Below are 62,697 nucleotides of genomic sequence, written 5' to 3'. Positions count from 1 at the left end.
CCTGCTAGCATGGTTGCAGACCTTTGTTAGGTATTTATCTATTTATAAACATGTCTTAGGTTTGCTTCCTGGGCATCTTCAAGTCTGTACATGTCAGAATTCAAATTATTACAGTCTTCAGTCACAGGATTTCTTGTCTGTCCCTTCTAAACATGATGCCTGGAATAGTTTAGCTGGTCTCATTAAATACATTCAAAGAAAGTTCTGGCTGTAGGTGTTTTAACTAGTGGATGTTACAGGAACCCTGCCTTGTATTGCACTGTTACTTATTTTATAGATGAGTGGTTAAAATGTCTGTTTGTAACTGTAATGCTGCTGTTTCTTACTTAAAAAGGGATTTTTAATCTCAGTGAGTTTATTTCCTGGTTAAATAAAAAAAAATAATTGAAAATTAAAAATAAAAAGTTTTATTTGGGATCAGTTTGAAAAAACTTTTAGTCTGTGTCGATGAAATGACAAATTAAATGCAAAGTATTTGGGATGTGGAAAAACACACATGGCTTCAGAATAACTGCACGTTCAATCCACTTTTCATCTTTGCCAAACAAACAGCAAACGTTTGATCATCGATGCTTCACTTTGCTGCGAAACTGAAACAATTAGAAAAGTAAAAGATTAAAAGGCTGTAACTCTGAAGCCATCTGCTTCGTATCACTGAACCTGTAGTTGGCACCACACTTTAAGGTTTTTATTTCAAACAAACATAAAAGTATTTCCAACAGACGTCACAGATCACACGTTTGAAGGAGCCATTGTGGCTAAAGTTAGCAGCTGACTGTCCCTGAAGTATACGCTGAAAGTCAAAACGCTCCTCCACGGTGAAACGCTGCTTTTACAATGTCAGAGGAAGAAGGTCAGTCCCCTGAGAAACTCAAGTTCATGGTGTCCAGCAGGTCTCTGATGATACTAGTTCCTGTCCCATTTAGCTTTTTCTAAAGCCTTCGTGAAATGTCATGTCAGCATATCAACACACTTTCCTCTCCTTTCCTCACCGTAAGACTTTACTGGTACATTTTTATAATCGCTGTCTCCTTCTGTATTTCTGTTTTGCTTCAATCCAGGCAAATCACAATGTGTAGCTTGTACCACAGGCCTCTGCAACAATGAGCTACCTACTAATGATATAATCTGCTGAGTACAATAGAGTCTGGTCATGTTGCTGGGGATTAAAGAGGCTGCACAGTTGTGGATATGTATCTGTACCACATTATTATTCCTGTCCCAGAATCAGTGTGAAATCCAACACAAGGTCACTGTGGAGGCTGTGTCCCAGGCCAGTGGTGAGCAGGATTATTCCCTGGCATCTATCAGCGACTATAAGCTTTAATTAATCTCGACAAGTCGCCGCTTGTACATCTACCTTGGCCTTTGAGGAGTGAGCAGCTAAAAAAAGAGAAACTGCTGTAGGGGAATTAAGAGGGCTCAGCAGGTTAAACGAAAGGCAGGTCAACCTCAGCAGCCAAAGAGTTCAACTGTGAGAATCGAATAAAAGGCAGAGAAAACATTGAAATTCTCCCAGAGCCCTTCCCTGAAATAGATTATATGCCAGTCTGGATCCCAGTGATGGATAAAAACTCCCCAGTATAACCCATTATAGGTATATAAGAGACCAAAGCAGCTAATGTCAGCGTGAACCAGCGAACCAGTCATCTTACCTTTAAAGGTAAAAGTTAGAATCAGGATTTTCTGCTCTAGAGGACGTTGAAGTCAGAAAGGTTCAACCTTGTTAAAATATTGTACAATACGTGCGTAGATTTAGTAACAGAGACAAAAGCACCCCGGCTACTGAGCCTCAGTGGAAAGTGCACTCATCAGATCAAGACTAATCTAACTTGACGCACTGACCAGACCTGAGCTCGGCTAATGACTCACGCTGAATATAAAAGTTGGAGCTGAAATTGAGACCGGGTGTGTTGTGTTTGGAGAACGGCCCGATCAGACTCTGCCTTCCTCACCTTTCCCCCTCCCACCTCGGCCCTACGCCGACAGGGGTCAGCCAGGAAGGAGATTACAGGATGTTTGAGATCTCACCCCGGAGACGCAGATAGAGTGAGAGGACACTCAGCACGATGACGAGCCTGTGACACTGAGTCTGAGCGTTGCAAAAGAAACTGGTGTTTTCTTGGTTAGGAAATGTGAAGTGACTGCATGAGCTAAAAAGAGGAAAATGAATATGTTGGCCTTATATAGAGCATTAAGACAGACGCACTGCTAAAGAGGGTTATGGTTGGTGCTGTGTTGCCTCATTAGCTCTAAAGGGTGAGGTCATGGGAACAGCCTGTCTCACTTCCTGTTGGAGGTGATTCAGATGAGGGCTGCTGCTGCTTCTACACAACCCTGACACACGACGCCTTTCTATACCAACACGTACAGTAAATAATACACACGGGGCACACATACATATTCACTCGCACTTCAGTAATTAGCCCAGAGCCGCCCTCCCTTCCCCACAGGCCTGGAGGCAGGATACTGAATATTTAATATCCTCTTGAAGTGCAAGCTCTCCTGTCCTGGAAAAGGTGTGTGAGGGGGTGTGTGTGAGCGGGTGCTCACTGGGCCATGACGGACTGTAGAGAAGCAGCCTAGTTTTCACGCTGCTTACACCACACAATCTTACTTCTGCTGTTAGGAGAGTTTCTGTGAGCACATGGCAGGAGCTACTTCAGAGAGGGCGTCCCATCAGGATCCCTGGTGTGGAGCCGGGCTGTGCTCGTCTCCCGGGACGGAAAACTGTGCATTTCATGACTTTTGGCAACCCTCTAACCCTGACCCTTCTTATTTAGGCGTCTTTATTTAAAAAAAGACAAAGTGCAAAGCAAAGTGTCCGTGTTCAGTTTGTAAATTTCTCTCCATTTTGTTGTTTTTGAATGAGAAGAGGTAAAACAGAGAGGACAGTCAGTGCAAAGTGAAGAGAGTCTGGTTTCGACTGTAGACCTATAAGGAATGAAGGAAAAGAAAAATACGAGACATTTGAGTCGGAGAACAAATGGCATGATGTACAAAGTAGAACTGTGTCTGCCAGAAGAACAAGGTTCCTCCCTTCCCTCGTTCCTTGTGAAATGCTGATGCACTTCTGGTCCGTCCTCATCGTAACCGGATTTGCCCTTTTCACCACATGAGCTGAATCAATGGAGGGATTATGTCACACATGACTCACTCACTTTATTTTCTGTGGGCATGTTGAGTGCAAGATGCCATCTCTAATCCTCTTATTGTACTACTTCTTCTGTGATTTTCCAATAAATGTTTTCTGGCCCTGTGCCCAACAGCTGACAGGCCTCCTGCAGAGCCTGTTGTGGTTCTGCTGCAGTTTCCTCTGTGGGATATGAGGTTTTTTATTATTAGAGGCCTCAGTAAAAAGGTGCATGGAATTATATTGTCAGTAAACGAAGGAGAATTGTTGTGGAGAACCGGTTTGTCACCTTTTACAGGTGTAAACACTTCCTTCTAAGGTTTAATTACATAAACTAATTACAATTAAAGCAGCCAGGCTTCCCCCATTTGTTCTCCTCTAAGTATTTTAAAGATCGCTACAGGGTAAGGCTGGTAGCATTTTATAGTTTTGCTACCGAGACCAAACTGACTGTAGGTTCGGTAATTTCCTAAAACAACTGGACACAGAAGAGTCTTGCTAGCAGGATCAATTCATTAATGGTTTTAGTCTTCTTATGAGCTTTGGCCAGACCAGTTAAAATCAGCCTATGCAGCACAGTACATCCACTCGTTCAGCAGTGGGCTGTTCCAGCTCGTCAGAATTTAAAATAACACACTGTGGTTTTGAAAGTTTGCCTTGTTCAGTAATGATTAATGGCTATTAACTAATATTTGATTCATAAAACAGGCGGCAGTAACAGTTATAACCTGTCAGACCTTTAGAGAGGGAGCAGACACACATCAGCTCCTGTAGAGACTGATGGTCTTTATGCAGTTTGTAGTTTCACCTCAATAAATAAACAAATGGAAAAGTTATTTTGCAATGGCAAAATGTATTTTTACTTTTGCTATAAATAAACTGTCTATTATTTAGTGTTTTTAATGCACAGATGTTATGAAGTAATAAAAAAGCAGGAATACGAACAGTAATAATTAAAGTAGCAACAAGGAGCTTCTGGGCGCTACCAGAAGGACACCTGTTTTAAATGATTTTCCAGCAACCAGGAGTCTTAATTATTAAATAGTCTGTATTGCAATGTGGTTGAAAATCAATACACAGGTTCTAATTATATAAGTGTCCCCAGACTAACTTTCCCATCTGTTTCTGAATCACATGTGCAAAGGCATCTCCCACACTAACAAGACCTCCTGTGTCCCACACAGATGTGCCTTTCTCCTCATTCGCCTCATTTCACCTTGCCCAGAAACCGTTCCTGTTCCACCTTTAGGCCTCTAGCAGGGAGGCCGTGCTGCGCGCTGGGGAGGAGACAGGGAGATGGATTATTGAGCTTGTGGCTACAGGACGTGTCCTTTCAGGGTGAAGTGTCAAGGTGGTGCTAAAACGACAGACACAGAGCATGAAGTGTGTGAGCACCAACGTGTAGTGTGTGTGTTTTGTGTGATAACATAATCGTGTACATGTTGGCGTGTGCAGCTTCTGACTACACACAGCCCTATCACTGGAGGCCAGGGGCTACTGCAGACCAGGTGCTCCAGACCATGTTTTTAGTCCAGAACAAAGTTGAGATGAGGAGAAAAGGAACATAGGAGACACTGTGAAAAATGATGGTGACAGAGTGAGGAAGTGAGAGGAGACATTGCTCTGCTGTGACAAACCATTACTGCCCCTGATCTATGAAACATCTGGAACACCTGTGTCACCTGTGTACACTGAAAACACATAGTCCAAGATAAGAATATCACAAAGAAAACTGCAACATGTTAGAACATCTGAGAGTGGATCATGTGCGTTATGATGTATTGCTGCAGATACTGCCCTCCCCCTGACTGAGTGATTTTATAAGGAATATAAATCAGCTCAAGCATGAAATGAAAGACCGATAAAAGATTATTAAGTGATAAAATACCAGACAGGAGCTGCTCTGCTGGCAGTGCAAAGGAGGCTTACAGATCCATATCACCTTCATGATACAAGATTATTGATTTCAAACTATAAATTGTTCCTCGATCCCCAGAAATCCCCCTGCTTCCTGTTGTTACCTTTGCTTCAAGTGTTTGTATCTATAATACTGATCTTAGATTCTTTCTGCAGAGGAAATACAACTCGCAGTAAATATATATATACATCTAATACTGTGAAATGAGTAGAATAGGTGAGTGTATTTTCCATTGACTAAAATTATTCATATTTATTTAAAAAATACTTTCACATTTATTTTCTTTATGCATAAGAACCACAGTGGGGTCAATATGTAATGTATACTGAGTGGCATATAGGACAATTGGGTAAAATGGGAAATTGGGACATGAACCTTTAAAATATGATTAATTATATAAGGTATAGAAGTAAGCAGAAAGTATTTCCTTTAGTTTGAACATAAGGATCATAAAACCTGAATGTGAAAACCACAAAAGGCTTTTCTTTATTTTTTAGTAGCTATGATGATTTGATTGTGTCTTTCAGTTCATTCGAAGTGAGCGTTAGTTTTGTTTCACATGAGCTGAAATCAGTTGAACTTTTACTGAACTACGTGCCGTCTCCATCTGCTCTTCCTCGCCTGCTGTTCGAACCCTCAGTAGGTCTGCAGGGCCGAGGTCTACAAACCCAATAAGCATCGGATATCTGTGATCCTGAGACGTACGGTTCTCGGATACACTGGGTGTTTTTGTGTGGGCCTGAGCAGCATCACGTCGTCAATACTCACGCCTTACAGTGCAATCACATCCCCACTCAATGAAGACACATCGCGCCCAGCTGACAATGACAAGGACTCAAAATCTTTTGTTCTCTCTACTTGTTGTTTTTTGCAGACTGGAGCTCCAGCTGTCTCTTGTTGCTATGGTCTCTGCTCACTCTAAAACTGGCAGCAACGTTGGCAGGCGAGTGAAAAACACAGCAGAATATATGATGCAGAATCACTGCCAGCTCAGAGAAAACACACAGGAAACATTTGGCAGCTTGGTTGTTTCTTTTTCATCTTTTATCATGGGTGTGCTGGTGAGTTCAACACACAAGGGGAGACCAGGAAATGCCACAGAGCCACCAGTGTTTGGTGGTGCAATAAATCTATCAATCAATCAATCAATCACATCACATCAGGTTGAACTTGATTAAAGGATGTAATCTTTACCAGAAGCCTCCACATGATTTAATGCAGATTATGACACAAACAGAAAACACTGGAACTCAGAAAAGTCACTCTCAGTGAAAACTTTGTACATTAGACTGATGAAGAGGATGTTATGCTCTTTACTCCCAAAGCTTTATCGCACGGTTTCATCTCAGACCTGAAGTCTGACATGAGCCCACGAGCCGATCAGAACCGGTGTCTGCTGAGAGGCTAATTAACGCTCACTAATTTTCCTGTCTCCGGTGACCCCCCCACCCTGTGACGCAACAGCCCTGTTCGGTGTTTACCACAAAGATCAGCAGTCGCTGGGCTTCTGTGACATGATTGGGTGTCAGCACTGAGCAAAGAGAGTTTCCTGGGCTGCTCACAGCAAACACCACCTGAAACAGGAGAGGCCTGGTCCCTGCCTGTAATCCTCTATGGTCCCATATCAGGTCTACACTACAGTTTCAGAGCTGGACATACGATGACATTCAACACAGACAGATCTGATGGTTTCATGTAATCAGATTAAAAGATATCCACTTTCTCGTCAACAGTTAGATGAAAAGATCAATATCACTGACCACATGACATTAAATATGAGACTACGGTCTGGAGGCTGTAGGTATTTTAGATTACACAGCTAAGGGTCAGAATAAAAATGGACTGTGATCTCAAACAAAAGGAGGGACCTCATATGCACATTTTCAATTTGCACATAAAATATTGACATTTAATTTGCAAAAAAACAACAATTTCTTTGCAGATTTAACAAAGGAGGCAGAATATTTTAATTAGTGAGCTTTATAGGTGACAGGGGATATGGATGCTAACTCTTTAACTTGTGTGTCTCTGGTTTTCATGCTGAGCTAACAGGCTTCTTTCATATTACTGCACAGACCTAAGCCCGGTATCAGTCATCTCTGTGGGGACATGTCAAACTACATCTTTAACACTATGGTTAATAATATAATTGGCCGTTTAATCAACTGTCATTAAGAGTTGAAGTCCCATCCCCTGATGGAGGTTGTGCAGCAGCAGATATTTCTTCAGTTCCCTCTCACAGCAGAGATGCTGCAGTCTGTCACATCGCACCTCGCTGTATGTACCTGTGAAACTGCTAATGCATTAAAACTAAAATTATCTGGTCCCAGTGAGCCAGGCCCCCAGCGCAGTGCAGCCATGACAACAAATTCACCGGGTGGCAGTTATAGAAAATGCTGCAGCTCTAGACGCCTGGCAGTCTGTTTTCATTCTGCACACTTTTCTTTTCCCTCACTGTGACTTCACATCTCTCCTAGTGCATCTGTCTCTCACATCCTGTCTGAGCATGAAGACATGTCTGTTTATGAGGTGGGTGATTAGTAAATGCTTGGTTGTTACACCTGATGGACCGTGCAGCTGAGCTCCATTACGCACCATCAGCTTCATATAAAATAGTCTCTGAGAGAACAGACAGAAAAGGCCCAGTGTGATGTCGAAGCCATTTCCCTTAGATCATTAAGCAACAAGCTGAATATATCTAAAATATCCAAACACACAGTGTAACAGGATGTCAGCATCCACCTCCAGATACTTCCAGGTTTGGTTGGTTTCTTTGTAAACTCAAAAAAACCCCAAAGTGGCATCACTACTGCATGTTGACATGTACTGGAGCTACCACACACGACAGATTCTATACTGCACCGATGGCGTAACGTGAAGTGTAACATAAAACCACCTACTTTTCATTCTGTTGAAATGAAACACCCACCACGTTTCTGCCTAAATGATTCAGTAAGAGTGGAGGGACGGACCGGCCATCAAAGACCCCAGCTGTGTCTGTGTGTGTGTGTGTGTGTGTGTGTGTGTGTGTGTGTGTGTGTGTGTGTGTGTGTGTGTGTGTGTGTGTGTGAGCCCATAGGGTATGTCTCCTACATCGGTTTCAAGTCACTAATGTTTCCTGCTCACATCTCGTCTGTGGGAATATGCAGCACTCAGTGACACATGCTCATCCTCAGATAATGCAGAAAGAGACCGAAAGTTAAAAAGGTTTAAAGTGTATCGTGAGTAATGTGACCTATTTTCCTTAACAACTCAATGAAATGACAAAAGAGGTTGTGTAATAATCTCCAACCACAGAAACTGAGTAAAAAAGGGTTTCTGTCCTCTACCGAGGATGACCAGGAGACAGGGGAGAACCAGCGACTGTGACATTTCCAACAGGAAGAGAGTTTATAGGGATCTAACCTTTAAAAGATGAACATTCATTCTGAGCTCAGAGGCCTGAGATATAAAATAAAACACTCATTACAGCTGTCTCTGTGAAGGCAGGCTAAAACGAACAAGAGGGCAGAATATGAGTCTGTTAGATACAGTAAATCACATTTCAGTGTAGGTCAGGGCCCCGGGGCCCTTCAGTCATACTGTAACAAGAGTAGACAGAGATTGTAATGAGACAGAAAAGCGGAATCGTGTGTCAAAGCATATTGCAAATGCAAAGAATGGCAGGCGGCCGCAAGCGACCGGTGTGACAGACTGAACGGCACGCTGATAATAAGAAATAGCCCATCAGCGTCCTGATGTAACAGCAGCAGAGAGAAGACCACAGACGCCTATTGTGTCTTTTTACCTCTCGGCTCGTTCTCACACTCACACAATGCACAGATACTGTACAGCCACAGTTACACGGGACACACATGGACCGGCAGACAGCGGCACGTAGTCTGTGCAGATCTCCTTAGGGGGCACTGCAGTACAGCTCAGCTGATAGTTTCCATGGTGACATGAGGCTTTCTAAGCGTTTGCATAACGGATGCAGCGAGGCGTTCACAAAAACAGATACCGGGGGATACGTGATCGTCCTGAACCATACACTGGAAAAATACACTCCAAGTCATTGTCAGTGCCGATTCCTGATTAACACTCAGCATTTCTGGTTACACTGAAAGGAGAATTCAGTAAATTCAGGCTTCAGGGACTAGTATAGACATGTATCTAATATAAACCTTCATCAGTCAGCTCTAAACACTGACATGCTGCGTATGGATCTCCCTCTTTAGTCTCTGCTTAAAAAACACACAGATGAAATGTATTTTGATTTGACTTATGACAATTTAATGCATCATTAAAGAAAACTAAGAAAACTAATCACAGCTTTGTCGCTTTATTTAATCATCAATGTACAGGAATATTATGCAGAACTAATCATCCACGTCAGTATTTTTTAAGTGAAAATGATAAACTGTTTATGTTCCAGCCTCTTAATTTCTTTCTTCTGTTTAGTTTTGAATTAAATGACATGTCACACCAAACAAGACATCAGAAGGCGTCGCCTCGGTCAGGTGGTAATTCAGTTCTTCAGCGTATAGCACAACTACCACTATAGCTACTAAAAATGTATTTTTACAGGCCTGGATAATAATTATCTTCACTGTGAATGAAGCACAATAAATTCTAAAAGTGACAATAGATAATAACGATCTAGTCTTTGTTTTAGGGAGATGATTGGCTGCAAAATCAGATCTTTTCAGTCCACGTACAGGTCTCAACCATGGGTTATGCATCATATGTGGATTATTGGCTGTAATTGTGTAATAACTCGTTGCCTGTGCTGAATCTGAATCTCGCCATCACAGTAGTGGAGGAATGACAAATTACTGCAGAGTATTAGCAGCTGGCACAGAATTGACTGTAGCTGATTCCCAGTCTGGAAGGACTGAGGTTTTCGTTGTATAATGTGGGAGTGACAGCGACAATGATTTGCAAGTGGAACAAATCTCTAAATAATAAAAGGATGTGTTTACTGTAATGCTGCTGCCAGCCTCGAGACCCTGGAGCGGAGCCACCGGGCACAGGGAGAAACACCAGTCTTTAGGCAGATTTGAGGAGGCGCCAGACAAAAGCATGATTAAAAAACAGCACTTTAGTTGCATAATTCTGTGCTGTTAATTCAGATCTTCCAGCATGACGCCCAAGTGGAGAGTTACACTGAAAGAGGAGAAGCTAAACACTTGTCAGATTGGTGGTTGATGCTCCACATGCTCCTTATATCCATCTCTCCTGTTGTAAACTGGCCGACAGTCAAGAATGCTGGCCCAGCCAATTACTGCCATACATGGAGATCCTGACCCCAGACAAAAACACACATAAGCAGCCTCCTTTAACTTCTCCTGACCCTTACTGTATTCTCCTCAAGCCAACGTTCTGTTCGTCACACAAACAGTCCTGTTACCGATCAAACCTTCCTTTGGTTTGAGTAAACAGCACTTTACTGCCTACCCAGTGGGCAGTCGCAGCGCTCCCCTTTATGAAAGGAATCAGTCAGGAAGTCATTTTAATTTGCAGCTGTTATCCTTCCCACTACTAATCTGCCTCCTCTGCTGCTAGTGCAGCTGGTGCCCTGCCCACCAATGACTGTATTTGTTGATCTATTAAAGGAAAGCTGCGGGCTGTCCGGGTGCTTACAGAGACCGTCTTTCCCTCCTGTTATTGTTCTAGGCACTTCTGTTGCTGTGACCCTGCACCCTGCTATTACTGGAGGGTGCAAGCAAAAAGACAATTCTGCAGGGATAAATAAAGTGACAGTAAGACCTACCATGACCCCATGTCTGTACACTACAGTTGTTCTCTATGGCCATTTAAGTAGCCAGAGACCAACTCTGTACCTTTCATTCCTCTGTTTCCACACTAACTCCAAAACCATTTCAGTGCAATTATTTCTCATTGGTTATTAAATCTTCTTCTTCTCCTCTGGGCTGCTCCCTTCAGGGGTCGCCACAGCCAATCATCTGCCTCCATTTAACCCTATCCTCTGTATCCTCCTCACCCACACCAACTATCCTCATGTGCTCCTTCACTACATCCAAGAACCTCCTCTTTGGTCTTCCTCTAGGCCTCCTTCCTGGCAGCTCTAACCTCAGCATCCTTTTACCAATGTATTCACTGTCCCTCCTCTGAACATGTCCAAACCATCTCAATCTGGCTTCCCTGGCTTTTTCTCCAAACCATCTAACATGAGCTGTCCCTCTGATGTCCTCATTCCTGATCCTATCCATCCTCATCACTCCCAGAGAGAACCTCAACATCTTCAGCTCTGCTACCTCCAGCTCTGCCTCCTGTCTTTGTCTCAGTGCCACTGTCTCTAAACCAGACAACATGGCTGGTCTCACCACTGTCTCATTGGTTATTAAATCATTCAGTGTAATTGTTATTTTCATTTCACCCCAAGGTCAATCCCCAAACTATCATCATATATATATAATATATGCAGGAGCTGCTCGTCCTTCCTCTTTCAGAGCTTGTTCTCCTCATTTATCATCTGCACGTCTCTTGTTTCTTTAGTATTTGAGCTTGCAAATCAAATTGTACAAGAAACCTAATTACAGTAATTCACCTTGGCTGAACTACACATTTGTGGGTATTTAACTAGTGGATTTTCATGACTTTTTCACATAATGTATTATTATTATTATTATGCTCATTTCTATTTGTTATATATAAACATAAAAAATCTTTTAGTTGTGCAAAATAAGTTTAACAAATCTCTTTGGTCCTTTGTTCAAAGTTAATGTGCTTTGCAGCAAGAACTGCAATCATTTCTGTAATTAAGAGCGTTTTTCTCCACTTCTGTAATCACTTTTAAGCATTAGTCCCTGAGAGTGTGAGATCACACTAAGATTAGAAAGGAAATCCTTAGAGATTTGTCAACACTGTTGCTGGCATTACCCACAGAGCCAAGGTTTCCATGGGATAGCCCCTGGGATTTCCATGTAATACTGATTTTGATCTGGGCAGAGTGTTGATGAAGAGGCAGCCTCCTCGTCTCATCTTCTCAAAGCTGTCCCGGTACGAACCCACGGTGCTGACCGACCGTCTTACATAAAGGCAAAATGAGATTAGCAATGACTCGGACATGTTGTCTCATCACCACTTTGTGATGGAAAAGACTCAGGATGAAATCTGTTCAACACATGTCGGATTCTATTATATCTGCTTAGAGAAAACTGAATTAGTTTGATTATATTTATAGTTTTATTTCCTGATTCTTTAAAGATGCAGTCTACTGTTCTTAAACCATGACATCTCATAGTATCAATAAATCAGTGAGCCTGGGCTGACTAGTGATGCGTTTGCATATATTGGCCTGTTCAGTCAAATGTACAAAACCTCAGTATTCAACTTAATTTGAATATGACAAAGGAAACGCAGCAAATCATCAGATTTCAGAAGCTGCACCAGAGAGTTTTTGCTTTTTTGCCTGAAAAATGACAGAAACAATGAGTCACTTATCAAAACAGTTGCCAGTTATTTTTCTGTCTACAGCGGATTCATTCATCCAACATCCAACAAACGTACCAGGCTCTTTTCTTTACAGTTCGACTGTTTCTGGCCTCAAGAGAGCTGCATCTGGGACCACAGACGTGTTAATGAAATGACAGGGGAGTCCGGTTTCCCACAGATCACTAACCCTTTCAATTTACATCACGCTGCTCAGTTTACCCAGGACTTGTTGACTCTCAGCTTCTGCTCCTCTGGGAGATGGAGCTGCCCAAGGTGCTTTGGGACTGACGTGACGCTCAGAAGAGCTTCAGATGCATCTCATGTGCCCGACTCGTACGAGTATCGATCATTATCATGTGAACTAACTCAAAGTGGACAGGAGAGATATCTGTAGTTTTGTAACCTTCAACCCGTGGCCTATATTTCCTTCTCTTCTCTCTTGGCCCCTCGTGCTTGTCCCACTTAAGACCAGCATGCATATACATTCCAGTGGCCTATATATCAGATAAAGCTAAGGTGGCTGGTGTCTGGTAGGCGGAGGAAGGAGTGAGAGAAATGAGATCAGCGAGTAGGCTGAGGCTCTGGCAATAGATTGGGGAGAACAGAGACTCCTGGGACTGCTGCCTGGAGATTAGTGGGATAGTGATTGAAACTCACACAGTCCACCCACTCTGCACTGCCAGCCTACCAGCTACACTGGTTCTTGGTAACACAGTATGGTACGCGAAGGACAGATTTAAATTCCCATTAACACCCAAGTCATTCAATATGCTGAGGTGCACTGCCTCCAGCTGCACCCAAGGGACTTCATTTACCAATGAGGTGACCTCTTGAGTCTCATATGGATCATCTACAGTACTCTGGTACCCAAAGCACTCCTCCTAAATGGAACTGCAACACATAAACATTAGTTCCTGTTCTGAGTCAGCACACCATAGGGTCTCACATAATTACCATCAATATTAGCATCCAAATACCACAAGGATGTGACCTTTAACTCTCTATCACTTCACCATATGCTGTTCACTTTGGATTCTACATAAGACCTTTGAACACTACATGGTTGGCTGACACAGCCCGGTCTGTTTTCCCACGAGCCTCCCTGGATGACGACATATTTTTTCTAACCTGAAGGAAGAAATGCAGAGCTCAGACACTCGACGACAGAAACACGTCAAAACAACAAGGAAAGCATGTCCTTACATTCAGCTTTAAATCAAATCTGCAATTATTTGCTGTGTTGAGCCTGAAGAGTCGCCCCCCTCTCTCTCACTCAGAGAAGCACAATAAATACATGCACCCACATACTGTACGTGCTGCACATGCAGTAACACATGAAGCAGACAGGCCCAGTGGTCTGTCTGATTTTACTGTAAATAAGGGATTTAAGCCACATGGAGAATTTATGATTTTTAAAAATATTATTATATTATTAATTCTGTTCTGTCTGGAAACATTCAGTGTCAACAACACTCTACCTCAGTTGGACTTGGTCCTCATCCTTTTCTTTGGTACTTGAGCAGCTTCTAAAGTTCTTCAGAGAGCTGGTTGCTCTGTGCCATCAGGTGCAAATGAAGCCTGCAGCAGGTACCAATCACAGCAGCCGTTAGGTAACAAGCCCTTGTACCGTAGTGCACAAAGGAGGGCACAGTGTAATTCTTATTTAAAGTAGTCCTGCCTTTTAGGAAAATAATGCTTATCTGCAGTCTTGCCAAGACTTAAATGAAAATGTCAATACCACTCTCATAACTGCTTGTTCAATTTGTAGCTAGAGGCTGCAGCCAATTAGCTTTACCTCAGCATTAAGACTGGAGACAGGGGAAAGGAACTACTCTGGCCCTGTCTCACTTCTAACGTGCACTAATTGACGTGTTAGCTCTAGTTATCACTGTAAAGTTGTCAGGAAACCGGTGGAGACTCAAGCAAAGTTACTGTGCTTAGCCAAGAAAGAGGCTCCTCACACGACTCCCTCTGTAAAAGTTTCTGTGGGGATGAGACGATGTGAAATGAGATGACAAAGGAGTTTAGAGGTGTGGGGCAGGTGATGTTTCCAGGCTTTTTGCTAAGCTAAGCTAACCAGCAGTAGCTTCATGCAGTATTTAGTGTACAGATATCAGAGTGGGATCAGTCTTGTCATTCAACTCTCCTTAGCCTGTTTTCCTGAACATTATCATTTCCAACAGCACTAACTGCAAGTTAAAGCCCAGAGGCTTCTGACCACTGTCCATCACCACAGACACTGTGCTACCAGTGTGTCTCAGTCCCTCACACTCTCTCCTTTCTATGAAAGGACACGTCTCTGGTCCTTCTGCTGATGTAGAAAAGGAACATGCCTGTGAACTAGACAGTCTTGTGTTGAGAAGCGAGACGACTGCCAAACAGTTTAATGTAGTCCAATAAAAAGGCTCCAGCCTGTCACAAACAATCAACTAAATTACAACATCAGTGCATCTATTTAAAGGTGTGTGTGTGTGTGTGTGTGTGTGTGTGTGTGTGTGCGTGCGTGCATGTGTGTGTGCACGTGTGCTTCATGGGGAGAATGAGTGGGAAAATAACAGGCTAAAATAAAAACATGCCAGAGTGTGGATGGGAAAATGTTCAAGTTAGTGCATGTATGTCTGTTTGTGTAAGTATATGTGTGTGTGTGTGTGTGTGTGTGTGTGTGTGTGGCAGCATATTTATTTATAGAAGCCCCTGGGGAAAGAAGTGCCATTACCATGCTAAGGTAGGAAATCTGGTGTGGCTGTGCTGGATGTCACACTAAGGTGGCTTCATCACGTCGCACCGGCTGTGGCTCATTAGGATCAGAAACAAATACCCTGTTTAATATTAAAAACCACGACTCGTCTGCATTGTCCTTCGAAATTTCTTTGAGCAAACACCATTAATAAAACAACTGCTCATCCTCCAGCTCCTCAGGGGAGACTGTTTTTTGAAAATAGCTCAATGTCACGGGTTTCTCAGCAGGTTCACGCTGATGTTCTTGATTTTCATGCAAATAATGAAGATAAATATGTTCTGGGTCGTTCTTGCTCTGAGTTATTCTTTCAGGACCAGTCTTCCAGACACACTGCACTGATTCTGGTAACACACACACATCACTGGGAAAACCTGTCACATGACTCCCAGTCACACTAACCTCACCTGAAGAGCTGAGCTAAGTCTAGGAAGCATCAGAACCTGTGACGCGGCAGAGGATCAGTTTTGCTGTAGACTTTCAAATGCAAACTGGACCTAAAGCTTTGTTTTCTCTGGAGAACGCACACATCACCCTGTGACTGCGTGTTGTAAAATGAGACGCGCAGGATTTAAACATAGCTCACGTGTTTACTTTGTGTTCTCAGTCTATTTGCTAAAGAGCAGGAGCTATTGAACGAGCCGTGTCTGGGGAACAATGCATGTCTCTCTCGCCCATCTGCCTCTGTTCTCGCTGACATTTCAAATCATGGGTGCGGTCTCTGTTTTGTGCTTTTCGTGTATATCGGTTCATTTAGAAACCACAGTCACGTCACACAGGTGAACTCACTGGGAAATCAGAAGTTCTCCTTGTTTACTGAACCGTCATGCCGACATGTGTCTCAGGCATCTATCGAAACGATTCAAGGCGTAACTTCACCTCAAGCGTAACTCGACGCTTTGTTTAATTCGGCCTGTCTGCCACAGCAGCTGTGACGCCCCACACTGAGACTGGAAGTGATCTGGTGTTAATTGAACCCTGTTGTTGACTGTTCGTCCACGGAGCTTTCAGGTGTTGGGTTCTGTATCGAGTTCAGGTAATTACTGTTCCTCAGCCTGGCAGACGCTGGGAGCAGCGGTGGATTTACACCTGCCTTCACAGAGATGAGGGACTACAAATATCCCAACTGCTTTTTGTGCATTTGTTGTAGTATAACTCTGCTCAGTACGTAGCTTTAGGAACACTGGGTACAGTCTGTATTGCAGAGACGCACAACAACAAGCAAATGCACCAAGAAGGAAGAAACCAAATGCTTTGAATATGTGTGGTGAACCTTAATTTACCCTGGTGTGTCATGTGACCTGCCCCAGCTCAAATTGAAAGCCTACAGGAAGCAGTAATTCAAAAGCTGCTCTCTGCTCATCATCAGACTATCGCAGTGGGTTAGTAATCACAGTATATTTGTATGTTTTTTCAAGTGAGGAAATTACTTTATAAAAGCTTGCATTAATATTATAGCACAGCCACCTGTAAATATGGCTGAGCTTTCCCCTTTTTCCCAGAAGGCATCACTGTCGAGGAGCAAAGACACAAAGTGATATAAGTCTAACTGTGTGTGTCTGTGGACAAGGCACAGTGTCATTTCATTGTAGTTCTTCACTATTTACTCGACAGTCAAGTGTCTCTGGGTGATCTGTCACGGACAAAGGTGCACTAAGTTAAAACGCATAAACCTCCATCAATTTATGAGAAATATGTAAAGCACATGTGACAAAAGCATCAACAGAGAGCAGTGTCATCTTAACAAGACTGTGTGAAAGGTCAGAGACTGATCACATGAATTGAGGCTCCACGTAAAATATGTCTGCTGTCAGAAAATGTATTGGACTAACTACAGAATTTCACCCCCATACTCAGTCGTGGCTGTCACTCCTGCGTGAGTGGCTGGAAACTGACCTTTCCCATCTCAACCTGCAGAGTAAGTGATAAAAACCTTGGTGTGCTGTGCGGCTGCAGCTGGAGAATTAGTCTTCAGCAGCAGCAGCTTTGGCCTCTAACTCTCAGCAAACTTCGGTTTCATTCTGCCAGCGACCACACCACTTTACGTCTCCTCTTGAGTGATGTCCTTTCACTGACAGGCCCTTCTGAATAATAAATGAAGTTCTGCAGAAAAGTAGTCTCCATCCCCCTCGCGACTGACCTCTCACCTTCATAAATGTCAGCATCAGTGAAGACCTTTGCTGCCACAGACCCAGTTACATCAATGTGTGAGGAGCATGAGCAAAGTCAGATAAGGCTTCATACTAAAAATAAAGCCTAGTTTTTGTAAGTCTGTCAAACAGAGGTACAATGCATTGGGAATGTGTGTGTGTGTGTGTGTGTGTGTGTGACCATGTGTAGCATGCAGTATTGCCCCAGCTGGCTGCTGCGATAAGCTAATGTAGCATATTAGATTGCATCTCTCCATGGAAACTGTTGGTCACAGGAAGGTTCAGGAGCCTGCGTCTCCCACGGGTTTCAGACTTTATGTTTTATTTCAATTTGCTTAAATTACAAAGCCAGTTTCTCTTTATGTTTCATGTTGTATGTGGAAACACATCAGTGTGTTTGTGCTTTATTGAAGACAGAAACCTGCTGCATTTCAAAAGACAGTGGTGAGTGCAGTGAAGTCACGGGAAAACCAAAACAACAAGCTGCTTTACGGCTCCATGGGACTGAGAGGAACCTCACTGTCAAGTGATTTTACAAGGAGCTCTTTACACAAATGTAGAAATTTGATCCTTTGTTAATATAAAAATAAAAATGATAACAAGAAGTGATAGAAATGTACAACACTGCCTTAATAAAGCTTCTTCTTTAACGTAACAGGATATTATCTCCAAGTGTAAAACCATATTGCTGTTATCATGTGACCACTACATGAGGATAAACATACAACATATATAAAGACTATTTGTTTTCTCTATGTTGGAACCTTTTTAGGCCCAAAATAAGAAAGAAAATGTACAGTAGAGCCACACAGGGGCAATGAATCCTGTACTTGTAGGTGCATGTAGGTTATGTCATAAGTGTAGTTGTATGATTACAGGAAAAAGGTCCGAATGAAGAAGAGTGTAGCTGAGGAAAATGTGGAGTCAGTCCAGAAGCTCCATCAATAAAATAAGAGACAACAGGAACTAAATCCTGCTCTTTGAAACAGTCCTCACTGGTATTTTCTGAGGAAATGTAAGAGCCTTGCCTGAGTAAAACCTGAGCTCCTATCCATCAGCTGTACATTTCCTCCTGATCTCAATACATTGGAGAATAGTTTTCAGTAGGAGCTTAATAAAAAAAAAAAAAAAAGCAAGAAGCATCTAAATGTCTGGTGAAAACGTGTAGGACACTGATGCACTATGGAGAGAAATCATTTAGGCGTATCAAATGAGATACGTACGGAGCACGGTCCACTACACAGATAATTTAATAATTATCTCTGCAGTTCACAGACAGGCAGGTTTTCGATTGGCAGCAACTCTGATGGGATGTGCTCCTTCCTAAGGTGAATTTCCATTCATGTTTGTCTGCCTGCTGATTAAACAGCATCAAAGGCACGTTGTAGATCAATAATGTTAATGTCTATCTCAGCTCGGAGCAGAGCGTTGTTACACTCGGCCTGGTTGCTTCTGCACAAACACAAGTTCACTCAAGGACAGCCCATAAAACGTGAATGCTTGAAGTGACATGATGTCACTGAAAGAGGAGAGCATGTCAGCACTAGACATTTACATCTCTGTCTGTAGCTGGGCCGTCCACAGACACAGAAAAACATGAAGAAGAAGAAGAATGTGGTTTAGTCCTGAGCACTTTAAAGCTATAACTTTTCCAAGCGTTGCTTTTTCATCTGGATGAGTTTATATAATAATCCATGTCTGATGCTGATTAGATTGCTGGCCTGTGATTAAATAGAGGACAGACTACAACAGTGGGAAACAGAAAAAGGCCAATGAGATGATATAAGAGAGAGAGAAAGAGAAACAGGAAGACTGGATCTCTCTATCAATCGGCCGAATGGTCCTTGTGACTCTGTGTGAGCTCACTTGGCAATATATGGCACTGCAATCAGTCTGGCAGCTGGGAAACTGTGTACCATTGATTTATGGCTATTCAAAGCTAAGCACAGCGGAAGAGTTGCTGTTACCCAGCAACGACTCCTAAAAACAACCCATAAAATACACTCTGCTGGATAGTCCCATACATTGTTATTAGCACACGCACACAACGGCTGTAAGGGAGAGAGGTAGGGACGGAGAGACAGACACAGAGGAAACATCGCAGCTCTATTACTTGAGGCCACGACAGAAACTACCAGCAGAGACCATAAAATCATAGTGACTGTACTGCCACATCTCCTCTGGTCCCACTGCACTTCCTGTGACACACTGGAGGCTACAGCGTGACCTCCCTCCTCTCACGCACAGCCATCAGCGGGCAGCGGTGCGTGGGAAGTCACACGTCTTAGACCCTGTCTAATGGCTGGTCAGGGTGTGTCCTCACTCAGCCCGGCTTGACTTACATCCTAATGTCTTTGCCATCGATTTCCTCCGGTTCTTACAAACAGTCGAACACCGGGCCGCACGACGCGAGCCGTGCAACAAAACACAGTGGATCTCTCCACACTGACACGTGCAGATCCATGCAGCCAGGGTGCACAGAGAGATCTCAGACTGCACAAACAACAGGGCAAAGTGCTTCCACTGAAGTCAATCAGCCATATCCAGTGCTCAGTAACAAGTGTGGTTAACTGCCCGTAGCCATGGCTGTCTGTGGCTCACTGAGAGCCCAGCTTTCTGAGCAATTAGTTCAAACAGCCAAAGCAAAAAAAAATTTCAGTGTCAGTTTGAATATCTCAGTGTCCTGTTTAGGACCAGAGCTTCAGTGGGTAGGAAAGTGCTGCGAGGCCTCTGGGAGACAGGATGTCAAAGAAGTGTCAAAAAAGTCCTTTTAATTAAACTTGTATGAGTCGTCATGATTTTTTTAGACATGTAAACTAAACAGGACCTTAACAACCACAACCTGCCCCTATTCAGTTTGTGAATTATCATAATGGTCAATCAATTTACTGCAGAATCACACAGTAAAACATGACGTTGGCTTTATATTTAGAATATTTCTAGGTGCCTTTGTAATATGAGTTTTGCAGTAATTTGGGTTTACAGTATCTCACAAATCCATATATTCCTCCAATCAGTCAATCTGATTTGGTTTTTGTGTGTGGAGGATGATTATGCATCACCTTATGTTACATGTCATATGTTAGGAATTAAATGAAAAGACAGTATAATCACTCATGTCCACAACAAACATATTTGCTGTCCCATATTTCCAAACTACAAGATGCTGCTCAAACCAACGATGTTAAAATAAAACCAAAGTCTATAAGACAGAAACATAATGGTCCTGACACGGTGATATTGGACAACCATCTGTCCGAGGCTGCACCTTATGGAGGCCTGACGAGACCTGATGAGACCTGATGTGTTGTATGGGCTGGGTTTATTCAGCACTGTACCTTACTGTACCTTTTCCCTCTACTGGGCCTGCGACTGTGAAAAGACAGCACATCTGGCATGTAGTGTTGTGTCTAAACAAGATCTTATGTTTCTTTGATGAAATGATGCTAAATAATTGAACGAGAGGCTCTTGGCGGAGGTGCAGACTCCAGCGGCTCTAAAACTGTTCAGCAACACGTCAACACCTCCAAGCGGAACGACATGAAGACGATGAAGTGCTGCACACACGGTGTCCTTCACCGCTTTGGCGTGAATAATGGCCCGACCAAGACAGAGCGCCGGTGCCTATGTGTATTTTTGGGGAGGTCATAACTCTAAAAGGTCTAGGATGAGGTGACATGTGGAGCTATAGATACTCTGGGTCCCACCTTCTCTCTCCGGCATTAAATCAAACGTTATTAATGTGGAATTAAAATTTCATCTGCACTGAAAAATAAATTATTTCATCGGAGTAACTTTTCAATTAAGCTTTGGGGATAAGACAGCAGTTAATGGCTGCCATTTAACCGCAGCTTGACATGTGGACTCTCCTTCCTCTGGAAAAGTAAACCACGAGGGAAACCGTGCTCTCATTTGGACTCGTTCAGGTTAAATGGCACAACTGCAGCAGAGGAAAGACTTGAGTCGGTGCTAAAATGCAAAGTCAGCTTGTTAAGATGATTTTGAAGCTGTGTGTTATTTTTTTTCATTAATATTATTTAGGTCATTTTACAAAATATTGCATACATGCAAAACACAGCTGCCAGTTCACTGGCGATTCTGCCACAGACCATGTCATGAGGCCATTATGAATTTGCAATGTAAATATGGTTACACAAGAAAACTTTTCATATTTGGTCCCTGACCTTTATTTAATAATTCATGGTCGTGTGGACAGCAGCACAGCTGAGTCCATTTATTTGCTTGTGTGTTCTTCCTAAAAGCTAATGTGTGTTTTTAAGAGAAACCTGAGAATGAAAGGTGATATTCAAACGTGTTAGAGCATCCAGCAGCAATCAGAAATGTAGAGGTTATATCAAGTAGGAGAAGGAGAAGAAGAAGAAGAGAGCACAGCTCATTGTCATCAGATTAAATATTGTATGTAGTGAATTTAGCTGCCCAGATTCCTCAGTTCTGGAAAGGTGAGACAGGTTTTATTACTATAATACGTCTGGATAAAAACAAGAGCAGCAGAATATGTTTGTGTCTAATGGAAACATAAAAACCCCCCCAGATTATTAATATTAGTACAAACAGTTATGGCTATGGACACCTTAGCAGCACCAGTTAACTAACAGACATGTCTCCAGACTGTGAGAGGAAGCAGGAGCACCTGCACAAAACCCACACAGGTGAGAACATGCAAACTCCACAGAGAAAAGATCCGATCCAGACTCTTCTTGCTCAGAGGGAACAGTGCTAATCACTGGCCCCTCCCGCACAATCCAACCTATTAAATAAAGGCCAATCACTAGAGACGACTCCCTTCAAGACTCCACTTTACCTATAAACACAGAAGGTCCATATGTCAGTGAACACCCCAAAAGATTTTTATTTATTAAAAGTGTTGGATCAGGGAACATTTTCAAATATAAAGATCTTAAATACGTTCCCCAACAGGCTGAAACTGACAGATAAAACAATTCTCTTGGAAATGAATGGGTAAGAACCAGACAGTGTTTTACTCTTGTTACTCTAACTTGTGGGTTCTAATCTGCGGGTTCCAAGATCTTCCGGTCAGCTTGCACCAAAGGGCTTTGTCTGTGGTTAATGGCTTCAGAACATCTCAAGAGAGAGTCAAGGAACTCTCAGTGTCCTAAATGGAGCACGTCTTCGAGCCAGTGTGATTGAATATTTATTAAAAATAATGAAGAGCTTTGGTAATTCAAGGTCAGGGACGGAGCAGGTTCTTTGAATAGATGAGCTGAATAAATTATGCAGGAACCCCAGTTCTAGGAGGCGTCTAGAAACACTCATCATACTATTCCACAGAGAACATGCACACAAACACGTCTTTCAGCAATGAAACATCATTTCAAGGTAGAAAAATAAATAAACTTTGGGTAGTTACTTAACACTTTAATTAAAAATTGACCCAGTGGTATCACTTCAAAATGACTTTATCTATTGACCCAGCAAAGGGAAACACTCCTGTTTCTGAAGCTGCAGCTCTGAGGCTGTTAATGAGTCGATTGATTGAATATTGGCCTGGAGATGAGGGAGGGCTGGTTGATCCACACTGTGGAGGAGGCAGATCATGGGGCTAAAGGCAGCTGGAGGTTGTGAGACCACTGGAAAATCTGTATGCTGGTGTTTTGATATGCATTAAACTTTAGCTACATCATCTAAAGCAGCTTTTAATTGACTAAATTAGTTTCCCAGGTCAAACTTTTCATCTGTAGATTCAACATCTGTCTGTCTCTCACTGCTGCTCCCTTCAGTTCTCCAGCTGCTGAGAGTCATTTAAAGCACTGAGGGTGATGTCAGTCTCAAACTAAATGTCTTATACTTTTGATTGTTTTCATCTCTGTGTTCTGGATTCAAACCGTATCCATTAGGAACCCAAGAACACTGAAACCCTTCTTCACACGGCTCCATATAGAAACCATTACTTAATGTAGTATAGGCCTGCTGGATGTTGTGTGCTACCCTCTGACCTGACCCGACCTGACCCGACCCGACCTGACCTGACCTGACCCGACCCTCAGGTGATCTGCTGAGTGGGACAGTACCTTTGCAGCGAACGATGAGCTCGGCTTCTCCAACAGGTCCCAGAGTTTCATCCTCTTCTCGGAGCAACATGTGGTGGAAAACTCCTCCCCTTCCCGCTCCCTCAGGTTCTCGGCCTCTCTTTTGAGCTCCTCGTTCATTTGCTCCTTTTTCTGGTGGTACCTGGCCTGGCAGCAGGACTCCAGGTAGATCTCGTCGATGCCCCAGAAATCCAGCTCCTGGCTGAAGGACAGGGCGCACATTTCCTCCATCATGTGCAACTTTCCAGTGCGGTAGAAGTTCAGGATGGAGGTGAAGGCGCCGGGGTGCCTGTCGAAAAAGTACTCATTGGTATCCAAACTGTAGTCGTCGCATATCTCCATGATGGAGTCGTGGGTGTTGCAGTCTCTCAGTTTGCCCAGTCTTGTGCGGGGCAGCCTGTCCAGCGTCCTCCACAGGACTTCGTGGAGAAGTCCCCCGACGTTGAGTCTCACCCGGCGGGACTGGGTCTTGCTCCGGATGATGTCCATCGTGTCCGGAGGCACCGTGACGGCCGACCGAGACCTTGGTTTGTTCATCTTCACTCGAGTCACAGAGGGTCTGCTACATTAACAAGACATGGTCCTGCTGGTGGCCGCATCAGGGTCCGTCCTCCGTCTCTGTGGCTGTAAGAAACGGAAAAAGAAACGATTTAGACGCGTTTGCGGAGCCGGTGTCCTAGAGGAGCAATGTCAGGTAGTTTATCCACTCATCACAGGACCAAATAGATATTTTAATCGGCTTTAAGAGGCACAGCCGCTTTTCCTGCTGACAAGGGCGGTGGTGGGGGCAGAGAGCCGGGCTAATCACGAACTGAGCGCTGTCCGGTGCTGAAACGCCCGTTTCCTCCCGCTGTCCAGGGTCTGTGGTGCTGAAACGAGTCCGCTCGAACCCGGTTCGCAGGCAAAGCAGTTGGGTCTGCTAAAGAACCGTTCTTCAGAGGGATATGAAGCTGGACTCGTGCTAACAGCCAGTGTCAACTTTGACTAAGAGCCTTTAACACGTTAGGTCACAGGCTGCAGACGAACTTTACAAGTTTATGGCCTCAGCTTAGTTAAAGTTGATTTTAGCTGCACCAGACATGACCCAACGGATCAGCGCATATCTGAGTCATCCAACCGAACACTTGGATAAACGTCACCTGACAATCAAACCAGTGAGACTGGAAGATGCTGGAGCCTAATTAGGGACCGGACATAGTCAGCAGAAGACCAAATATAGACTGTGCAGTATTACAGCTTGTCAAACTCAAACTGCAAACAGACTAAAATACATAAGAAACGTGATACATACGCGTCTCCCATATATCCCGATTCACCGACACCAGCAGCATTTTCACAGCCACGAGAGTAAATGCGCTAAAACTTAGTACCGTCCAGATCTCCGGGACTCTGCTGGGAGCTGCTGGACGCATCGTACCGACATGCTGAAAACCCATAAAACTGCTTCATACAGACATCACCGTGTCCAGTCTGACTTCCACACCCTCACGGTGCGAATCAACAAGTAGACTCTGGGATCCTCTGGGATCCTCTGGGCACCTCGCCTGTACCTGCTCGCAGTGCGCCTGAGTCCTGACCGGCGCCTGTGACTGAGATCGGGATTCTGCAGGGGCTGATTTCACTGAGGCTCCTCCAGCGGCGCAGCCTGTGTGAGATTAACCCTTGCACAGCCGGAGGGCCGCAGCTCAGGGGATCCACACTGGAGTTCTGCTGCGACCACACGGTGTTTTAGGAACCGGGTCAAAACCTGCTACAGCTACTACAAATATCATGGCTCAACTGTGACTATGCATCGTTTCAGGAGTATTATGACAGGTCACATTTGTAGAATTGTCTCTAAACACACTGTAATAATATAATACAGTCCAGAACCTGACAGGCTTAGTTCAGTGGCACAGTCCAGTTTAGTGGAAAAGCTCCACATTAATTCCCAAAACAGGACTCTGGGTTTCTGTGGGGTCACTAACCTTTAATAAAAGGCTCATGCATCATGTGAAGTGCTACTGAAAAGTGACTAGAAACAGATGTAGGTTGTTTGTTGCTTCTTCAAAAACCTGCAAAGCAGCTTCCAGTCTGCAGCCTTTGGTGGTAACCAGTCCTGTTCCACACCACATCTAAATCTAAACTTTCCACTCAGCTTCACTCTGCAAACAGCAGGCATGTGTCAGCGTGAGAGATGTGTGTGTTTACAGTACAGGCAGTCCCCCTCACTACGCTCATGCTCTGTATTTAACATAGAGAACCACACTCAAAAACTGACAGATAGTAAATATTAGTATTATTCCAACATCTTATTTCCCATAAAACACTATTTATTTTATGTGGTGCATCATAGGAAACATGTGGCTGTAATGGACCCAACAAACAACACAGTGTTATCCACATTGTATTATTTACATTTATTGATAAATAAAAAAATAATCACATACTGTATAATATAAATATAGAATACAAAAGTGCATAGAGAATATTGACACTGTAAAAAAAAAAAAATGTGCACGTGATGAAATGTGTATAAATATTCTGCTTAGTTTTCAACTGCTAGTGCGTGTTCCTCGGTTTGTATCGCACAGACAAGTCCCCCTGAGGTTGTAGCATCCCAAACCCGTAACGACTGGCATTCACCTCCGGCATCTGAGCATTTGGGTCACACAGCTCCAGGTCGTAGTTAGTTAACACCATGTAAACAAACCTCAAGAGAAAACAGAGATGAACACAAAATTAGGAGACAGTAACAAAGAGTTAAATTTCTAAGGTTATGCAGTGCATGAATGTGAAGGTGCTTACTGTCTGATGGTATTAATGGCAAACTGCTTCCCCACACAGCCATTGGTTCCTGCACCCCACGGCATGGTGTAATATTTCAGCCTCCTGCCTCCTTTATAAAAATCCTTCTTCACTGACCCGTCCTTGTTCATGAAGCGGTCGTACTTGAATTTCTACAAAGGAAATGCAATTTTTAGCAGCGGACATTAGATGCCAGCAATGAGAAATAACAGTTTTCTAATTCTGTTTGGCTGATTTCTGGTGGACAGATTGTTTTAGGCAGCCCTGCCATGTCCTTCCCACGCCTATTAGCTGTGTTTCTTTCCTCATGCTTGGCTAATCCCTCAACGGTCCACAGCTCCTGGTTTGACTCACTAATACGGGGTCAGCTTTGTGTAGGTGTTGATTGCACCTTACATAAACAGCTACAGATGCTAATCGCACTTAGGTCTGCTTCCATCTAGTCCCAAAGATAAATCCTACTATTCCTGATGGCAGCACAGGAAGGTTTTAATGGAGCGGAGAGTTTGGAAACTTTAACAAGACAAGACGACAAACCTGAGGCTCTTGGTAAATCTCAGGGTCCATTTGAGGGCTGATGAAGGGGAACAAACACACCCTGTCTCCTTTCCTGAGCAGGTACTCTTGGCCATCTGCCATGTGGAGGGTCTTTTCCTGCACCACCTCTCTTGTGATGAAGGGGGCAGCAGTGAGTCTCAGTGTTTCTTCCAAGGCACTATCTGGGAAAATGCAGAAACAAAGGGTGTCAACTGTAAAAGAGCAGCAGCAGCAATTTGCTCATAAAAATATCAGCAACGTCTTCTTGCATCATTGCTCATGTACTCGTTTGTGATTTTGTGCACTAAACACATACACAACTACTACAACTCCAGGTTTCATTCCAGAGACGACAGACTTTGCCCTGAAAGAACACATCGATCTACAACCCGTATATGTTCCTGCGTTTAAACAAGCCGGGCTAAAACACCCACCAAACACAGGGGTGGTCGCAGGTCTGTCCATGAGAGGAGTCCCCGAGGCTTCCACCTGTGAGGTCCAGCTGAGCTCCTTCTTCACCGCCCAGAGAGCTTGAGGGTTTGTCAGCAAGTAGCCCAACAGCCAAAATGCAGCAGGACCAACATTCCCCTGGAAACACACAAAGACTCCGATGAGCATAGAGATAAGTTCGCCTTTCACATTCCTGGCGCTGCGTGGTGACGGTGGTGCAGGTGGTTGTTTGGTATCGGTAAATGAGAACACCATGACACCCGCTGTATTTGTGTTCATCTTAGAGGTTAGAGCCAAGTTTCAATCAAGTTCAGCTGAATCAAAAAGTCTAATGAATCACTAGTGTTGATAAAAATAAAAAAATATCTTCCTGTTGAGGAGATGAGGGGAGGCATGTTCTGGATAGTCTCACACTGGCAAAGCACAACACAGTAATGGTTTACTTAAAAAGGAAAGTCATTGGAAACCTGAGGTCCCCCTGTCATCTGCCTGCAGGCAAAACTGTTCTGTTAATGACAGACCTTATTCTTTTTTACTCCAGGCAGGAGAAAACAAATTCATAAACCTGGTGGGAAACATAACATACTGAATAATAACATCTGAGGTTGCTGCAACTAAAGTGTGATTAAGAAATAAGAATTTCTTGTGTATCGGCTAAAAGTTGCATGACATTATGACATTATCCAGATTTTAATATGTTAATATATGTTCATTTCATCACGAACCATGATGACAAGTGCAAAAAGGATGGGTGAGTAGCTGAGAGGGGAAGGCCAAGGTTGAAATACATGTCTGATTAAACAAAGTGTAGTATTTCACTGTATGACCCTACTGTCGCACCATTTAAAGAGTTTGGCTGATTATAAAACTTTCATACAACATGTGAAACTGTCCACCGTTGTTATATCTTATAATCTGATACAAGAACTAGTCCTGTCCACATTCAGCCTATCACCAAACCAACGTAGTCTCACCCCTGACAAGTCTATTTTTTATTACTGAAGCCCTTTCATGGCTTGTCCACTAAAAGGCTGAACAGCACACTCATGTGCTAAACAGAAGTACTGCACCTCTTTATGTGGCTCTTGGTCTCACACCAGCAACAAGTAGGATGGAAACAACCCCACAGAGACACAATAACATCATGACCTGCCTGGGCAGGCAACAAGATGTGACTCCAGATGTGACCACCAAGTGAAATTCCTGCTTCGTACATACAAAACATCACCCGACTCACCTGCGTAGCCCAGAGCTGCAGGAGTACAGCCTTCGCCTGTGTCTCCTCATCAACCCCTTCCTCTTGTAGGAGACGTCTGTAGGCGTGGAGCCAGGACCTTGACCCCAAGTCGGCAGTCAGACCCGCTGGAGCCAGGAACTCCCACAGTTTCTGCCGAACACTCTGTGCCGTCTTCCCCTCCTCTGCCACAAACAGATAAACAACAGGCGAAGTGAGTGAGTGAGTCACAGACACAACATAAACAGTTGAGCTCAAAGTGAATGAGGTGCCAGACAATGTGCGAGAGGTGGAGCAGGGACAATATTTCAGGTGCGACTGGCACAACTGCAGGTGCTGCGCAATAATATTGTCATTAACTGACTCTCCTGTAAAGTGTGGGCTACAAACAATGACACACAAAGACAGGCAGCCTGGAGCAAGAAGGTGGAGGCCCATATTGTGCCACTCAGGTTAGATCAGATTATGATGATGATGATGATGATGATGATGATGATAAACTGCAAATTGCTACGTCTCCAGAAGCAGAAAACCCATGGACGCTACGTAAGCAGCCATGTACAACTCTCCATGGCAACCACAAAACAAAGCCGAGGGAAGACGCGTCGATGATGTCACAAATCAGGTTTTCTTGAGACACAGCGACAAACGAACACCGGAGATTAGTGCAACACCTTCTCTGACTCATGGCAGACGTGATCCTGGTGATTTTACTCACACGTCTCTTGTGTAACAGCACTTTAAAAAAAAAAAAAAAAACAACAACAACACAATAGTGCTTTCAGAAAAATGCTGCTTCATGGCCTGAAGCTTTAGGTCAAGTTGATGCATAAATGTTGTGTTTGACGTTTGCAGAAAGAACCGAATTCAGTGTAGTTTCTCAGCTGAGAGGTTGTTTTCTGTGTCGGCGTGTACCTGACTTCAGTGTCCCTCTCGCCATTTTGGTCAGGAGGTCATCAAACTTCTTGTACTCCTCGTAGATACTTGAGAGATCGGTGGTGTTGTTGTTCTGCTCTCCAAATAGCGTCAGGTACCCTGCCCTGTGCAGACAGAAGAGATACAAAGTGAGGTAACGTGTGGGTTTGGTTTGTTTGATGGAAGGATAACCAGCCCGAACAGTTTTTCATCAGCGATCCCCTTTCAGAGGGAATTTTTCCACTGGCTCACACACAAGATTCAGTACCTGCCGTTTCAGGTGATTGTGATATCTCTTATCGTGAAAGACAGTGACAAGTTCTGGCAAAATCAGTTACATGTTTATCCAGATAAGAGATTTCGTTTGTATGAAAGAGTTCTCAAACAGGTCCATCTACTTTTCCTTCGTGTTTACAAACAGGGAAACTTGGAATCGACTTGTGTGTAAACTGTTCAGCTAAAGGCTTTTTGGCAAAACTTCATGTTTCTCTTTACAGAGTTATGAATGTGAGTGAAAGGAGGAGGTTCTTTCATACTTGAAGAGTAAGCTGTAAGAGAAGTCGAAGAGTCCCTTCTCTTTCCAGTCTTTCTGGTTCGGAGGCATTTCAGCTTTCAGCAAAGCTTGAATGTGTCTGCTCATGGTGTGGTTAAGGGCAGCCAAATTCGTACCCATGAAGTGTCTGTGGAAAAACGTGTAAAAGCACATAGAAAGAAAAGGTTAAGTGATCGTTGTAAATCAAGTCACAGTTGTAAAAACGAGGTAATTATTCAGAGACACGTGTTATTAAAGCTCAGTCGACTTAGTTACTTGACCTATTTCCTCAGAGGTAATATAACCCAGGTTTAGTTAGCACATTTCTGGGTCAAGTGGTAACACGATGAGTAAAAACAGTGGGGAAAGTCACAACTCAGACGCAAGAAGAAGAAGAAGAAGGTACTTTGCCCCAAGATCAACCACCAAAAACATGAGAAAATGAGTCTTTTATTTCTACATAATAAAAATATGTTTGTGTTATTCTGTGAGCAATAACGAAACAAACACGTTTCCACAAATGGGAGATATGTAATTTATAAAAATATCCACAGTGATGCCAATCATTACACACCACTCATGAAACACGTGTGGGTGAATTCCCATACACAAGTGATGCTTCCACATTTACATGAAATGAAAATGAAAACACAGTCTGGAGACTAAACAAATAAGGACATACTTTGTCATCATGGTTTTTGCTTTGGCCATCTGATGGTGCGAGAGCCGCAGGGTGAAGATCCTCTCCATGAGCACCTGTGCATGACGGATAAAGTCCAGGGACTCGGAGTCATTCATGATCGTGTCGTACGAGTGTGGATCCAGCAGCACCGTCACGTAGCGCCCAGCGGCGCGCACCTATGAATCATTAAGAAAATCTAAATTACACAGAGGCAGAGTAGTTTCTCTTAGCATGAGTTTCTATGGGTTTAACTGACTTACATCATGAAGTGAGCACAGAAATATTTACTGTTTCTTTCATCTTTGGAAAAAATAGAAAATTCAATACCACATTTTTTTTTGGAAACTGACTTGGAAAATGTTAAACACTTCAATTTGTTTCACTGTAACTGAAAATTATAGCATAGTGTGACTCTAACTCAGTGTGCATGATGCCATAACATGTAAAAATCAGTTCTACAGTTTGATCTGAAGAGGTTGAATCACTCATCCACTTTAGGTTTTAATACTTAAAGAGGAGCAGAAATTTCACTTCCTTCTATCATAGGAAATGGGACTTCTCTTTTCTTCTATGTCCCATTAAATTTAGCATCAAACAAACATAGAATATCATCTATTGTAAAATTGAATAGATTCAGTGGCAGAAATGACATTATGGTTCTTAGAAAGGGACGTCTGTCCAGGATTAACAAATTATAAATGAGAATTTAAAGATGAACCTTTAAGCTGCTATGCAAAAGTAGAACTGTGGAGACTTAAGAGAGGTGACGTGGCTTCGTCACATGTACATCATCTGTAGGTTGCTTCTACTCACTGTGAAAACGTTGCCATGTTTCAGCTTCATGCGATTCAAGAACTTCGCAGCATCTTTTCCAAATTCAAGCGCATGGCCTAACCAGGGGACCAGCCCTTTGTCCAGAGGTGGATCAGTCTTACGCCTAAAGGAATAAAAAGGAAAAACAGATGGTGGATATCACTAAACATAGTCCTATTTAGTCACTGCACACACACTCCAGTCTGTGTCTGCAGGACTGAACCTGATAACACAGACCGATTGCAAATACATAGAACAGATTTTTTTATGTGTGACTTTTTTGCCATAGAGAGACTCTAGTTTAACCACATTCCTTGGACTGAAGTGGGAAACTGTAAACTGTATAGAAACACATGGGTGTGGTAATAAAACTACATTGAGTCCTTTCATTACCACTGCACTGTTGTTGTTGTATTTGTCATTATTGATAATCTCACCTTCAGAGTGTCAAAACTATTTTAAAGTAGCCAGGAACTTATATTAAAGTTGTCACCATGAAAAATAAATGAAATGACAAATAAATAAAAGGCCCAGACTGAGACTAATATTAAAAACAACCAGACAAACAAACTGTTTCCCTGTTTTTCTTATGTCCTGACAAGGATCACACATTAACTTACCTCGACCTGTTTGTGAGGATGAAATAAAACAGAAGAGCTTGGACAAGCAGCAAAACGGTCCAGATCATCTCGTGGGTTTATTGTCCCGGTCCGCAGTCACTGAGTCCCCTCGGCCCCAACGTGGAGTTTTAAAGGTTTCCCCACCCACGTCACAGCGTCACAATCCAGACGAGGGACGACACCCACACACCCAGACACACACCAGCGCTGTGACGCAACACAAATACAATGAGATCACGCGTAAACTGTGACCTGGCACAATGAAATAAAGCGACATTACCGCGCATTGTACTGCAGCTCCAAGTTGGTGTGAAGCCAAGGAGAGCATTATTATTATTATTATTGTTATATAATTATTATAATTATATAATAATTATTATTATAAGAAATTTATTTTGGAAAAAAAAACAAAAAAACAAGTCGGACAAAATAGTCAAAGATGTTAATGAGAGGAGAGAGTCCGCGCAGAACCAAAACACATGGAAGGAACATGGTGCCATGAAAAACACCAGAGTCTGGGAACATGAATCATTAACAGGTTTCAAATTACACATGACAGATTTTATTCCGGATTCATGAATCTGTCCAGTCACTGTAGGAAACTGTTTCCTAAACTGTTGTTTCCTAACGCGAAGTGCACAATTCTGTGCTCGGAGCTTATTGCTGCTGTCCAGACCTCAGATCTTCTCCTCTACATTAAATCCAGCTCTTCGGTCTTTCTCCTGTCACTTTCTGTCATCAGGGCAAATACTACTAACTTTTCTGCTATGATGGTGTTGAGAGGGTCAATAAATCAGCTTCTTCCTGCAAACTTTCACGTACACCCCCTCAGCCAACCTATTACAGTCACCCACTGAGTCACTAACACACACACACACACGCACGCACACACACACACACACGTTAATATTTTCTGTGTACTTCCGGCTGCACGTCCAGTATGAAGGAAACTTGTATTTAATCTGTACTGGAGACATAAAAAAAAACAGAAGGGGGACTCCCACTCAGTTTTCCTGCTTTACTTTTTCCAGACGGTCAGAGATAAAATTTTATAATTTATAATATAATAATTTTATAATATTTTGCTCAATACACTTTCAAGAACTTGTCACTTTACTCACAGGAGCAAACATAATGTATAACGTTGACATAAACCTTTATTAATGGGAACACATGGCAACGTGCAGCAGTGGACGAAGCACATTTGAGAGCTGTGACGAAACCCTCCGCAGGTTTTCTCAGCCATTTATCACATCAAACCAAATGAGACATATCAAAACGATAAACAGCGTGACTCACTTGACCAGAGATCACAAATTCAGAAATAATACAAATGATGAAAATCCTAAATTGCCTCAGATAAAAATACAGAAACTAAATGCAGGATGTGAGTTATGACAGCTCAGCGTCTCCCTTCTCCTCGCTCTGTATATCAGCTTTACCCGGTGATTCATGGAACTCCTCAGGAGCTTGGCCAAACACGAGCCCGGTCCGCTTAAGGAGATAAACCGCTGCATGTAAACCCCCGACATTGACCCAAACAGTGTGCAGCTTCCTCCACAGTCCTCCCATCCTTGAAATGGCCTGCGGAGAGGATAAATCTTGTGAGGGCAAACTAACAACAGAGATGTTTTTAGTGTGATGGAAAATATCTGCTTAGACAAATACAGCTGGTTAGAGGGACGGTCCACCATGCAGGGCTGACCTGACTATACTTGTTTCCCTCAGACTTCGGAGGAACTATGATTTCAAGATGAATTGATTTTGTGCACAAACTTTTAAACAGAGGTTTAAAAAGTTGTTTAAACTTCACTGAAAGCTGAGTAAACACAAAAAACCCCCAGACATTTACAATTAGTTGTAAAAATCAACAACGTTGGCCTGCTAACCATTTAGGTTTGAACAGATTTAGGAAAAGCCCACATGCCACAAAAGGTCAAACGTAAACAATGTCATTGACTGAGGCACAGTCATGAACTTCTACTAAACTCCTGAACCTGTGACCCTGATCTGAGGTCACAATGTTTCCTAGCACCACCTGAGGCTTTTCTTGCTCAGCAGCCAATTTGAGAATGATGTAAATTTATAAAACTCTGGGGAAAACTTTGTTACAGCAACATGACAGAAAACCAAGTGACTCCTAATGTTCACATTCAGGAATATTTTTTAAGTGACTCCAATCAAACAAAAGCACTCGGGACATTTTGAACAGCCATTTTGACCTTTCTATTCAGCAATCAGTGGTGCTTATTTCTTTTTCCACATTTACTCCATGGCAACACGTTTTTCTATTTGTACACACACCGACTATTTACATGAAGCATCGCACGCCCGCGTTTCAAGCTCGTCGAGGTGGAAACAGCAGAGCTATTGATTATAAAGGGCCCAGGGTGGAGCGTGGCACACTGCCTATTGTTCTGCTTTACCAGTGACATGCGTCTGCTCCACACCAACACCGCGGCACCTGCACCCGAGCTGCCGTCAGGAGTTAAAAGATAATAACAGTGATTTGTTGAGCAGGTGCATCCACCTGTCCACACCCCAGCATGAATTAACATAATTGTTGTACCACAATCCCCATTATTATCATCTGGCACAGGCTCAAATGTTGTATCTATTTTTACATTATTAGCCACCGATAATAAGCAGCTGAATACTGAGAAATGGCTTTGTTCATCACTACTGGTGGTGCTGGTGCAGAGGCAGCTTAACAATCAACGGGTCCTCTTATTTGTCTCTGTATTGCTGCACCATGATTGTTTGGACGTTCGTGTCTAATAGGTTTTTAAGTCAAATATCTGCTGAACTTTCTGTTTCTGCAGGAACAAAACCAATAGTTACCTTGGCAAAGCATTTTTTGTCCTGTGTCAACAGGACGGCCTTTCCAGAGCCGGGTCTGCACACACGGGCCATTTCTCTGAGACAGGAAGGATACAGATCCCAGTTTCTCTTCTTAGAGCCCATTCTGTAAGAAAACAAAGGAAAGATTGAACTTATCTAAGTACTGAAAGATACGTCTGCTGTTAATTATTTTCTGTTGTTTAAAATCACAATTTCTGGCTAGACTGTCGGGGAAATTCAAGCATAGTATTATTTCTACATCCTATTGAATCAACCATGAAATGTACACCACTGTTACGGTACCTCTTCCCAAAGGGCATGTCAGTGATGATAATATCAACAGAGCTGGTCCTTATGGGTAAATTGCATAGATCCCAGCGAACTGTGTCGATGGGCAACCCAGATGCACTGTTAAAAAGATCCCAAACAAGATTAGAAAACATTATGATGATCATCAACTCCACACACCTGGTAATTAAAAGGTGCATCTTTATGAGATGTTATCGCTGGTCACTCTCACCTGCTCTTGCCTGCCCTCCGCTTCTGGATGTGACATATGTTATTTACTGTGCGGTTAACTGCCATGTCATTGTTGTCACCGGCAATGTAGAAGGAATCGGTAAACTCGATGGCCCCCTGGAGATGAAAAGCTTTGTACCATTAGTGGATTATTGCTGCTCAAAGCCATCCTAGTGTGATCATCGCCTCTTAAGCTCTGCCTTCTGCAGGTCACCACGATATCTAGCAATGAGTACGGTGCAGCAGCTGTCAGGGCAAGGTGGAAAACATGGTTGTGAATGAGGAAAATAAGATACTGGCAACAGGTGAAATAAACTGCTGGTTCAAATCTTTTGTTATCTCAGGAAAAGTGATTCTTATTATGATGTTTTTATTCTAAGCAAACTCAGAAAGATCATTCAGATATATTGTTCGTACACAACAATATGCTGTCAATATGCAGTACACAGTGTTTGGTTTGTCCAGACAGGTTAGGGTAAGTCATGTCTCACCTCCAGTGGTATAGCTCCAGTCCCACACATTGGATCAAGTATGATGTCAGACGCCTGAGGTTTACACAGCCTGACAACACACAAGGACAATAACAAGAAGCACATTAGCTCTTTTTATACATGCCAGTATACATTACCCAGCAGTTTTACTATTCTCATTCTCAGCTGTGCTGGTATCAGTCTACTAGTGAAGAAAAATGCAAAAACATGCTTAATGCTGCTGTTTCTCATAAGACAGTGATGATGTTGAACATTTCTTTAAACTGCACATACTTTTCTAACTTTTATTGCACAGTAAGTAAAAAAAGATCATTAACAGAAACTTTGCAGCAGCGGGAACATTTTCTGCTGAACCCGACTCTTATAAACACAGAGTGCTTCGATTATCGGCTAATATGCCTTACAGCATTTTCCATGACACCTACTGTAATAGCACCTCCCGTCATCACTATTTGTGTCCGATGCGTCCGTCATCTCGAACCTTACAATGTGTGTCAACACAATCTATGATTGGGAAATATTTGAACTTCATCCAAGTCGTATTTATAGCGTCGGTGTTTGCGCACTTAGCATTGTAATGATGTTAATCTCTAATTATTCAATTAGAAATAATGAAAACACAAATAATAATAGTTTCATTAAGTGAATATGTAACTGACTGTTACACTCACAGTTTGAGGTCATATATATTTATTGTGGATTTTACACTGAATTAACCTCTTATCTGTTTTTAGGTCACTACAACTAAAAATACATTTTCACACTGAGTCACGTCTTTGTAGTTGTGTACACTGTTTTATATGTTTTGTATTAAACCAATTATAGTTTGTACCCAGGATAATTGCCTCTGTTGTACAGACTGTAAACACTCGTATGCCTGAAATAACTGATGGCTTTGAAATTAGTCAGTGATCTTTGCAAACTATTGTCTCCAATTCAACCGCAGTGCAATTTCTCAAAAGTTTTATTTCTTTAGTAAACAAATTAATTATCATTTTCAAACCCTATTAAATAGGACAATGCCAAGAGAGAGTCCTAGATAAAACGTACAGAGCACACCTCTCTGCAAGACGCTTACTAAACCAGACATTTATATTAAAAGGAATGTGTTTGATCACCAGATCAAAAATTGAATCAATTTACCACATGCTGTAAATCTACGGGAAAGTTTTAGTTAGCAGAGCTGTTATTTTTCTCTGTGGGCTGGCATGTTTACCTCAGCGTTAACTTGAATTGCTGTTCAGAAGTCACCAAACACAAACAAAACCTTAAAAATCTGATTAGGTGGAGTATGAGGAGTGTAATCCCTTTGTTCACGCGTTCACACCTTTAGGTGTCTACTTAAGCAAACAAACACCTCTACTGTAAGCGGAGAGCCTGCAGGTGCAACTGGGAAGTATTTTTGACACTAAATCTTCCGCCTTCCTTGTGAACCTTGGCAGCAGTGCCTAACCCCAAAGTGGATTTTTATCACAGTTCAAAAGTGAAAATATTTTCTGTAACTTTTTCCTCTCAACACAACAACCTTTTACTTTTTGACACAAGCCCAGACCGAGGTGGCCACGTAGAGGATTTATATATAATCAGAGCTTGGTCACTGGTTTCACATGGTGAGTTAAGGGTTACCTGAGCATGCCATAGCATAAGGTGGACCGCAGTGTAGTGGGTCCAAAGTGACTGATGTTTCTCCTGTGAAGACTTTCTTCTGTCAGTGCAATGCCAATCACCATCTCTTCATTGTGTATGTTTAGCAAAACCTACAGTCCGGGAACACACAGTACCGGTTCAGATATCGAGTATCAGTGTGACCTTACAAACTACTGGGTGTTCTGCATTTTTAGTCATCAAATTACACACACCTATTGATACCGGGTAGTAAAACACCATAGGAGACTTCTACAAGAGGTAATAGTAACAGAACATCATGTGTGCAAATCTTTTTACATTCACGTCATCTCTGACCTTTCACTTTTCAATGTGCAGCGTGATGTAAAATGCTTATCTTCATGGGAAATGTTACTCAACAGAGTGGCAACTTTTTTGTTTGATGCTCCTTAGACAAATGTACCTGAACATACAGGGTTTTGTTTGGCTAGCGTTAAAGTATTCACTTTGCCTCAGTCCAGTGTGAACATGTCTGCATACCTCAATGTCAAACTTTGTCATGTCTGCCTTCCACTGGAAGAACTCTTGCACAGCCCCTCCAAAGTCTCTGGCTGCCTCGTTAGAGGAAAAGCTGTGTTTGTCACCGGCCCTGCTGCACGTTACGCGGAACTTGATGAGTTTGGCTGCAGCAGCCGACTCCTCCGAGTCCTGCGTGCAGGCCTCCGTGTCAGGTGTGTTCTCTGCATTCGTCCGGCCTTCAGCAGCAGCCACAGCCTCAGGTGGTGCTTGCTCCTCGGTGTCAGCCACAACCGCGTCACTGGTCTCACTGTTAGGTTTCAATTTGGTGCCACCCCCTCCTTTCCTGTTGCCTTTCTTCTTTTTTAGGCTGCAGTTTAGTTTCCAGACTTCTAGGGCATTAGTCCAGGGGAGTTTAGAGGCAAGCTGCTGCAACTCCATCAGTGTTTCCTCCTGTACAAAATCAGCTTTTGTTACGATAACACACTATATCAGCACAACAGAACAGAGCTGACCCTGAGTTACCTTTGAATCTTTGAACTGGTAACTATCATATTCCTTAACGACGACAAACAGGTTGTCCACAGACCTCAGAAGATGGACCTGCAGTGGGGGATTATTGAACAGACAGTGATTAAATGCATATTTCATGTGTATAGACACTTTTCCCCTGGGTGTATCTCAAACTGGCCTCCATAGAGACAACTACAGTGCCATCATTCAAAGTCAGTCAATGTGACATCAGAGGAACAAGCTCTAACCTCCACTTTACCTGAGAAAGCTTATCAGTAGTTATTGGAAAGTATATTCGACCACGATCTTTGCTGATTCGTGCATCAACCCCGATTTTCTCGTTGACCTCCTCTGTAGCCGTGTGTTCGAACCCCGTGGGCACAGTAGCCCCAATGGTGACGACGATGAGGTCTCCATGGGTGGCACCAGTGTCACCGGATGGAGGAGGACCCGGGCCCTGTCCTGCACCCCCATCTCCCTGAGAGTCCATGCTGCTCCTGTGGGCTGCCTCACACTGGGCACCCTGACCAACACAGTGTGTGTGTGTGTGTGTGTGTGTGAGACCCACTGACCAACACCTGGAGAGAGAGGATTCATTCAAACTACAAAAACGGACTGAGCACTATCCTGTTGTCACGGGTTAGCATGATAAACTGTTATCTATGATGCTGTTCCTGCACAGGCTGCCTGACAAAGCTAACGTTAGCAGGCTAATGTTAGCAGGCTAACGTTAGCTTCAGGCTGCTAAAGACTTGGTTACGAAATAAAAACAAAGCAACATTAGCCGGTGACTTGGCGCCACAAAACAGCGTGTGTCTGTGTAATGAGCCCACCGGTTAAACTGCAGACGGTGATAAAACTCTGGAGTCTCTGCCGGTTTACTGGAGCCAAACCAACACACGAGGGGACGTCACGTGATTTCCGCTCTCTAGCAACAACACCGGCACTTCTGGTCTCCACTTTTCAGATTAAAAGTATAATGGCCACACATTTATTTTTGACTAAAGAACAGCTTCAACAGCAAAACACACAACGTTACACCTGATTGCACATACTTTTCTTTCTATTCTTAGTTATTTCACATTTGTATAGTACATTTGTGTATATTATTGATTATAGTTATAGTGTACATTGAGAGCAATTGAAAAAGCTTTTTATTTTTTAATATTAAACCTTAAATCAGACAAGTTTTTGTGTGACTACATATTACAACAGCAACAGTGCTGACCACTAATCCACCGTGCTGCTCTAAATGGAATTCATGTTTACCAAATCACAAAAACACTGTATTTTATTTACTAAAAGCTTTGTATTTATTCTGAAAACCAGAAGACTGTACAGGAAATGTAGATGTTACCAGACAGTTTCATCTTGATCATGAGTCCAAAGACAGATCTATGCACCTGGGCTGCTCAGATGCGTCTCACCTTCCATCACCTTATTGCCTGGAGCAGTCTGACCGGTCCAAATAGAAGTAAACATCAGAGCTTCTTATTCCAAAGGGTTTTTCCTAGTAATGAATCTCTAAGAAAATTCTTAAAATCATGGCATTAAGTCAAGATCATATCCTGTTAAAGTTATTTACATCTCAGGCCCTAAAGAGGCTCCTAACTAATAATATATAACACATCTATGGGTGCTACAGTATTTTCATTCATCCTCGCAGGCTCTGGTTACATATTCACTGAGTGATCAGCAGAGGGCGCCATAATACATGTATATACGTTTGTGCTGAACAAAATCATGTCAACAAACAGCAAAAAAGAGAATTGCATAACTCCATATAATCCCACAGGCATTATCCTTTAGGCTTTTTATATTTTTTATAGTTAACTGCTAATAATTATGGGTTAAGAGGCTATTTACTGTAGTATTAAGTGAATCATTTCAGGGAAAAGAACATAATCCAACACAACAATTGGCCAGTGTTACATACACAAAACCTTTGCCAGTTTAATGATCTCTGTAAACATATTAGCAAAATAAACTTTTCATATAATTGTTTTTCCTCTTTTCATCCTGTAAGTGATTCTATCCATGCAACATGAGGAGATATATCCTCTAAATGTAACTCACCTCAGCTTTAATGAAATACTGAGACATGTTCCTTACAAGACTCCAGCTTTATAGAACAGCCAAAATAGGAATAAATGAACCTTGGGGATTTTTTACTGGGAGTTTCTCTCAAGATTCACACTGAGATTACTCTCCAGAGCCTTTGTCAGTGTGGCATCGTTTGTTCAAACTGAAACTGACACACCAAAGACTACAACAGAGGTTTTTGTTTAATTCAACATTTGTAGTTAATTGTCTTGCACTATAATCCAAACAAATGGCAGAAGCCCAAGTCTTTCAATAACTGATGGAAACGTTATAAAAACGATTTATTTGCCAAGACATACGTGATATATGGGCACCAAAAATTATTGGGGCTATTTCTGATGCTATTGTGGGGCCTTCCACTATGTCCATGGTTGTTTATATGCTGCAAACTAAGAATGACAGACCCCTGACATCCTGGCTGAAACTGACAGGTAGAATAAAGCCAACATGTTTGTAAAGACATTTGAATTGGAAATTATATTTGCCGGATCGACCCTGGACCCATAGTGGATGTAGAAGGCAGCAGTCTCCTATGTGCACTGACACTCTACGCTAGAACATTTACTGCAGATTATTTTCTTCAGGTCAGTGCTGCATTTTTGGCGTTCTTGTAGTTCCCATACAAAGAAACATGTTACATCACATCTAAAGATTTCTCTGAGCCCCAAACAGCAAAATTGCCTGAGTGCTTGAGTGACAGAACTCACACATGTTCAGGCAAAACCACCTCTGGATGAGGAAGCAGGAAGGTAACTAGGATGAAGCAGCTTTAATCTAAGGGCTTATCTGCTGTCTAATCTCCTGGAGTTTTGAGATTCACATATTTTAGATTCATTATCTTCACATTAATCCTCACTAATATAGTTTTTCTTCAATATACTATGCAAATAATCCTTTAGACATTTACCGATTAATGCCAGATAAGATTTATATTTCAAAATGTCCTGTCGATACTCTATTAATGAAAAGGAGCATCAGTGTATTTATGGGCCCACACTGTCACTTCTTATTTGCTATATAAGCTTTCTGACATATTAGTTATTTCAAGGGTTCTGGTGACTGACTGGTCACATATGCTTGGAACATGGACAGTCCTTGTTTGGGTCATCTGGCAAGTTCTGGCATCTTACAAGTTTCACTTTCCTGCCAAACTATCAAATAACTGTGAAAGAAATGAGATTTAAAAGCAAAGAAATACATGTGTGAAATCTTTATAACTCTATAATCAGCTTTGTAGCTGCCAAATACTTTGCTTTCATACAACATCATCTATCCTAACATATGATTCTAGACCGTAGCCCAGAATGTGTGTTTTTCCCCACATGCTTGACATGGAGACGTCAGCAAGTCCCACTGTTGTTCAATAGAGAGACACAGTAAAAGTGTCCCACAGTGGACCTTTGTGCAAAAATGAAAAAGTCCGTTTCCCAAGCTTCCCCCCTGAGATGGTTGATGAGAGAGGTGGGGGTTAGAGACAGAGGGACAGTGGGAGGTTTTAAAGGGACTATAGAAAGGTTGGCTCTGCTGACTCCTCTGTGGTAAACACAAACAAAGGCAGAGTCCACCCTGCTGTCACTCTGGCCTCTGTCACAGCTGGTTTTCCACAAGTGAAGCGTCTGCTCTGTTGTGGCTTCAGTCCTTAGAGGCATGAAAGTGATACATGAGGCCTGACAAACAACTTTGGCTCCACACTGGACCTGCAAAGACAAAGTCTGTTGCAGGAAGACACTCACCTTTTGTCCTTCCTTCTTCAGACACTGAACACACACACAGGTATAGATACACACACACACACACTTCACAAGCTTCGGTTACTTCACGGTGGGACTGGTCCATCCACCAAGGCATCATTAGCATCCAAACAGCTGATCACCACGTTGACCTTTGATTGATCATGTCTGTCTTGAACTGACCTGCAGATGCTGAATGTTTGACCTGCAGCTCAAAGTGCATTTACCCTGATTTTCTAAAACAGTTTTTTTATTGCCTACAAATCAAAACTGGTTGACCAAAGTGTTGTCTGTGTGCTCATCTCACTGCTTCTATATAAAGACCAAAATCATTAACTCAGCTCACAAACATGTTTCATTTCACACAAAAAAAGAAGAAAACTCCAAGCTAGACGCTATAATTTTCCCAAACAGGAAGAAACTGTGCATTTGAAACACAGCTGAAGCTTCCTTGCTGGGCATCAGTCACATGGTTGGAAGTCAAGAGCAGAAGCAACACCTTTAAAGATGCTGTCAACCGTTGTTGTGCACGGCCTGGAAAGGTGAAGTAACGATGTGCGTCTGCAGCTCCTGGAAAATCAACCTGGTTCCTAGAAGGTTTGCTAGTTGAACCGAGAACTTAAGAATAAAGCTTGAATGACAAAAACTAACATTTGCACATTAGAAAATACAAAGTAGCAAAGGTTGAAGGATAAACCCTTTGACCTTAATCCACTAATCCAACGTTCTGGATTCAACTTTATTTCCATCTTGTAAATGATGCTGATCTAAAAACCAAAAGAAAAAGCTCCAGGACACATTTCAGTCGCTGTATGAAATATTTCAGTGTGGACATGCTCACACGCAGAGTAAAAACAGTACAATCTGTATTTGGCCACATGAATCGAAGCAGGTGTCATGTCTCACTGTCTGTCCATATCTTTGGACAACAGACTTTCATTCTGCCCACACTGGCTCCTGCACTGAGAGCAAAACTAATCAAACCCAAATACTGATCAGAACCACAAGATCCTGCATTTTGTTGCTATTTCACAAATAATCAGCTTCATGAACTTTCTCACTGCTGGTGACAGAAAGTTGGAAACTTTTTCAATAACTAACTACTTAACTATATAACTACTATATAATTTTTTTTAGCTTTTCAGATGAGTTTGTAGTTTATCGATGAATATATTAACATGTTGAGAGGAATTAAGTGAAGAAGGAATTTATGCATATGAAAGTAATTTGTGGAAGCCAGAGTCGCCATTTTTCTCAGCTCATTAAGCTGCAAAGAGCAACTGAGCTGCAGCATCTGCCTGACTTGAGCAAATAAAACCCTGTGACACCAAATAAAGAGCAGAAGTGAATCTTCAAACTAAACCATCTGTCTCCTAACTCTGCTCTTTGCACAACCTCAACTGTCAGATGAGCCTGGTTTGTCATTTATGTTCAGCAGTAATTTTGCAGAACCACCTGCTGCAATTTTAACTGATGCAGTGAAAAGTACAAGGATTTAAAAAAAAAAAAAAACAAAAAAAAAAACATTGAAATCCAAACACTGTGGTAATGGGTCCTTAAAGACGTCACCAGGCAGAACAGAGGGAACACACAAGAAATGAAAGATTTTTTTTTTGGTTAGTTTGGTGATTTACTCGTCAGAGATTTAAGTAACTCAAACACATAAGTCCAAGATCCTCAGACTGTCGACCCTGTTGATTTATAGGAGCAATGCAAAACAGGGTTTTTAAGGACAATCAGAAGAACCAGATCTTTAAGGTCTGCAGTGAGCTGGGCTCTGTTTACTCTGATCTTTTTTATAAAAACATCTCAATTTCAAATCTGTAAAAACACCAGAGTTTTTTTCCAACTTTAACTCAAACTGTTTATGAAAATATACATCAGGATGTGTGATATTCACTTCATGAACCTTCTTGTGGAGATCAACAGTAAATAAAGAACCTACGAGTGTGGAACAGAAACGTGAGTCAAAGAAAAACAGAAATTCTGAACTGAAGTCAGATGTTTATTACCAAGACTGAACTAGACAATTACAGACTAACCTCAAACATTAAGTCAGTTCACAGGAAGTCAGTCACAACATAAAATATTTACAACAACGCTTCAACCTGTACAATCGAAACTAATCAGGTCTCCAGAGCCGTAACTGTCATCGTCATCACCACTGGATGGAAAATTAAACTCAGACACAAACCAAGTGACCAACAGCTGTGTCCATACAAGACCCCCCCCCACCCTTCTGTCTGTCCAACACTAACCAAACAAAGACCTCAAACCAGAAAGACTGAGTCCATCTGAGCTGTAGACCTGTTCACTACCTCAAACTTCTCATTTTCTCTGACACTAGTGAAGCGTTTGAAAGCAGCAGACGCCACAAAGACTGGTCTGTTCAGAAAAGCTTCAACAGAAACAACCGAGTCCAACTGAGTCTGTTCAGAACAGGAAATAAAGACTAGTTAGTCCCTATGGTTTGAAAAGCAGCTCTAACACACGAGTGGAGGTGAGAGACTGTCCAACAGCACAACAACCTACTGACCCAGGCTGCCTTCATGTGGTCTGCTCTGCATCAGGCTGATGTGGGACAGCTGAAGCTTCCTTCCCTGAAACATGTCAGCATCACTTTCTGTCTAAGTAGGATCACAGCAGCACCACAGTCAGCTGATTCACAAAACCAGAGGGATCCAGGTCTGGTTTTGGAAACTGCACAACCATGGCACTTAGCTCCAAACCAGGAGTCTACATTATGTGCCTACATCCTGTGTCCGGTCCTCCTGTGTCGTTCTGCATCAACTAAACCTCCCATAGCCTGACACCGATTTCTCTGATCCACATCTGTGGATAAAACCTGTTTGAGACTGACTGGACTCAGATCAACTTTTGGAAACAGCATTTCTGAACTAACGTCGACGCTGATATTAACACATTGACGATACTTCAACATGGTGTCAACCTGTACATTTCAAACTAATCAGTTCTCTAGAGCCGTAACTGTCAACATCACCACTAGATGGAAAATTAAACTAAGACACAAACCAAGTGTCCAACAGCTTCAGTCCAGTTGTCTGAATTGTCTGTCTCTGCCAGGCTTGCTGCCCCCAACAACAGAAACCCAGTCCTGGCTGGTCCCACGTCGACCGACCGACACGTATGAAACCGTCCGATATATCCCAGCGACCGTGACGGAACGCTATACAGGGGAGGGGATAAGATCCCCTGCTGGGAGGCCTCCCCAGAAACGAAACGCAAAGTTGGACCTCACCAGGATTGGAGCTTCTGCTTGGGGGTGAAGCTTGGCAGAGAGAGAACCCAGAGACTGAACCCTCAGGTACAACCAACATTGGATTTCTATCAGAATTTGGGTGGTGATGATCAACAACAAGACTACTCTCAACATTACAACACACTAACTTCCTGCTTTGGACAATCCCAGTCTGACCCCGTCAAGACTTCCCTGGTCATCACTCTCCAATTCAGACAATGAGCCAATCATGATCAAAGCCTGATCAACTAACGGCCTCAAGTGCAACCAAGATTATATTTCTATTAAATTTGGGTGATGATCTATGACAAGACAAAACTACATCATTTAACTCCTGCTTTGGAGAATCAAAGTCTGCTCATATCAACACTGCCCTGAGACCTCCACCATGGACTAACAAACAACTCTGTCCTGTGCAGGTGAAACAGTTCATACAAAAATGTTCAACAGGTGAGTTGGAGCTCCATCCTACATGCAGACAGTTCACTTCCTGCCTTTACTGAGCTCAGTCCCATGGATCAGAGTTTTATTCCAACAGGTCTGATGGGAGATCTGGAGATGAAGGTGGAGGGCAGGGCTTGGTGACAACATGGTCCCATCACAGGTTTCCTTTAATTGGACCAACCAGAAAGAAACAATCTGTCAACAATCCTGATCAATACAAAGCAGGTGAAGGTTTAACAGAAGTAGATGATGTACCTGAACACATCAGTGGGTCAACAGACGCAGAGACGTTGTCATCGAAGACGGTTTGGTCCACCGTGGTCGTCTTCAGCTTCATCCAGGACACATCTGGTCACAGAGCCTCACGTCGTTTTCTCCTGGTCCACAGGAACCTGCCGACCTGCTTCAGCCTCCGTATCCTTATGGTTTGTGGGTGAACTGCAACTTTTCAAAACAGGAAGCACAATTAGATGTTTTCTTTTAAATGTTTATCAAATTTTCTAGTTCTGGCTTTGGGTCCTGAGGAGTAATGGGGGGTAATTCTACAGGAACACAAGCTCTTCTTTAGACTTTCTACCAACTGAAGCCTTGTACACTAAATGTGTGACCACAGTCAGGCCTGTTAATAACTTCTGACAGCAACTACAAGATCTGACTGTCAGTTTTCAGCTACGGGCTCACGGCAGCAGTGAGCTGTATATAAGCAAACACAATGAGGCCGCTCAAGACCCCCCCACCCTTCTGTCTGTCCAACATTGGCCAGAGACAAAGACCTCAAACAGTAAGATCCAGAAAGACTCGTCCATCTGAGCTGTAGACCTGTTCACTACCTCAAACTTCTCATTTTCTCTGATACTAGCGAAGCATTTGAAAACAGCAGATGCCACAAACCGTCTGGTCTGTTCAGAAAAGCTTCAACAGAAACAACTGAGTCTGTTCAGAACAGGAAATAAAGACTAGCTAGTTCCTATGGTTTGAAAAGCAGCTCTAACACACGAGTGGAGGTGAGAGACTGTCCAACAGCACAACAACCTACTGACCCAGGCTGCCTTCATGTGGTCTGCTCTGCATCAGGCTGATGTGGGACAGCTGAAGCTTCCTTCCCTGAAACATGTCAGCATCACTTTCTGTCTAAGCAGGATCACAGCAGCACCACAGTCAGCTGATTCACAAAACCAGAGGGATCCAGGTCTGGTTTTGGAAACTGCACAACCATGGCACTTAGCTCCAAACCAGGAGTCTACATTATGTGCCTACATCCTGTGTCCGGTCCTCCTGTGTCGTTCTGCATCAACTAAACCTCCCATAGCCTGACACCGATTTCTCTGATCCACATCTGTGGATAAAACCTGTTTGAGACTGACTGGACTCAGATCAACTTTTGGAAACAGCATTTCTGAACTAACGTCGACGCTGATATTAACACATTGACGATACTTCAACATGGTGTCAACCTGTACATTTCAAACTAATCAGTTCTCTAGAGCCATAACTGTCAACATCACCACTAGATGGAAAATTAAACTAAGACACAAACCAAGTGTCCAACAGCTTCAGTCCAGTTGTCTGAATTGTCTGTCTCTGCCAGGCTTGCTGCCCCCAACAACAGAAACCCAGTCCTGGCTGGTCCCACGTCGACTGACCGACACGTATGAAACCGTCCGATATATCCCAGCGACCGTGACGGAACGCTATACAGGGGAGGGATAAGATCCCCTGCTGGGAGGCCTCCCCAGAAACGAAACGCAAAGTTGGACCTCACCAGGATTGGAGCTTCTGCTTGGGGGTGAAGCTTGGCAGAGAGAGAACCCAGAGACTGAACCCTCAGGTACAACCAACATTGGATTTCTATCAGAATTTGGGTGGTGATGATCAACAACAAAACTACTCTCAACATTACAACACACTAACTTCCTGCTTTGGACAATCCCAGTCTGACCCCGTCAAGACTTCCCCGGTCATCACTCTCCAATTCAGACAATGAGCCAATCATGATCAAAGCCTGATCAACTAATGGCTGATCAGTTAAAATCTAACAATACAAGGCACAGTAAAGCCAGTCTCAAACCAATCTTGGACAAACAGAATCATGAAACCCAAGACTATCATAATCCTGATATAGCATATGCTAAGGTAGACTAGTTCAGTTGTTAGTAACTAGGCTGCTGACTTTCTACAGCACAAAGACAGACTCTACAATACTTCCCTCAGGACTGTGTCTGGAGGCCTGACCATGATCCAGTGGCAGATGATGGTGGTCCGATGGTTAGCAGCTAAACTGCAGCCCCTGTAGAACGTCAGACAGCAACAAGCTGAGGGATGGTGGTGCTTCTTGGAGGCCAGGTTCTTCAGTCCCAAGGAAGCCCGAGTCCAGATGTGCCAGCTACTCATCACTGCACCAAGAAGATCTGTTCAATATTTAGTGCAAAAACAATTTCTAATCTGGAATTTGATCCAAAACATTGATTAACAGGGTTAATGTTGGACTAAAACTGCTTCCCAGACCCATCAGAGCCAACAACTAACACATGGCTGGATAAGTTATAGTTCAGGCTGCCACAGGTTTTTACACCTGACTGATCTAAAGGACAAGCTCACCTTGGTCAATCAGTGTTCAGGGCCCTTATGGATCCACAAGTTGCAGACCCGAGATCCGGTCTTGGTCCGACGTGGTTTTATGGAGGCAGTTAAGGCCTAAAGGCCTTGAAGCTCAGTCCTGCTCTACGTGTTGGGGCGTCACACACCTGATGCACCTGTAGCAGGTCCAGACAAACGATGAGGGAGGGTGGAACCAACAAAGTGTTTGATTAAACAAACGGTGTCTCACCTTTGACAGACTCTGGGTCCCTGATCAGATGGTGAGGCTTCTTGGAGGCCAGGTTCTTCAGTCTCAAGGAAGCCAGACTCCAGATGTGCCTGCTACTCATCACTGCACCAAGAAAATCTGTTCAATATTTAGTGCAACAACATTTTCTAATCTGGAATCTGATCCAAAACATTGATTAACAGGGTTAATGTTGGACTAAAACTGCTTCCCAGACCCGTCAGAGCCAACAACTAAACACATGGCTGGATAAGTTATAGTTCAGGCTGTCACTCACCTTCCTGGATCAGTTTCCAAGGTCCTTCTGAATCTAGATGTGGCCTGGTATCTTTCTCTAGTTTTCTTTGCAGGAGGCAGTTTTTCAGGAACAAAGGTTGTGGATCTCTGTCACACCATCCAGCAGCCAATATGGCCCAATTGTGTCTGAGCATCTCATGTGATGCACCTGCAGAAGAACAAGGGACCGAAAGATGCATCAAAGGATTTACAGACATTTGGAAGAACAAAGTTCCTCTAACGGGTCAGTGCCTTACCAATGTCAGAGACTCCTGGGGCTTCACGTTCCAGCCGGTTCCAACAAACACAAACGTAGAGACGGACACGTTGACGCAGACAGACGGACATGCGGGGACAGACTTGCTAACATATAAACCAATGCACCCACTGTCACCAAGTGCTGCTCATAAGGGATTTGTTGGGGTTTCTGTTTTTGTAAAGTGACTTGAGATGATTGTGTTGTGATTTGGGGCTATACACACAAAACTGAACTGAACTTGGACAGACACACATGTAGACATTGAGGTCAAAGTTCAAACACAGTGAGAGGAGGAAAGAGCTGTATTGAGACAGAGCTGGACCAACACCAACCCAACCACCAGTGCACCTACAGGCCTACTGGAGCCAGAACACACAGGTCAGACCTCTAAGCTCCACAACAGTCAACAGACCAGACCACTAACACTCAACAACCACCAGGCCTGTTGGAGCTAAAATAATCCAGTCAGATCTTCTGACACCACAACAGACAACAGGACTTCTAGCACCACTGACTCTAGATCAACAACTGACAGACCTATCTGAGCCAAAACCGACAGGTCGGTTCTCTTGGCACCACCAGCCCAGCCGCTTAATGGAAATAAAGATGAATTATAGATTAGACAGAAATGGAGACACAAATAAGTGACAGGGCAGTAAAAATAACTCATCATTGGTAGAGACACATAATAAATAACTAAGGCATCAAAATCACAAACTACTAATTATTTCTAACGTGACAGATGAAATGACAAGGCAGTCAAAATAACAAAGGACAGGTTGGGGATCTTTTTAGTTTGTGTTATTATGACGTATCTACACTGACTAACATATTTAGAGCTAATGTTTGTTTGTTTCGTGCCTCCACATGAGAAAGCACAGAACAAACCTCTCATGCTTAGGTCACTGCTTTAAGTCCTTAAAACACTGACCTAAGTCGGTCTATCGGAGCGACCGGTGGCCACGCTATGCTAAAGTTACTGACCGAAGGGGAGGATTGTCCAACAGCCCTCGGCCGTAGAACAGCAGGGGGTCACTGGACGGGAACCTTGGCACCGTGACCGCAGACCAGATCGAACAACCCTCTGCTCTGGGCTCTTTGTCAGCAGGCGGCCATTCGACGTGAGCCGCGGCACAGTGCCCGCAAACATCACAAACCACATCACAGAACCACTTACCGTGTGACCTTGTCACCCTTACCTCATGTAGACCCAGGCTGAAGATCCGCTGGAGGCTGAAAAGTAAACGGTTACGCAAGAGGAAGAAAGAGAGAGAGAGAGAGATGTGTGGAACCGATAAGTGTTGGGACACACTAGAACCAGAAGCACAACCACACCCTTTATTAGTTTTATTTTCTAATTGTTTTTATTTTGGCATCATGCCTTTGTTTTAGAGCAGATGGAACCAAACTATAACAGTTAGTCCACAAACATTGATTCAAACTGCACAGACTATATATTATATATATAAAAAACTATGTTGGAGAGAGAGAAGAGAAAGAGGAGGCTGACTACCACAACAACAACAACCCTCAGCCACAACAGCCAAGACCAAACACCTTCACTACACAACCAACAACAGGAAGAGAGAGAGAGAGAGGCACAGTTCACAACGTTATAAATATTGTTATTATTGTTTGTTATTATCATTGTCGTCATAACAGATTATTATTGTGGAGACGGAGAGTGTGTGTCCAGACGAGAGCCGGCCAGTCAGGCAACAGACGACGAGGAGGACGGAGAGCTGACCGGCTGGGTGTTGTGGCCTAAAGGAGCCTTTTAGTAACGACGCATTGTTCTAATGGCCACACTGGTTATCTAGACTTGTTTTTTAAAAGCTATTTGTGTTTCTGTTTAGTTCTTTATTTTAGTATTTTTTAGGGGCCATCTTGGAGCAGAAAGAGACAGAGGTCACACTAAGCTCAGCCCTCAATGACACAACACCTTCCAAACAACAGGCTGAGACAAACATCCAAACATCTGCCACTGGTCTGACGACAAACCACAGACGGCTGCTCTCACCTGACTATGGGCAGCCATTTGATGGGACAGACTGGATGTTGGCGGCTCATGGGCTTGGTGGCAAAAATAAAAAATAAGGATAGAGTTAAGGACAGGTGCTAGATCGCACAGAGAGGATTTTAAGGATGATACAAGGCCGCCATGACTGGAAAGTGGGGGAGGGAGGGAGGGAGGGAGCACCTATGGCACCATGGCCATGTTCGACCTTTGACCTGTAGCACCAAGAACCTGAACACAGGCCTCATGATGGGAGAGAAACACCCTGACCCTAAGCCCTGCACAGAAACCACTAAAACAACCACTACAGGCTTCTCTTTGGCCCAGGGGCCAGGACAGGACAGAGACAGAGTCATGGCGGCCAAGTATGACAAGAAAACAACGTCCTTACTATTTGGCAGACCTCACAGTGGACAGGGATCTGGAAAGAGAAAGGACAACAGTCAGTCTGGTCACATGGGGTCGAGGAGTTTGGTTCATTTATTGCTTCAACATCTTCACTGTCACTTTCTGCTTTGACTTTTTCTAGTCTCCTTTTTTGTATTTTAGGGAGAGAAAGTAAAACTGTTTTATCCAGAAACATCAGAAAGATAAAAAGCAGCTTTTATGAGCAGGCAACTAAATAAAGTTGGATTGTGACTAATGATGATCTAAAGGACAAGCTCACCTTGGTCAATCAGTGTTCAGGGCCCTTATGGATCCACAAGTTGCAGACCCGAGATCCGGTCTTGGTCCGACGTGGTTTTATGGAGGCAGTTAAGGCCTAAAGGCCTTGACGCTCAGTCCTGCTCTACGTGTTGGGGCGTCACACACCTGATGCACCTGTAGCAGGTCCAGACAAACGATGAGGGAGGGTGGAACCAACAAAGTGTTTGATTAAACAAACACTTGGTGTCTCACCTTTGACAGACTCTGGGTCCCTGATCAGATGGTGAGGCTTCTTGGAGGCCAGGTTCTTCAGTCTCAAGGAAGCCAGACTCCAGATGTGCCTGCTACTCATCACTGCACCAAGAAGATCTGTTCAATATTTAGTGCAACAACATTTTCTAATCTGGAATCTGATCCAAAACATTGATTAACAGGGTTAATGTTGGACTAAAACTGCTTCCCAGACCCGTCAGAGCCAACAACTAAACACATGGCTGGATAAGTTATAGTTCAGGCTGTCACTCACCTTCCTGGATCAGTTTCCAAGGTCCTTCTGAATCTAGATGTGGCCTGGTATCTTTCTCTAGTTTTCTTTGCAGGAGGCAGTTTTTCAGGAACAAAGGTTGTGGATCTCTGTCACACCATCCAGCAGCCAATATGGCCCAATTGTGTCTGAGCATCTCATGTGATGCACCTGCAGAAGAACAAGGGACCGAAAGATGCATCAAAGGATTTACAGACATTTGGAAGAACAAAGTTCCTCTAACGGGTCAGTGCCTTACCAATGTCAGAGACTCCTGGGGCTTCACGTTCCAGCCGGTTCCAACAAACACAAACGTAGAGACGGACACGTTGACGCAGACAGACGGACATGCGGGGACAGACTTGCTAACATATAAACCAATGCACCCACTGTCACCAAGTGCTGCTCATAAGGGATTTGTTGGGGTTTCTGTTTTTGTAAAGTGACTTGAGATGATTGTGTTGTGATTTGGGGCTATACACACAAAACTGAACTGAACTTGGACAGACACACATGTAGACATTGAGGTCAAAGTTCAAACACAGTGAGAGGAGGAAAGAGCTGTATTGAGACAGAGCTGGACCAACACCAACCCAACCACCAGTGCACCTACAGGCCTACTGGAGCCAGAACACACAGGTCAGACCTCTAAGCTCCACAACAGTCAACAGACCAGACCACTAACACTCAACAACCACCAGGCCTGTTGGAGCTAAAATAATCCAGTCAGATCTTCTGACACCACAACAGACAACAGGACTTCTAGCACCACTGACTCTAGATCAACAACTGACAGACCTATCTGAGCCAAAACCGACAGGTCGGTTCTCTTGGCACCACCAGCCCAGCCGCTTAATGGAAATAAAGATGAATTATAGATTAGACAGAAATGGAGACACAATAAGTGACAGGGCAGTAAAAATAACTCATTATTGGTAGAGACACATAATAAATAACTAAGGCATCAAAATCACAAACTACTAATTATTTCTAACGTGACAGATGAAATGACAAGGCAGTCAAAATAACAAAGGACAGGTTGGGGATCTTTTTAGTTTGTGTTATTATGACGTATCTACACTGACTAACATATTTAGAGCTAATGTTTGTTTGTTTCGTGCCTCCACATGAGAAAGCACAGAACAAACCTCTCATGCTTAGGTCACTGCTTTAAGTCCTTAAAACACTGACCTAAGTCGGTCTATCGGAGCGACCGGTGGCCACGCTATGCTAAAGTTACTGACCGAAGGGGAGGATTGTCCAACAGCCCTCGGCCGTAGAACAGCAGGGGGTCACTGGACGGGAACCTTGGCACCGTGACCGCAGACCAGATCGAACAACCCTCTGCTCTGGGCTCTTTGTCAGCAGGCGGCCATTCGACGTGAGCCGCGGCACAGTGCCCGCAAACATCACAAACCACATCACAGAACCACTTACCGTGTGACCTTGTCACCCTTACCTCATGTAGACCCAGGCTGAAGATCCGCTGGAGGCTGAAAAGTAAACGGTTACGCAAGAGGAAGAAAGAGAGAGAGAGAGAGATGTGTGGAACCGGTAAGTGTTGGGACACACTAGAACCAGAAGCACAACCACACCCTTTATTAGTTTTATTTTCTAATTGTTTTTATTTTGGCATCATGCCTTTGTTTTAGAGCAGATGGAACCAAACTATAACAGTTAGTCCACAAACATTGATTCAAACTGCACAGACTATATATTATATATATAAAAAACTATGTTGGAGAGAGAGAAGAGAAAGAGGAGGCTGACTACCACAACAACAACAACCCTCAGCCACAACAGCCAAGACCAAACACCTTCACTACACAACCAACAACAGGAAGAGAGAGAGAGAGAGAGAGAGGCACAGTTCACAACGTTATTAATATTGTTATTGTTTGTTATTATCATTGTCGTCATAACAGATTATTATTGTGGAGACGGAGAGTGTGTGTCCAGACGAGAGCCGGCCAGTCAGGCAACAGACGACGAGGAGGACGGAGAGCTGACCGGCTGGGTGTTGTGGCCTAAAGGAGCCTTTTAGTAACGACGCATTGTTCTAATGGCCACACTGGTTATCTAGACTTGTTTTTTAAAAGCTATTTGTGTTTCTGTTTAGTTCTTTATTTTAGTATTTTTTAGGGGCCATCTTGGGGCAGAAAGAGACAGAGGTCACACTAAGCTCAGCCCTCAATGACACAACACCTTCCAAACAACAGGCTGAGACAAACATCCAAACATCTGCCACTGGTCTGACGACAAACCACTGACGGCTGCTCTCACCTGACTATGGGCAGCCATTTGATGGGACAGACTGGATGTTGGCGGCTCATGGGCTTGGTGGCAAAAATAAAAAATAAGGATAGAGTTAAGGACAGGTGCTAGATCGCACAGAGAGGATTTTAAGGATGATACAAGGCCGCCATGACTGGAAAGTGGGGGAGGGAGGGAGGGAGGGAGGGAGCACCTATGGCACCATGGCCATGTTCGACCTTTGACCTGTAGCACCAAGAACCTGAACACAGGCCTCATGATGGGAGAGAAAGACCCTGACCCTAAGCCCTGCACAGAAACCACTAAAACAACCACTACAGGCTTCACTTTGGCCCAGGGGCCAGGACAGGACAGAGACAGAGTCATGGCGGCCAAGTATGACAAGAAAACAACGTCCTTACTATTTGGCAGACCTCACAGTGGACAGGGATCTGGAAAGAGAAAGGACAACAGTCAGTCTGGTCACATGGGGTCCAGGAGTTTGGTTCATTTATTGCTTCAACATCTTCACTGTCACTTTCTGCTTTGACTTTTTCTAGTCTCCTTTTTTGTATTTTAGGGAGAGAAAGTAAAACTGTTTTATCCAGAAACATCAGAAAGATAAAAAGCAGCTTTTATGAGCAGGCAACTAAATAAAGTTGGACTGTGACTAATGAGTCCAGCAGGTTATATAAAAGTTAGTGGGTCATCGTGGGCCCAGGACAACCGACCGTCGGTGGGCCTGCTAACAGGGCTCATGGCTAAAACTGTGTCACACTGAGCCGCCACAGGTTTTTACACCTGGCTGACGTAAAGGACAAGCTCACCTTGGTCAATCAGTGTTCAGGGCCCTTATGGATCCACAGGTAGCAGACCCGAGGTCTGGTCTTGGTCCGATGTGGTTTTATGGAGGCAGTTAAGGCCTAAAGGCCTTGACGCTCAGTCCGCCATGAGGCCGCGCTGCTCTACGTGTTGGGGCGTCACACACCTGACGCACCTGTAGCAGGTCCAGACAAACAATGAGGGAGGGTCGAACCAACAAAGTGTCTTTGATAAACACTGGGTGTCTCACCTTAGACAGACTCTGGCTCCCTGGTCCTGCAGACCCAGCTCTGTACCGGTGAATATGACGTTTTATCTGCAGATTTCCCGCGTCTGTGCCTCCGAACCTGGTCGCTCAGTTCTTCTTCTTGTGTTTAAGGGCAGGTCAAGGCGCTGCTCCGTCTTCATCCGGCTCCAAACCAACGTGTTTGGGCCGAAGGAGAAAAGGATCGTGTTTTAGTTGTGCGGCTTCAGCGGGCTGCGTGTTTCTGCGGCGGACTTGACGAACACCTGAGCACCTGGCGCGCAGGATTTAAATGGCGGTGATTGGACGGCCACGCCCACTGCGCACGGCTCCTGGTTCATGATTGGCTCACTCCTTTTCATTGGTCATTTCCTTTACCGGTGCTAATAATCCGAGAGGGATTATCAGATTATTAATAACTGTGATGGACTGGGGACCTGTCCAGGGTGGACCCCTGCCTTTCACCCAAAGAGAGCTGGGACAGGCTCCAGCAGGTCCCTGGGACCCTGGTTAGGACTAAGGGGGTACAGATGATTAATACATTCTAAGGTTCGGTAGAAAATAACATTGGTTCTAGCAGAGATAAGGTTTGTTTGGACCCTGTCTATGTCCATGTTCCTGCTCGGGGGTGGCGGCAATGCCCCCTAGATGGTTTGAAAACTGCCATGAAACAAAGGAAGAAGAAAACGGAAAATAAAACGCAGAGGGTGGAGGTGATGCACCTGTTTTACTGGTTGCCACCCGCCGAAGAAGACGGAAGAGAAGAAGGAGGAGAAGAAGAAGAAGAAGGAGGGGGAGAAGAAGGAGAAGGAGAAGAAAAAGAAGGAGAAGAAAACTAAGGTTGGTCTTTTTTTATTTTTTACATTTGCTGAACATTTTAACAAGTAATGTGGATCTTTATGGATCTTTAGGCTGATTAAGTGTCTGTGAAGATTCAAGGTGGATCAAAGTCCAACCTTTATGTCCACCCATGCTCTTCAGGTTGGCTGGTGACTAAAGTGTCTGCAGGTGTGGATGTGAACGTGTGTCAGGCCTGTGATAGACTGCTGATCTGTTGGGGGACCAGGGTGCCTGTCTTCTTGAATTATATAGGACATATAACACCTTTAATGTCAGATGCTAAATCAAAATAGCACATAGGTCCACAGCTCAATAATTTGAAGTCATATTTTTCACTTGATGTGTATTTTTAATATGTATGAAAACAACACGATAAACCAAAATCCAGAACATAATTTCAAAGAAATGCGTCACAGAAAAACATGTATGTAAACATTTTAATGGGAAACTAGTTATTTACAAAGAGAAAGTCCATTCAGAACAAAACAGCCTCACTATAATGAACTAATCCAGGTTTTCTGACAGTTTTCTGATTTTCCTCCAGCAGCTCAGAGCAAGGCGGCCGACCCCGAGACCTACAGAGAAAAGGATTTACAGATCACTGAGTGAGGAGTTTTCCAGCCTCAGCACCTGCTCTGACTTCCTGCTTACAGCCAAATAAACAGCATTTCAGCATTTAGACCAGCTGAGTCCTGGTCTTATTGTAGCGGGTCCAACTTCTTTGTCTGTAGTTTTCTGCTGTTTCTGTTGCTGTGACATTTCACTGAGTTGAGTCTGTCAGGATGAAAAATGTTAACGCACCATAATAAAAACACTTAAAGCAGTGAAGGTAGTTAGTCTCTCTAATAGGAAATAAATGAAATCATGATTGAAGTTAAAATGATGTCTCATGGAGATTTCTCCTGAATAACAGTTCAGCTTTGACCTTCAGGATAATTTGCATGATGAGCAGATCAACAAATCGATCAATGAATCAATAACTAGTCTGAGCTTTAGCCAATCAAAGCACTTTATTGCCCTGTGTAGTGTGACAGTGAGCCAACAGCAGGCTCTTATAAAAGTGTACAAAACAAATCACACACACTTGTTCTGTACAAAATCAACACTATTTACATACACACACACACACACACACACACACACTGCCAGGGGCCATCCATTTAAAGTCCTCAGGAGCAGTTTCTCCTGTGAAGAGGCCTGAGTGTTGTGTGATCAACAGCCAGGAAATATCTCAGGGTATCAGGCCAACACAGAAAACTAATTTCTTAAGTCATTACTACAGGAGGCCATTGTTCAAGCACCTCTAGTGTGAATGGCTGCTCCAGGAGTGTGTGTGTGTGTGTGTGTGTGTGTGTGTGAGAGAGAGAGAGAGAAAGACCTTTCTCATCTTGGTAATTGTTCAATTAAACTCTCTAGTGTGAGCAGCTAATTGTTCCAGCTCATTTGTGCAGTGTAATGTCCTCATATGACACAGTGTTTCAGGCTGACAGTGCTGGCTCTGGTTTACCATAAGATGCCTGAGACGGCTCTCACAGGGACATGAAGGTCATTTTGTCATTTTGTCAAAGAAACTTAAGAATCAGAATCATATTCTTGATTAGTGATTTAGTGATTTATTAAATCAGCAATAATTCAACACTTAAAGCAGCTTTTTGACCAGTTGCCTGGTGTATATCTTTAGTTTATTTCTGCTCATATGTTGGTAATTTCTTATATAAGGTTCACGGTGAGAAATGTTGGTGCTACAGTAGCAAAGGGTCATTTCTCACCTTTTAATAATCCATATTCTCTGCAGCAAATCTATAAATGTTGCTGAGTCATTAATCCAGTTTTCCTCCTCGATGCTCCAGACAGTCTGCAGCTGCAGATTCCTGGACACATTTGCTGCAGTGTTTTTCCAAAAGGTGAGAGGTCAAAGAGTCAAAGAGTCTTCCAGAGAAGTTTGTAATGTTAGAGGGGAGAGATTCTCTACCACCTGGAAACCCACAGGTTGTTTGTGTTAATGTCCAGCACCAAAGGAACTTTGATAATTTACTAATTAATTATTTGTCAGTGGCAAATTAAACCATTTTCATTTACATTTGTCATAAAAAAGAACTAATTCTGGTTGAATGTGGATCAACAAGCTGCTAAAATGTCTTCCGGCCTGTCAGCTTGAAATACACATCAAGGCCTGTGTGGTGCAGACAGAGATGAAATGCGAACAGCTTCTGCAGCGTCACTTCACCTCATTGTAAGTCCACAGCCAGTTCCTTCCTGGTCTCAGAAAAGCTGAGGTGACAGACCACAAAGTTAAATACCTGCTGAAGCACCCAGTTGATAGTATCAGTCAGGAAAACACACTCAGTCCCTGTCACTAAACTAAACTGCTTTTATTTTTTCATCATGACATGAATCTGAATCAGGTCTATACAAAAACTGTTTGCACTTCCTGGCTGACGACGTGTCTGTCGTGCATGACATTCTTGCTCCCACGTTTATTCTTTAAACGTCAAGCTCAGCTTTGTAAAGAGAGAAAAGAACCGGTGGAGTGAAAGTGACTGAAGGAGACAAACAGGTTTCATTTCCAAAGATGAAGGTCTGTGTGAGGATACTGGAGCACCAGTATACACCAAAGCATCACTGGTGGTGCTGGTGGCTTCTCACTTCACAGTGTGTGTGTGTGTGTGTGTGTGTGTGGCACAGCAGCATGTCAGTGATTATCTGCTGAGGTGTGTGTCACATGTTCTTGGGGAAAACCATGCGAAGGAAAACCTCTACAGACGTGGACAATCATTGTCCGACATGTTCTGACCCAATGAAAACTGGTCATGCTTGTTAGTGAGCAGTAGGTCAACAGGTTGGAAAGTGTGGTGATGGTGACGATCTGTGTGTGTGTGTCTGTGTGTGTGTGTCTGTCAGTGTGTGTCTGTGTGTGTCTGTCTGTGTGTGTCTGTGTGTGTCTGTGTGTGTCTGTCTGTGTGTGTCTGTGTGTGTCTGTCTGTGTGTGTCTGTGTGTGTCTGTGTGTGTCTTTCGATCTCGCTCTCTCTGTGTGTCTGTGTCTATCTGTGTGTGTGTGTGTGTGTCAGATTATGCCATGCAACATCTGAACAGGAAACATGACAATAATTTAAACAACATAAAGTACCACTCTCTCTCTTTCTCTGTGTGTGTGTCTCTCTCTCTCTTTCTCTGTGTGTGTGTGTCTGTCTCCGTGTGTGTCTCTCTCTCTTTCTCTGTGTGTGTGTGTCTCTCTCTCTTTCTGTGTGTGTGTCTCTCTCTCTTTCTCTGTGTGTGTGTGTGTGTCTGTCTCCGTGTGTGTCTCTCTTTCTGTGTCTCTGTCTTTGTGTGTGTGTGTCTATCTCTCTCTTTCTCTCTGTCTCTGTGTGTGTGTGTGTGTCTCTCTCTCTGTGTCTGTGTCTATCTCTCTCTTTCTGTGTGTGTGTGTGTGTGTGTGTGTCTGTCTGTGTCTCTCTTTCTCTCTGTGTGTGTGTGTGCGTGGTTGGGGGGGGCAATATGAGGCGAATCACGTGACGATCTTTTAAATTCCTGTTTCCCTACAGCCTGTTTGTCAGAGGACGGATGGTGTCGCCTCTTGTTGATTCTGGGCTCAGACCTTGGCCGCTTGACAACCTCCGAGCGTCGCTCTTCTTCCTCCATTGTGTCGTTGTTCTCGTTCTGAGCTCCCTTGTGTCTCCTTGTTTTTTCCTGCTCAAGCCTTTGGGTCGACTTGGTACCAGGAGGAGGACTCGGTTCCTCTGCCAGAGACAGACCGAGCAGAGAGAGAGGCAGCGAGCGCTGCGCACCCATTGTTCCTGCGCTGATTTCCACGCTACGGCTGTTTAAAGTGTCGGGCTGCAGGAAAATGCACATTTAAAGCTTTTGTTCGGCCACAAGGACAGAAAGAAGACGAGAGCTGCAACGTTACAAGTCCGAGACCACCAAAGACCCGAGAGCGTCTTCGACCTGCGGGGTCTCAGCCTACAAACCCAGGAACGATGTCATCTGCGAAATATAAGAAGGATAAAGAGATCATAGCGGACTATGAGACCCAGGTGAAAGGTACGGTGTGTCTTTGCAGAGCCTGTCAGCCTGACTCTTGCATGTTTTGGTTTTTCTTGTCTAAATGTGACTTTCTTCAAACCCTGTCAGTCCAATGACAAGTCAGGGTGCGAGGGTCGATCTTCTGATTTGTCTTTTTGTCTCTTTCATTAATTCAGCAGCAGCCAGAGGGACGGGTATTGTGGTTAGGGACCCTGGTCCTGCAGGCTTTGTTGCTGGGTAAAATGACCCCTGTGTTGAAATCAGTCCTGGATAATAGGGGAATGTGTGGGGTTTTTATTATGGCACCTCATTCTTTCACATGTTCGGGCCCTCCTTTGGCTTATATGTTGGGGAAATGTTTGGGAATTGGTCTAATGCACACTCTCCACTGAGGATCAAATAGGTCTTCAATAGTCAGGGTGTGTTATAATGGCTTCATGTTTAACCCTCAGACCTGATCACACTCCCCTCACGTTCTCACCTCCACTGACCGTTTCCTCTTACTGCTCTCGTCTGTAGATCTGTGGCTCAGTGTCAGCGCTGACTCCTTTTCCACACACATGTTGCAGCTACAGATATTTTTTCATATTTATAGTTAATGTATATAATCTAGATATATAGACCACAGATTGGAAGCGACAGGCTTAATGATCATTTTAGAATAATAACTAGAATGTCAGATATGAGGGTAGATCCAAAAAGTCTTCACCAGCGCTCGATGAATGTGTTCGTCTCTCGCATCGTGCAGGTTTCCTGAGTTTTTACCTTGACATAGATTCGTGTTTTGTCACTACATTTCTACTTACGATGATCTGTGTCGATTAAACTGAAGATGGAGAAAGAAAGCAATGCCTGAGGAATACAAGCCACCCAAATAAACAGTCATAGATACTTTGAGTGTGAAAATGAAGGGGTGTACTGTGCACACCAACAGAGAGTACATTGGCTGTGAGCAGAGATTACTCTAAGTGGAGCTCGGGTTCAGTTTCAAGGTTCTGGACCCATTACCAGCACTCACTCTCTCTCTAGTGGTTTCTCTAATGTTACGTCTCTGGAGCTGAGTCATATACAGGAGTCTGGATGCTGAGAGTGCGAACAGTTCAATTTGTAAGATTGATCTATAGACGGAGGCTTCTTTCAGTGTTTCAGCTACTGGTCAGACCCATGTTTGTCTACCAGGAAATCTCTGCATCCTAATCTTACAGCTGGTTATTGTCCAAATGCTTTTAAACATGTCCTGTTTCAGCCTATTCTGCATTTTACTCCAGGACATTTTTAGATAATCAGTTATTAAGATCCTTAGATCCAACTTTGTCATGGGAGCGTTGTTGTTGTTTCACAGATCCAGGCCCTTAGACGGGGCTCTTGACTTGTGTGAGGATGAAACATGCTAATCTATGGAGAATGCTGCTTGTTTCTCATTCATAACTGGTGTGTTGCATAGTCCACAGACGCTCGGGGCCCTGCTCCCGACATCGACCGCCTCACAACAATGGCAGTGTTATGACGTGAACTAGGCAGTGAGCGACCCATAATGAAATTCAGACTGGAAATTGCACCTGTCTTATTGTGAGTTATTGCCCTATGGCAAATGTGCTCGTGGCAGAAGGGGCCAAATCATCAGCGTGTCATTGATTGGGTCATAATAAGATCACATGGTTCCTTCGTGAGGCATGAGGGCTTATAGATGGGCAACAGAAGAAATCACTCGGCTGAAAAAAACACAGCCAGTATTTTTAACTAGAGCTTGATGATAGATTTGTTTAAACGTGATGGCTGCAGGTTTAAAAGCATCTCATAACATCCAATGTAATAAACTGCTGTGCTAAAATCTGACCCGTCCTTTTAATGAATTCCTGACAACCCTTGAGGTTGCCTGCCACAGCTGAGGTCACTAAAAGACCCCGGGAGATGGTGTTCACTTCATTCAGGC

General features: G+C 43.4%; 4 protein-coding genes across 5 annotated transcripts in view; 1 reads left to right on the top strand and 3 right to left on the bottom strand.

The window, feature by feature from the left end:
• Positions 1-23,338: 23,338 nt before the first annotated feature.
• Positions 23,339-25,741, bottom strand: LOC113130046 (potassium voltage-gated channel subfamily B member 1-like). Its single transcript, XM_026306333.1, has 2 exons — positions 25,498-25,741; positions 23,339-24,067 (listed from the first exon to the last, which is right to left on the bottom strand). The coding sequence occupies exon 2, from the start codon at positions 23,978-23,980 to the stop codon at positions 23,339-23,341; it is 642 nt and encodes a 213-aa protein (XP_026162118.1). The 5' UTR covers positions 23,981-24,067; positions 25,498-25,741.
• Positions 25,742-25,827: 86 nt separating this feature from the next.
• Positions 25,828-32,153, bottom strand: LOC113130312 (prostacyclin synthase). Its single transcript, XM_026306816.1, has 10 exons — positions 32,014-32,153; positions 31,394-31,517; positions 30,581-30,756; positions 29,903-30,046; positions 29,367-29,491; positions 28,455-28,636; positions 27,202-27,355; positions 26,768-26,949; positions 26,231-26,382; positions 25,828-26,135 (listed from the first exon to the last, which is right to left on the bottom strand). Exons 1-10 carry the CDS (start codon positions 32,079-32,081, stop codon positions 25,985-25,987), a joined length of 1,458 nt encoding a protein of 485 aa, XP_026162601.1. The 5' UTR covers positions 32,082-32,153; the 3' UTR covers positions 25,828-25,984.
• Positions 32,154-33,150: 997 nt separating this feature from the next.
• On the bottom strand, positions 33,151-39,435 carry thumpd3 (THUMP domain containing 3). 2 transcript variants are annotated; one of them, XM_026306814.1, is made up of 10 exons: positions 39,332-39,435; positions 38,758-39,076; positions 38,511-38,588; positions 38,010-38,438; positions 37,491-37,621; positions 35,865-35,934; positions 35,375-35,490; positions 35,158-35,262; positions 34,855-34,978; positions 33,151-33,597 (listed from the first exon to the last, which is right to left on the bottom strand). In XM_026306814.1, exons 2-10 carry the CDS (start codon positions 38,986-38,988, stop codon positions 33,406-33,408), a joined length of 1,476 nt encoding a protein of 491 aa, XP_026162599.1. In that variant the 5' UTR covers positions 38,989-39,076; positions 39,332-39,435; the 3' UTR covers positions 33,151-33,405. The 2 variants fall into 2 exon arrangements, with proteins under 2 accessions (XP_026162599.1, XP_026162600.1); XM_026306815.1 differs by having other exon boundaries at positions 38,758-39,021; positions 39,332-39,417.
• Positions 39,436-60,718: 21,283 nt separating this feature from the next.
• srgap3 (SLIT-ROBO Rho GTPase activating protein 3) overlaps positions 60,719-62,697 on the top strand; it is a 45,801-nt gene continuing 43,822 nt past the window's right edge. Inside the window, exon 1 of the mRNA XM_026307249.1 lies at positions 60,719-60,782. Within this exon, the coding sequence (XP_026163034.1) occupies positions 60,719-60,782 (64 nt within the window). The remainder of the gene's footprint in view (positions 60,783-62,697) is intronic.

This window comes from Mastacembelus armatus, chromosome 5 (genome assembly GCF_900324485.2).
Source record: "Mastacembelus armatus chromosome 5, fMasArm1.2, whole genome shotgun sequence".
Taxonomy (NCBI): Eukaryota; Metazoa; Chordata; class Actinopteri; order Synbranchiformes; family Mastacembelidae; genus Mastacembelus; species Mastacembelus armatus.
Note: the sequence above shows the minus strand (reverse complement) of the source record. Positions and strands in the feature narration are given on the sequence as shown.

Coding starts and splice junctions, on each gene's coding strand:
- LOC113130046 (XM_026306333.1), bottom strand. CDS start 23,980: ATGAACAAACCAAGGTCTCGGTCGGCCGTCACGGTGCCTCCGGACACG.
- LOC113130312 (XM_026306816.1), bottom strand. CDS start 32,081: ATGATCTGGACCGTTTTGCTGCTTGTCCAAGCTCTTCTGTTTTATTTC. Junction 31,518..32,013: donor ATCCTCACAAACAGGTCGAG/GTAAGTTAATGT, acceptor TTATTCCTTTAG/GCGTAAGACTGATCCACCTC. Junction 26,383..26,767: donor AGATTTACCAAGAGCCTCAG/GTTTGTCGTCTT, acceptor TTTCCTTTGTAG/AAATTCAAGTACGACCGCTT.
- thumpd3 (XM_026306814.1), bottom strand. CDS start 38,988: ATGGACTCTCAGGGAGATGGGGGTGCAGGACAGGGCCCGGGTCCTCCT. Junction 37,622..38,009: donor TGACAAAGTTTGACATTGAG/GTATGCAGACAT, acceptor CCCGGACTGTAG/GTTTTGCTAAACATACACAA. Junction 35,491..35,864: donor CTGGAGCTATACCACTGGAG/GTGAGACATGAC, acceptor TTTCATCTCCAG/GGGGCCATCGAGTTTACCGA.